We start from the raw sequence: 72,089 nt of genomic DNA, 5'->3' as shown, positions 1-72,089 counted from the left end.
TATTTATTTCTATGCACATCGATGTATATATGAATTCAGTAGAACTTTTTAAAAATTATCAGAACTGTTGCACTAAAGTTTGATAAGGGCTGTGAAATTTATAGAGGCATCCCCTTTCAAGGCCTGATGTGAGTTATGAAGTCTAATCTTGTTTTCATAGCTCTGTGATAAAATTTTATCAACATTATAAAAGGGGTCTTTACTAAGACTGACCGGAAATCTGAACTATCTGGCCAGGTAATAAAAACACATTCCTTCGCTGCAAAGTGTCAGACAAGCAAGGTTTAACTGAAATGGATCGATAAGTCTTCCTTTTACAGTTGAGTGCGTTCACTTTACCTCATAGGATAATAGTTTCTTTAATGGTTTTTCCATTAATATCAGACTTCAGTGTTAGGAAGGAAAAGGAAAGACATAAAAGGGAACGAGTCAAGCCATCAAGAACGGTGTGATGCTTAATGCTGGGCACTTGTGCCCCGAGTGCTTGTATGGGTCAGGTGTGAAACTTCTGTTACTGATGGTTAAAAGTGGACTTTTGTCCTCAAGTTCATGACTAAAGTCCTGATTCCCAACACTTCAGAATGTGATCTTCTAAGGTAGTAGGATCATTCTTAGATGTAGTTAGTTAAGAAGGGATCACAGTGGAGTAGGGTGAGCCCCTAACCTCATATAACTATATCCTGATAGAAATGGGCAGATCTGGACACTCAGGGATGCAAAATACAGATGAAGGCAGAAGTCAGGGTGATGCTTATACAATCAAAACAATGCCAAACACTGCTAGCTGCTTCAGTCTCTCACCTCACTATGAAAACTTACCTTAGACAGGGTGACTTAGAAATGGCAGATATATATTTCCCATGATTCTGGAGGCTGCAAGTTTCTGGTCAAGCTGCTGGCATGTTTGGTGTCTGGTGAGGGAAGACTGCTTCATGAGTATCTTATTCATGCTGTCCTCATGCAGTGGAAAGGAAAGGCCACTGTCCTACTGTCTCTTTCATAAGGTCATTATTCTTTCTAAGGTCGCCTCCCAACAACACTACCTCCCGCTCATATCACACCGGTGACCTGGTTTCAGCAGATGAATTGGGGGGCCAAGGGGAGAACAGAACCTTCAGACCCTGGTACCCACAAAGCACCAGAAGCCAAAGAGAGGCAGGGGACAGATTCTTCTCAGTGTCCTCAGCTGGAAGGAATCCTGCTGTCACTTGGCCTTTGGATTTCTAGCACCCAGAACCACGAGCTACTCCATTTCTGCTGTCCAGGTTGCGGTGTTGTATTAGGGTGTGAATGCATCCTCCAAAACTCAAGTGTTGGGGCCTTTCTTGGGATGGCGTCAGTCAGGAGATCTCTACTCTGAGAGGAAGTAGTGCTGCTATGCGAGGCACAGGGGTAGGGGCTCGCTTCCTCTTGCCCTTCTACCTCAGCCACATGAAGACACAATAGAGAAATCCTCCCAGTGTCTGGGCCTTGGCCTTGGATTTGGACTTCCCAGTCCCCAGAGTGGGAGGTAGTAGAGCGATTGTGCTAGAGGGATGTAAAGCAGACTGAGAAAGCGACCACGACAAACTAATAGGCAGACAGACACCATGCTGGAGGAAGGAGTGAGAGCACTGCTGCCGTCCTGACCAAGGGGTGAGGCTGGACATCAAGGAAGTTACCCCAGGAGGCAGCGTCAAAAGCATAAAGTGAGACCCGGAAGACGTAAACTTGCCTTTGGAAGGGTCAGGGATAACAGCTGCGAGCTCCACAGCATTGCAAACACACGAGGGGTGGCGGGGTGATGGAAAATAGGTTCGAGGTAGGCAGATCTGGGCCCAGACATCAGCGCTGCTGCTCAGCTGTGGATGTGGGAAAGATCTTTCACTCCTCGGAAGCCCAGCTTCTCCACTTGTAAACGGTAAAAGTATTAGGAAGGAATTGACTTCATAGAGTGGCTGCAAATGTTCAGTGAGATAGACAACAAAAATGCGGGGTTTCAGCACAGTGCTGCATACATAAGCACTCTAAATGTGGGCCCCCTTCTCTTCCATGCTGAGCATTTCGCCTGATTCTTATGCCAAGGCAGTGGCGCAAGCACCCAAGATGTGAGACTCAAGGGCAGCCTTTGACTCCGAGTCCACTGATCTTTCTCTTCGAGCAGCCACTTCTACCCCTTGGCTATCACCAAGCCATGTGATGATTTCCTTTTGTTGCTCTGTGGAAGTTCAGATTGGGCTTCTAGGGTAAAGATCCTGGTGAACAGCTGTAGAAAAGCCCTGCCAAGGAAGAGACGGATTTCAAGAACCAGCTGGAATTCTAGTTGTCCGACTCCTGCGGTCTTGGCAAATCTCACCACTGAATTCAACTCAGACTTTTGTAGCAGGGGTACCTACCTGGAAAGACTGCAAACCTCCCTTTCACATTTTCTGGAAGAGAAAGCCTCTGCGCAGAGAGCCCCGAGCTGGGTGGTTTCATGAGCCAGTTCAACATTCCTTCCGTTCCCTTGTCTCCCAGTAACCAGCTCAAGAAGGGATGAATCAAGAGAGACCCAAGGATTGTAAAATCTTCCCGGAATTAACCTTTGTGACTGAGAGATGTGGCTTTCGTAAAATCAAGATACTTCCTAGGTCCACGATTCTTAGAACAAGGCCAGGTGAAGATGGGCTTCAAAACGGTGCCGAGGCTGCCGTTAGCGACAGGGAGACTCGTCAGCACTCCTCAGCAGCTCCTCTTGGCTCCGGTGGCTGGCTCCTGGGGATGCTGCACCTAAGCTCCTGCAGGAGCTCTGGCAGCAGCAGAGCAGCCAGGGTGTGAGGAGCCCCACTGCCTGGAATGCTCCCGCCACCAGCCCCACTCTCTTGATATTTCGGGCAGCACCGAGCAGTCTGGGTCACTGAGCTGAATCTGAGTGAATGTGCAAAAATTATTACCAATTCAGACAAATGCCTGACTGTTCTGGATTTCCTATGCAAACAGGCCAAAGTTGCAGCAGTGGAACCTGGGAGTGAGTTTACTTCCCCGTGTGATTTACGGAATGAGAGTTCTGGCTGCTCTGTGGGACTAATTTAATAGGAAACACTCAGGTGTCTGTCTCCCGATGCTATTCATCTTCCCTTCACCGGCCTGCACAGGGGCATGAGGCTCAGAGCGCAGCCTCTCCCTGCCTGGCCACAAATCACCGCACTTGTGAGAGGTGGTGACACGGTTTCCCCCCAGCCAGGCTCCTGTGGCCCGCGGGCTGTCGGGGCTCTAAGGGGAGAGGAGCATTTCCACCCTCCCTGGCCTTTGGGGTGTTCTGAAAGTCACCGTTGGTGAGGAAGGGTTCCTAAGCAACATGGCTCTGGCTGGCCTTTCAGGAAATCGTCTACACCAAGATATTGAAAAGAGCAGACTTGTGTAATAGGACAAGTTTTGTGTAAACCTCTGTGGACAGATGTGACTTTGCACATGAGACAAGGAAACGGTATGAAGAGCTGAATTTTGATTCATTAAATCACCTTTAAAACAAACAGGTGCTTTCTCTGCACCTGCAAAACAAAACAAAAACGCTTTTAGTTTTAGTTACACTAAATCACCTTCACTCAACACGCGTGTGTGCATGCCTGCCCTGTAACAGGAATCTTCAGGCCAGGAGTCCGAGTCTGAACCACAGCATGGCCACTGTGGTAAGTGGTGCCACTGGGGCAGACAGGGGTCCAGGGGAAGTGGGGAAGAGCGCCCAGGAGGCGAGGATCATTAGATCGCAAAGCTGTCCCAGCAAAGGGCTGACACTGGACAGGGCAGAGTCAGGGGACATCATGCTCCAAAGGGCTTTGGGCACCATGGGGAGATGATTCCCCTCACTTAGTGACAGCAGGGGTCTCTGGTGGCCATTGCTTCTTCTCCGCCTATTTCTTATTAGCACAGGTTCCCAGCACAGAGCTGCACTCCTTACAGGGAGCTGGGCATCCACACCACACATGGAAGTGCTGATTTTCAACCTCCTTTCCTCTCCTCCCAGGCTTCCTGCATCTCTTAACCCCCTTCCCTGATGAGAAAGATCTATCCCCCTCCTTTTTATTACCTGTCTTCTATTTTCTTCTTTATTTATATTTTGGCCTTCTTGTATAAGAGAAATCATGTGGTATTTAAACTTACACATCTGATTTACTTCACTTGACATTATGGTCTAATGGTGCATTCACTTTCCTACAAATGACTCAACTATATCCTGCTTTATGGCAGAGTAATACTCTACTGAGTGTAAATGCCCTGTTCCATATCCCTCCATCTATCGATAGCATATACGCTGCTTTCAAGATTTGGGTAGTATGAATTGTGTTGCTATAAACACGGGTACCTGTAGGTCGCTCTAATAAGATGTCTTTAACATTTTTGGAGAAGTGGAGGGGAATAGCTGGGTCAAATGGAATTTTTAGCTTTAGCTTTTTTGTAAGAGTTCTGTAATGATTTCCACAGTGGTTGTACTAGTTTGCAATCAACAGTGGAGAAATGTTCAGCCTCACCAGCATTTGTTAATTTGCTTTCTTGAAGACAACCATTCTTTCTGGAGTAAGAAGGACTCTTAGTATGGCTTTAGTTTGGATTTTTTCTATTGGCCAAAGATGATGAACATTTTTTGCATGTATTAGTGGCTATTTGTACTTCTGAGAAGTGACTACTCATTAATTTGCTTGTTTTTGATTGGGTCTTTTGTTTTGGGAAGTTCTAATTTTCTTGCGTTCTTTGTATATTGCAGATATTAGTCCTCTGGGGAATAGTCAGCAGACTTTTGTGTCGTTCTGGATTATGTCTTCTCTCTGTTGCTTGTCTTTGCTCTTCAGGAGCATTTTATCTTGATATGATCCTATTTGTTGATTTTTGGTGTTATTTTTTAAGCAGTTAGGGATCTGTTTTTTAAAAAATCCTCGCCTACACCTATAACCTTAAGAATTTTTCTAATCCATTTCAATTCTAGTTTGGCACATGTGAGAGATGTGAGTGTAGATTTAGTCTTCTACGTGAGGCTGGCCAGTTCTCCCAACACCGTTTATTAGAGACCACCCTGTCTCCAGTGTATGTCTTTCACTCTTCTGTCCAAGGTCAGGCAGCCAAATATTTCTGCATCTTCTGTTTTGTCCCATCGATCCATTTGTCTGTGTTTTCCAGTACCACTCTGGTTTTTAATTCCTATAGCTTTGTAACCTAACTTCAGACCAGGGCTGTGGTGCTTCCCGCTTTGTTCTTGTAAGCCATAGTTACTTTGGCTTTCCTGGGTCTCCTCTGGTTCCATATGAATTTCAGGATTGTGTTCTCTAGCTCTCGGAGGAATGTCTTTGGTACAGTATTTTGATTGGAACTGTGTTAAATTTACATATAACCTCTGGCATCATGGACATTCTGACTGTATTGGTTCTGCCTTGTAAGAATAAATTTCTGATGCCTCTTCAATTTTATTTTTCAGAGTATAATTTAATTTTAGAGGTCTTTTACTTCCTTAACTATGTTAATTCATAAATATTTAATTTCTTAAATCTATTGAGGATGTGTTATTTTCTTAATTTCTTTCTTTGTGAGTTCATTATTTGGTTACAGGAAAAGCTCTTCTGGGTTTTCTGTATTGAATAAGCATCTTGATATGCTACTGGATTTGGTTATTATTTCTAGGAGTCTTTTAATGGAGTTCTCAGGTCTTTTATCTAGAGGATTTTTTCATCTGCATATAATGATACTTTGATTCCTTCTCTTCCTGTACGTATTCCTTTATTTCTTTCTTTTCCTTGATTATTCTTGCTAATGTTTCAAATACTATAGTGAACAGGACAGGCGATAGTGGACATCCTTGTCTTGTTCCTGACTTAAAAGAAGGCTTTCAGTTTTTCCCCACTTAATCTGATGTTGGCAGGAGGTTGCTCATAAATGGCTTTCACCAGATTGGGATAAGATCATCCTGTACCTATTTTCTTCAGAGTTTTTACCATGAATAGTTGTTAATTTTTTTCTAATTTTCACTTCTATTGAGATGATCATGTGATTTTTATCCTTCTGCTTATAAGCTGCATCACATTTATTAATCCATGTATGCTGAACGATCTTTGCATCTCTGGGATGAAGTCTACTCAGTCATCCTGTATCATCTTTTTGACAGTTTGCTGCATTCTGAATGTCACTATCTTGTTAAGACTTTTGTGTCTAAGTTCATTAATGAGATTGGCTTGGTTCTCTTTTTTGGTTGGCCCCTGGTCAGGTTTTGAGATCAAGATAACATTAGTTTCCAGAAATGACACTGGGAGTAAAGCATTTGAGTAGCATTGGCATTAGAACTTCCCTGAAGTTCTTGTAGAATTCAGCAGTTAATTCATCTGGACCTGGACTTTTCTTCGTAGTTATTTTATTATTACTTCAATTTCATTGCTTGTTATTGGATCAGTCAGTGGTTTTAAATCTTTTTGGTTCAGGTTTTGGTCATTTAAACATTTCTAGGAATGTATCCATGAAGACTGAACTCTGTCCTTTACTGGAGTACAATACAGTTGCTAATAATTTTCTGGATTTTGGTGATGTCTGTTGTGATTTCACCTTGTCTTTTCTAATTGCATCAATTTGAATCTTTTCATTCCTTATTTGTGGAGTGGGCTAGGTTTTGTTTATTCTTTCAAAGAACCAGTTATTTGACTCATGGATTCTTTTTATTATTCTATTACTCTCAATTTGATTGATTTCTGCTCTGATCTTTATGTTGTCTTTCCTTGTATTAGGGGTGGGTTTGGATTGTCCTTGTTTGGTTGGATCCTTCAGGTGTATCATTAGATTATTAATTAGGGTTTGCTCTGCTTTTCTGGTATGGATATTCACAGCTATCACTTTCTTCCTTAGAACTGCTTTCATTGTGTCCCATAAATTTAAAGCATTATAGTTTGATTCTAGGTAGTAGTTGCTTCCTGATTTCTTCTGTGCCTCATTGATTATTCAAGAGTGTCTAACTTAATTTCCATGCATTTGTGTAATTTGTGTGGCTTCTCTTGCCATTGATTTCTAGTTTCATTCTGCTATGATCTGATGGTACGCATAGGATAATTTTAATTCTTTTGTATTTGCTTAAGCATATTTAAGTGGCTAGTATTAGATCTGTTTTGGAGAAAGTTCCATGTGCTGCTGAGAAGGATGTGTATTCTGTTGTGGTTGGATGGAACATTCTGTAAATTTCTCTTTATTTGTTTAAAGGTTTTGTTTAACTCTGATATTTCTCTGTTGATTTTTTTAATCGGTACTGGGGATCAAACTCACAACTGTATGCTTGCAAGGCAGGCGCTTATGCCGCTGAGCTAAATCCCCAGCCCCTTCTTTGTTGATTTTTTGTGTAGTGACTTATCCATTTATGACACTGGGATATCAAGGTCTCCCACTTTAATTGTGTTTATGTTTATCTGATCTTTTATTTCCAGTAGTACTTATTTTATGAAGTTGGGTGTGCTGTTGTTTGGTGCATATATGCTAATAATTATTATTTCTTCCTGTGGAATTGTTCCCTCAACTAATATATAGTGACTTTCTTTGCCCCTTCTAGCCAGTTTTTGCTTGAAGTCAACTTGGTCTGAAAATAGAATAATTATTCCTGCTTGTCTTTAGATCCTATTGCGTGGACTATTGTCTTCCATCCTTTGTTTTTGTTTTTTTTTGTCTATTAATTTATTTTTGCATATAGTATATTGTTGAGTTTTGTCTCTTGATCCATTAAGCCAACCCATGCCATTTGATTGAGGAATTGAGGCTGTTCACACTTAGAGTTGTCACTGAAACACATGAACTTATTCCCGTCTTTACAGTATTTGCCTGTTGCTGGCTCCCTTTTTTTTTCTTTGACTGTGCTGTTTCCCAGCTAGTGCATTCATTCTGTCAAACATTTTGCCACTGTTACTTTTATAGGCTCATTCCAGGATATCCTTGAGAAATTTTTTAGAGTGCTAGTTTGGTGGCCATGAATTATTTTAGATGCTCATTATACTGTAAATGTTTTATTGCTCCATAAATTTTAAAAGATAGTTTTGCAGGTCTGGGTTGGAAGTTTTTTCTTCCAGAGCCCAAAATGCTTCATTCTTTACACTGCTACTCTCCAAGGTTGGGGGATTCTGCTGTAATTCTAATGAGGTTACCTTTATAAGTGATTCATTGCTTTCCTCTGACAACTTTTAACATTCCGTTCTTGTGGTGGACCTCAGGAATTTTGACTATGATGAAGCTCTCTTCTGATCAGTACTGTGTGGGATTTTATATGTTAGTTGTCTATATGTTAAAATTTCTCCCCCATATTTGGAGTGTTTTCTGCTATTATTTCAGGAGAGGCTATTAACACCATTTGTGCCATCTTCTGATTCTTCTACTAATCTCAGATTAGTCTTTGTTTGTCATCCAGCAGCTCATAGACCCATTTTCTATCTTGTTGTTTTTAAGGTGTCTCTTATTAATTGGTCGCTAACAGCAGTCCTGACTTCTAGCTCTGATATTCTTTCCTTACATCGGTCTCTTCTTCTGCTCCTACTTCTGCAAGAATGTTTGATCTCCTGACTTTCTGTTTGGTGCCTCTCTTTTTTAACTGTAATTCTCCTCGGTGCTGGCCATTCATGTTTTGGGTCACTGTGTGTAGCTCAGCTAGCTTTCTACCAATGCCTTCTCTAGACTTGCGAATTATTTTATTAGGCTGTCATCTGTTTAGTTGTATCTTTTTTGAGATTTCCAAGCACCTTATTGACCTGATTTGTTATTACCTCTTTATCCTTTCGACCAACTCAGTTATGCTACTTTGGATTTCCGTCACTTCAGCGCCACATGGGTCAACTTTGGAGAAGTCAGGAGTTTTTGGAGGCATCTTGCTCCTTTGTCCTCTCATGTTTTTATGATTTTTGTTGGTTTGCTTTTTGAACTGAGACCTGTGGTTTGATATAATGGGAAGATTTTTCACTAGTACGGAGACTTGTTTAATTAATATTTGCTTTTCAGTAGTGTTCTCAGGAAGTGCTTACTGGCATTTGCATGTGCCCCAGGGTCCAATCACTGGGTATTTAGGCCAGTACAGAGTTCTCCAGGAAAATGGCATATTGTTAATGCCATGAAGGGCCATATGAATATTGTTATCCAAAGAAAACCAATTATTAGCAACAATTATGTCACTTTGAGTATAATAATAAAATCAACAACGATAGCATCCAGGGAAAAATGGGTGCTGATGCACCCTAAGAATTAATGATGTGCCACCCTTAACCATAGAAAAGAGATCTATAATTATAGCATAAGCACGAAGACAAATATTGACCCACACTAAATATCTACTAAATGAAGTTGCTTTACTTCTGCTAACAATAGAAGGGAATACAACATTAATAACAGAGATTAACAACTATCTACACATTCATAAGGCTTAATGTTTATACTAGGAAAGTGCGAAGAAGTGGGGAACTAGAGAAAGAAAAAATTAAAATTTGAAAAATTTATCAATGGAAAATGATAAGCCAAAGAGATAAATGAGATTGGGGAATCCTATGGAGGAATAAAAGGAAATTAATAGTATCCCCAAGAAAAGCACACAGGAAAAAAAAAAAGGAAAGGATAAAAATGATACCAAAAAGGCAAAATACAGAAAATAGGTGCAAGATTACTAGGAAGAAAAATTAAAAGAAATGAAAAGAAAATAAAAGAATCCAAAGCAAAAAAGGAAGAAACATTTAGGAAAACACATGAAGAAATGGCATGAATAATTTTTTAAAACATTTTGTATGACTTGAGTCTTTAAAAAAATCCTGCTGTGGCTTTCAGTGCATGATTCTTCCCAGCACCTGCAGTCTTAGAATCTAGCAAGTCTTACCTACTTTTAAGGCCTACGCCATCCACCTGCCCCGGACTATGGACTCCCACACCCTGGCTCACGTTGGCAGATGAGAAGAGTAACCGACTCTCTGATCTCTGCTGGACCTAGGCTGTGGGACAGGGGTCAAGGTAAACCGTTAGCCTTGGTGATAACACTTGGTAGGCCTGGTTCTCACTGTGGAGGGCAGGGCCATACCTTTCCAGCCTGAGGTTCAACTTCCCTGGGACCTTTGTCTATCCAGCACCCTCTCTGCATCGCCCCCCTGTGGTTGTCTGTCACCCAGGAACTTTGTGGGTAACACTTGAGTCCCCGAAGCTGCTGCCCAGGTCTGTACTCTCTCCCTGGTCTTCTGGCCCTCTGGTCTTACTTCTTCTTTCTGGGCATTGTCCGTGACCTGAATCAGGTCAGTTGGTTGGTCATCACCTCTGCTGCCTCATGCCAAGTGTAAGCAAAGCACAGAGTCAGACTGGAGTTGGTGGGTGGTCATGGCCAGGCAGCCCCTTCCTCACAGAAGGCGCTGGATACGTCATGCTCTAACCATGTCATTATTCTCTAGTTCTGCTTGATTCCCATAAGGCTTTCCACAATTTCAGTTATTTTATGTGTTTGCTTGGCTCCTGAATTTCTCCCACAACCACACTTTATGAGTTACACAGGTACTAGGGTCACATGTGTTACATTCATCTCTGCATGCTCAGCATTCACTAGAAGGGTGAATGCCTGGATACACACAGATGCAGGAGTGGGTGCCTAAGCATGTCTTGCAATATACATGAATTAGGTCTTTGAAAACTTAATTTACTTCACATTTCCTGTCATGCAAGGAAAGTTCCTGTCTCAAGCTATACAGATTCCATTTATGGGATGAGGAACTGTCTTGAATATTAATTTTTTCTAAGATTACTTGTTATTGAGCTGAACTAATATCCTGTGGATTTTCACACTTTTAGCCCAGGAATGCAGATGGCTCCCATTTCCGCATGAATTAGGTGTAGGGCACACACAACAGAAAGCTTCGGCCTCTGCTAGCTGGGCAGCTCCTTCAGTGGAGGAAGGGCCACTTGGAAAGAAGGGGGATGGCTGTTATAGTTCCGCAGGGCTCCCTATTCGTGCATATAATAATACATAAGGAAACTCCAGGAGGGTCAGGGACATAGCACAGCTGCACAAGTGCTTGTCTGGCAAGCGCAAGGTCCTGAGTTCAATTCCCGGTACAGAGAAAGGAAAAGTCTACAAACTTGGTTATTTTCTCCACCCCCAAAATAACTCCATTTCTTGATATATGTACTGTAGTACTGACATTATTCCTGTGACCTTTAAAATAGCAAGACTGGCAGGGGTGCTTCCACACCTACAACTCACTGTTTACCGTCTAGCTTTGGGTCCTCCTCCAGGCTCAGGAGGAGTCCTGACTCAGGAGCAATGCCAGTGTTCTGAAGAACTTGGTGATTAGAGAACAAGAGCCCTCACACACAGAGGAAATGCCTCTTGGTCTCTTTATTGCCTGGAGCTGGCACTTCCCACATGGCCACAGCCCGAGAGAGTAAATCCGTTTTCCTTGAATGGCCCCAAACCCTTGGGGGAGTTTCTTCAACCTCTCTTTCCTGTGCCCTGGATAAAATGCCGGCTCCTGCCCCACCTCAATCGCACAGATTGTAACAGTCTCCAACACCAGGCCTGTGACAGGCCTGTCTCTGGTTACCCAGGTGCTTCTTGTATGCACCAAAGTTTAGAATCACATTAAGGAAGCACTCTCTGCCAGTGCATGAATTGTACCAGGAATGGTTTATTTTTTGTTTGTTTGTTTGTTTTTGTGCTCATGAAGATAAGATTAAAAAGTTCTTAGAGAAGTCCAAAAGTCAAGGAGGGAGGAAAAAAAGAAGAGACAGAGGAAAGAGTGACATAAGTGAAAGCAGAGCTTTGTAAAAGCCTTGCTCTCTAGAGAGCACTGACCTAGGCCTCCTGGGAGGTCAGCACCGCTCAGTCTCTCTAGCCCAGGTTGTGGTCTCTTTCAAGACAGTGGCAGCACCCAACTATTGCAGTGTGTTGCCATCGCTGAGCTCCTCATGTGGGCAGGAACAAATCACAGGTCTCAGGATGGCACTCTCTGAACAAGGACAGACGGACCATGACCCCAGGGGACCAGAAATTTGATAGAACCCTCCATCTCCCCTAAACTGGGGACATCCTTCTGAAGTCCTGCAGTTGGTGATATTTTGCAGATGACAAGTGACAGCCCACATAACACAGAATTGTCATTTTAACTGCCCTGTAGGTATGGTTCCCCTCCTTTCTTCCTCTCTCCTCCAAGCTACTGGTCCTGTGACAGGAGCACTTCTCTCTGCTCATGTTTCTGTTTGCATGCATGGTGCAGGGGCCAGAGCTGACTGTTAGTAGCAGCTTCTTGGTACAGACCTGCAGGATTAGAAAGCAGTGTATCTGCTGACAGTGTCCACCAGGCACCACGATTCCCTGTTACTGCCACCAGCTCTGGCCTGAGAGGTGTCTGGTGAACTTGGTTGTAGCTGCTTGTGATTGTGCAGCCCCAAAACACACCGTCTATGCAGACTCTGGTTTATCACGCCGAGGACAAAACTTCTGATCTTTTTTTTCAGTTCCTTAGCCTTAGAGCAGTGAGATGGGCTCAGAGCCAGGGTGAACTGAGCCATGAAATTAAGGAAAATGGAGTCACTGCTGGGTCCAAACTCCATTTAACTGAGAATATTGACATCTGACTCTGTGCCTGTAACCCAGACTCCAGTGTTTGGACCCCTCCCTTCCGAAAGATGTCCCCACCACTGCTTGGCAGGGAATCACAGATCTCTCAGCACCCACCTGGGCTGTGGCTGAAGGTGACCACACAAACACTGCTACAGGTACTGGCCAAAGTTTGAGGTGATTCTCTGGCAAAATAGAACAAATGTCCCTGGTGCTGTTGGATGGTTTTTCCCTTTGTCTTCTGATTCACCAAGAAATATTTCAGTTATGGGAACAACCAAGAAAACAACGGACATTCAGGGTTATGCACATAAAAACCCACATTTGCACTTTGAATCATCACTGTGTCTTGCTTTGTAAAGCTGACATACGTACTCAGAGAAAATGCTTGTTTATAAACACTGTCAGTCTCAAAGTATTTGTCAGACTTTCGGGCAGATTGCTGTTACATAACTTGATTAGAAACAGGCAACTTCACCTCCACACCTCATCAGGCCACGAAAGCTATTGGTGGGCAGAAAATGCCAGCTCTCCTGAGGACGTTTGCATGCCTGTGGCTGTGCTGATTAACATCTGGATCACCTTAGGGCTGTTTGCAGCCAGCAGGAAATAAATTTCTGGAGAAAGCTACAGACTTGAGGGTGGTTGCTTCAGTATTTAATAACGAATGGTTTTCAATTGATCAAAAAATATTGAAATCTGACTTCTACATGTGAGGCTGTTTCAAATTTGATAAACATGTCCCCAGAGGAACTCTGGGCTTATTAAAAGCCCAGGAGGGCTGCACAGCACTGCAATGGTCTTATCCTATAGTCCTAACTGCTCCCCGTTCTTCTTCCAGCCAACCAAGGAGGAAGGCCATGAGCCACCAAAGAGCAGGGCTTTGCTTAGTCTGTTACAAGTGACTGTGAACCGCCAAGCTGCCATAGGCAAGCTGTCATCTGCGAAGTGTCACTGGCTTGCTGGTAAAATGTGATGTGTTGATGACTGTTATATTATATCTAAAATCCCATTTACTAGTTCACTGAAGACTTTTGCCTTCTGTCTCCTGATGCTTGGTAGAGCACTCCGTGATATTACCAATTTACGCGTTAAGCCTATGCACATGCAACAAGGAAGGCTTTGCAAGAATTTGCACATTTGATGCAAACTGAAATTATGCCATTTTCATAGCAAATCAACCGATGTCTGGCAATGACATAATAGGTACTTTTGCACCTAGAGAAATGCCTTTGTTTTCAAAGAATCTTGAAAAGAAAGTTTTCTTTATGGGGATTGTGAGTGAGGCATTCTACGGAGAGGCCCAGCTGGGGAGAGTCTGTTGGCTCTCTCTCCCACTGAGAGCAAGTTCTTTTGCCCTTATTGTTTCCATTTGCTCACTACAAAAAAAAAGCAACCAGGAGAGACAGGCACTGACTTGCAATCTCTGTCTCCCTTGTGGCACGAACACTTTTCCATCTCTGATAGCACACTAGGAAATGTCCGCAAGCACCTCTATGTGCTTTGCACACCGGGAGTTTATTCATGCTCCTGCACTGATTTGCTGCCTAAGAATAGTGGGCCTTCTGCAGAGATTACCAGAGCCTTCTTCCCTAGAAATAACACATTGCCTTCCTGTGTCTCTAGAAAATGGGGACCTAGGAGCCAGCCCAGGTGAGCTGTCTGAACATCCCGGGCAGCAGTTTATATCCAAGAAGATCTGGGGCTCCGGAGGAAGAAAGGAAGAGCACTTCTTGGGGCTGATACTCACCAGGAATAGGGCCCAACTCGAATCTACCACTGCTATTTCTTAAAAATAGTTCACTCTTCTTCTCAGGAGGAAAGTTAATGGTAAATGCTTGCTTCATAGAAGTAGAAGTGATGCCTAGGACTGCTAAGGCTATATATGCGTGTATCTTTTCTTTCTTGAGGATCTCATCTATGAATTCTGGTTCCCAAATGTATTTCAGGAGTGATGCAGCTTGATTTCATGAATGACACCCACCTGTGCCCTGTAAAGGGGTGGACTGTGCTACTATAGACAAAACTAAAAATAAGTTAGAGGAGGAAAGACGGATTGTGCAGCTTTGGTAACCAATAACCATTTCAGTTTTATCTGGTAAATATAGGGCCTTTCATGGAGGTTTGGTAAACTGTGTGACCGAGACAGAAAATGTCCAATTTAGGATTCAGTGTTCAAAGAGTACTTTATTATCAAATATACTATGTGTAGATATATACATGTTAATAAGTACTCCACATATGAATGCATCTCAATAACAACTAACAGTTTCCATTTTCCCTCCTGGAAGAAAGGATATTAAGATAATTATTTTACTGGTAATATTTTGTCTGCTTTGAGTGCCTCTCCAAGAACAGATTTAAGGTGTCAATGCTACTTTATCTAAAACGTGAAAGGGAATAACTTTTAAATAATACCACGTGGAGTTACAAGGTATAAATAACCATCACATCATAACAAGCCTAGAAATATGTACACATAGCATCCTGCTCAGGCAAAGCCCACAGAATGATGGCGGGGTGTGTGTGTGTGTGTGTGTGTGTGTGTGTGTGTGTGTGTGTTGGGGCTGTTTTGTTTTGGTTTCTTAGACAAGTTCTCACTAGGTAGCCCAGGATCCCCTCAAATTTGTGGCAATCCTACTGCTTCAGCCTTCTGGGTGTTGGGATTATGGGCAGGTGCCACCATACCTAGCTATGATGGCTCTGAGAATTAATCCCATTAGGGTAGGTGTCCCAGAGAGAGCAGCTTCAAAGATGGTGACACTACAGAGTCTGTGGCTTCAGGGCCCTGCCACCTTGGGTCTCTGTCATAATTTGCTCTGATCTCTCTCCACTGCTTTAATTCTGTTTTTAAAAATTGAGAAAAATTTATTTGCAGAAAATAATTAAAATCCCAGGATGATGAAAACCTTGGGGGTCCCTGAGAAGCCCTGGGCTCCCACTGAGCCCTCTCCTCACATATTCAACCCTCTCATCCATCAGCCATGCACTAACAGCCCTTGGGTTTCCACAGGGTAGGTGCTGCTAGACCAGGCTTCTATCCACCTTTTTATCAAGACCAAATCAGAAAACACCCAGGAAGTGCTCTAAAAGTTAAAGCCACTGAAATGATAAAAAGCAGAGAGGTGAATACACTGTTCATTTTTTAATCTGAGAAAGGCCTGGGGCACAGAAAACTTACACAAGTAACAAAAAGAGGAGGAAAGTTTTCCTTCTAAATAAAGACCTATTTTTTTAAAGATCCTTTCAAAAAAAAAAAAAAAAAAAGATCCATTTTCTCAGATGAAAGATACCAGCCCAGGACAAGGCAGGGTTAGTGAGAAAGTTCCCTGACACTTGCAGAGGGGAACAGTACGGGTCTGGGGGGACATAGCTCAGTTCAGCTGTGTCCTCTGCCTCACTTGATACCGAAGAAAATGGAGCAGAATCCACCAAGCTCTTGGGGAGACTGAAATTCCACATCCACCCACGTCACCCAGTCATGACGCACAGCCGAAGAAACAGGCAGGTTTCTCCCGGGTAGAGAACCTCAAAAATGTGACATCCACACATATTTCAGATTAAAAAATGAACAAAATCCCTTCACTACTGGAAAGGTATTGAATTAAGAATTCAGACAACTAGAACATGACAAAAGTGCTACAAAAATAATCAGAAAATAAGTGAATAAAAATTTTACAATACGTCTTCATGGAGAAAAAATTAAATACACAAAACACTACTGACATGGGAGACAGCCTAGTACAAAACAGGGTTCGCTCCCACCACTCATGGGGGGATTCATTTTTCTTCGTTAAGGATATTGATCTTTATAATTATCACCTCTGAGATAAAACAGAAAAGCAGGCCAGAAGTATTTCTACAGTGATGGACAATCACTGTTCTATCAGTGGACTATGCTGTTCTTAGAAGACCCGGGCAAATCAAATGGGAAATTAGTAACAAACATAATCGCCCTTAATGAAGTGGCCAGACCCAAAAGCAGTTTCAAGGCATTACTATTTTTATTGTTCACCAAACATAAGCATTTAGAAAATGCAGGAGGAAAAACATTCGTCCTAAAAACTAAGCCAATCAGGAGTGATGTTTATTTTAAAATGTAAGAGCCTTCTATTTAAAACTATAGGGTTTTACCAAAGACCAAATACACAAAACAAAGCAAAACTAGAGGAAAAAAATCTCATGATTCTAAAGGAGGAGAATAGACCAGGGGGGGACGTGACGTGGGCACGGGGCACTGCCTACTCCCCCCCCAGGGGGGGGGAGCCGGGCGTCGCCAGCCCTCCCAGGTCACACGGCCGGGGCCTGGTTCTCTCCAGAGCCTTACCCGGTCGAGGCCGGAAACAGCTGGCCAGCAGCGTGGGGAGCTGAAGCATGTGCAAAACGCAACGCCCTTGTTTTTTATAGCTCCTCCCTCCGTTTGGTCCCCTTCTCCATCTCCTGACTTTCTGTTCTCTACCTTTTATTTTGCTCTTTATAATGTTTGCACTTTGAGTTTCTTGTGTCACAGGAATCGGAGAGACCACATGATGTGGCACTGATGAGTCTGATCTATGTCACTTTAACACAACGGTTTCCGGTGCATCCACTGCCTGCCCGTGACTCAGGCTTCTCCTTCTTGAAGGCAGAGTAGTACTCCATTACATGTGACCTTCGTGGCTTTTAAATCTGTCCATCTGTCGATGTGCACACGGGCTGTCTCCAAGATTGAACTGTTACGCGTTGCGCTGCTGTAAACACAGGCATGCGTGTGTCACTGCACTGTGAATTCCAGTTGCACCAGGTACTAGGTCCCCATGTTTATAACAAAGCAGCACGGCTAAATCTTGGAAGCAGCCTACATTCTATCGCCACATGAGTGAATAAAGAAAATGCTATTTGCATGCCATGGAGTACTACTCTGCCACGAAGAAGGATAGATCGAAGACATCTGTAGGAAAATGGATGCACCCTGAGACCATAATTTTCGACGAAATAAATCGGACACACCAGCCTCGATCCTGCGTAACTTTTATATTAGAAACTCACAGTATAAGTAAACTTTAAAATGAAGGCCGCGATAGGCAATGGGAAGGTAGATCCTTTGCAGAGGGAAAGGGATGCAGAGATGGAGGGGAATAAGACTGATGGGGTGAAGCTCCCTGCCTGCTCCCCGATGACTGTGCCTGCGACGTGCCTCTCAGACAGACGGACAAACCACAGCAACCGGACAGGACACTCCACCCTCGCTGGGGCTGGGGAGGAAGGAGCACAGGCATTTCCGGCTCCTGCGCAGCCCCGTCCTTTGGGGAGCTCGCTGCCCTGCCTGTGCCCCTGCTTCTACATCGCGGAGCAGTGCACCAGGGAGCACACCCAGGGCGCGTCCTTGCCCCTTCTCCTGCGCCCTACCTGCCCGCGGCCCCTTGACGTTCCCTGGCCAGAAGTCATGTTTGCACCACGGCCATTTCTTTCTGGGGTCACTTGGACTCCAGGACACAAGGGAGCTTTGCCATTGCACAAATTCGAGAAACTTCCTTAAGCGGGGGGGGGGGGGCACTGACCCCCTCTGCAGGCCCCACCCCCAGGGCCTCGCTGTTTGCGAGGTGAGTTCAGCACCCCACAGTGCCCCCCCCCCCCCGCAGTGCTCCGCAGCGCCCCTGCCCGCCCTGCCCGCTGGGCTCTAGGCTCCAGGTCCCCACACAAGCTGCAGCCTCCACCGGCCAGGACACGTCTCAGCCTGCGGATGCTGCGTGCCCATTTAGCGCCTGGCACGGGCGGATGTGGTCCTGAGGCCCGGGTGCGCGAATCCATCCTAGGGGCCTCCTAAAACCCAGCGCTGACCTTCACACACCCGTTCCCTAGGCAGAGGCTTTAAGGTCTGCAGTGATGGGGACAGGACGGTGCCCCTGTGTCCTCCAGAGTCCGATTGGTCCACGCTCCTTCGGCCCCTAGGGGCGGTGCAGGGATCCTGGAGAGGACCAGAGTGGCCAGGGACAGGCTGCCACTCACCGCCCGGGGGCCGGGGCCCTGGGGAAGCGCCTTGCTGATGACCGCTTTTCGGGTTTCAGACAGACTGGTCTGGCCTTCTGCGCACAAAGCATCCCGGTGTCCTGAGAGCAGAGGCCTGGGCCAGGGCCCAGCGCGCCTCTCACAGGAGCGGGGCACTTAGTGTCCAGCGCAGGCGGCAGTGGACCCAGCCCCGGGCCCAGGCCCTCCCCACAAATAAGACCTGTGACCTTCAGCTGTCCCCACCGGTCTGGAAGACTCGGTTTGCTCTCCTGACTGACCATGAACCTCTCCCCACACTTACTTTTGCAGCCCAGGGATTAAGTGCTTCTAAAATAATGTTAACCCAGGAGGCAGGGCCTTGGTTTTCTATGTGAGCAGCGGTTCACTCAGACACATCTGCAGAGAGGAAGCCAGGGGAGAGGAAATACTTACCGTAATACTGGGTGCTGAGGGATCAGAGGCATGATTTAGTTAATTAATAAGGGCTGGGATTCAAACACACGCATTCTTTCAACCAGATCCCTGGAAATCAGCATGAAAGAGGCTTAGGAAGCCACACTTAGGAAACTGTTCTCTTCTTCCTTTTGGAGATACGTGCAACACCGAATCTCCTGTAGATCCCAGCATTCTGAGGCCAAGGCAGGAGGATTAAAAGTTCAAGGCTGAGCAATTCAGAGTCTTAGCGAGACCCTTCAAAAAGAAAAAGAAAAGAAAAGAAAACTAAAGGGCTGAGCACGTGGCTCAGGGGTTCAATCCCAGTTCCAACAACAGCAGCAGCAAAAAGCAAGCCGTGGAAACTGCTGACTTTGAGGTGTCCGAGGAGTCTGCGCTGAGAAACAGCAGGCTTGCTAATAAGGCAAAGTTGAGCCTGGACTTCAATTTACTTGCCAAAGTACTCCAAAAGGGCCCGTGGCTTTCAGGCGATGGCGACAGACCACCGCCTCAGGAAATAATCTGGGGCTCCCAGAGGAGGAAGAGGCGCTGTTCCTGTGGCTCAGTCCATGGAAAGAGACCCTGCAGGAAAGCTGGGTGGTGCTGATGCTTCTGGGTGCCCTATGCGATTAACATCTGCAGAGGAAACGCAGGAGTCCTGGGTCAGCCCGGGGTGCCGTGCGGCTCCTGAGCGCTCATGAGCTTTAAAAAGACCTCGGCGCCTCCATAACAGGACTCACCCTGAACACTGCTTCCACTCACTGTTTCCCACGCAGCACTCGTCGGTGACAGGAACGTATGTATGGAGCAGACACCATCAGATAGTTTATTTATAAGGCATTTGGAACATTAAGATCCTGTTCAGCTAAAGAGGGGTCAGCAATAGCTTGTCATTTGCACAGCCAATTGCCAGAGATTGAATATAGAAAATTATGCGTGTTTAAAATTTTTATCAACTTGCCTCTAGTGGTCTTAAAAACACAGATGTATCCATCCTGTAAGTTTCCTAAAGATCTGAAATGTCATCACAATAGGTTTTAGTTGGGGGGAAGGTTCTCATGAGCAGCTCTGTGGATAGAACAGCTTAATCAAAGTCAGGCAGAAATGTGTTGAACACATTCTGTTTTAATTTTCTTACTGCATCTTTACCACATTCCCTATTCTATCATACATGAGATTGGGGGTCAGGAGTGATACTAGATAACCAGTAATGGGGTATGTCTCTCCTCTACTCTTTTTGTCATTGTCATTTTGAGACAGGGCTCCATATGCTTACTGATCAGCCTGGCATTGAACTCGTGGCCTGGAGTGATTTTCCTGCCTCAGCCTCCCAGGTGTGGGGACTACATGTGTCACTCTGGCTGGCTCTTTCTATCCTAAGGCTTCATTTCAAGTGAAGTGGACACAGCCCCACCCACATACACACACACACACACACACACACACACACACACACACACCAATAATGCAAATGGCTTCTCTGACTGGAAACTGGGAAATGTCACCTATGGACTTGGCCTTCTCTCTGAGGAGCTAGAGGACCTGGGTGCTGTTCTTTCATGCAGGGTCTTACTGGACAGTGTTACTGTCCCCTGGCTTGCCAGGAGGCCACTCCTGTTGGGACCACCTGGAAGGGGCAGTGCACCAGCGCAGTGCCTGAGCTCACAGATGGACCAACCATCCCAGCAGCTGACAGGCTCCTGCGCGGTCTTCTGTAGCCTCATCTGCATGCTGTTTACCTTCTTCAAGACCCCTTCAGGAGCCCTCACACCAGTACTCATGGAGCGTTCATTGCATTCTGACCAGGTGATAATTATTTGACCTTTGTGAATCATAAAAACAATCGAGAATCATTGTTATGTTGTCAGTAATAACAGCAATGATTAAGCTATCTCAACAGCTAGGGAATGGCCATCCTCTAAGCTTCCGGAAGGATGCAATGGATTTGTACTCAGTAACAGAAACCGCACCCGTCTACATTGACATCCACGAGAAACAGGTCAGCGATGGCTCAGCATGGAGGGCAGGTGACCGATCACAGCCAGCTTCCCGCAGCGGTGGTAGAGAGGTCCGAGGTTAGTTTCCATGCCTCCTAAAATCCAACTGCAAAAAGCTGCAAACACGGCATAAACTCAGAACTCAAGAAAAGCGAATTCAGTTCTGCGGGGAGTGATCTTTCAGTATGTTGCTGCCTCTGTGACCGAACTGAACATAAAGCTTAGAAAACTCCAGCGTTGAAATGTAAGCCTGTCATGGTGCAGCTACTCACCAGCAAGTCAGAAGTGCACAGAACCAGTGAGCCCATGGAAGGGAGGCAGTCAGGAGAACAGGAGGTGAGGCTGCATGTGAGACACCAGTCATCCAAGCCTGGGCTGCAGGATGAGGACCTGGGAAAAAGGAGGAGGGGAGCTAACCCTGCACTGCGTGGGACGCAGCCCCAGGGACAGGGGCAGCACACTCGGGGCAGAGGAGCCAAGTGGTGCCAACACTGGCTAGGAAACCTCGGACACACCGGGGACAGTCAGAGAAAGTCCAGAGGGACAGACTGGGGGACACGAGAGAGAGTCTTTGCAGGCAATGAGATGCGTGAAGAACTGCACCATCCCAAAGTCAGTAGGGAGAGGTGGGAGGACCAGGCTAGAGCCCAGCACCGTGCATTTCCCCGAGGTCGCGCGTGCTCCGGAACGCACTGTGGTCTTCACCCTGGAGTCCGCAGTCAGGGGCAGAAGCCAGGCTGAGTAGGCAAGTGTGCTGGTAATCCCAGACATCCGTGGTGTAAGCCAGGACTTGGAGGGTGGCAGTGGAGAACAAAGCAGGTAGAATTCATTTGAAACCAACACATTCCAAAGTAGTATTTGCTTGGGGAAGGTCAGAGACAGAGATGGCAAGAATGATGCTTGGGTTCCTGTGTCTGGACATCTTCCCTTAGAGCTAGACATCATGTCACAGTGATCATGCAGACCCACATGACAGCAGCTCAGCTCCCTGTAGCTAAATCCGGGAAGCAGCCTCTGTCCATCAGCAGACGAATGGGTAAAGGAAATGCGGTCTTCACACGGGATGGAGCGCTACTCTGCCATAAAGGGGAAACCAGACATTTGTGGGAAATGAATACACCTTGAGACCATAATGAGAAATGAAATAAATGAGACACAAAGCTGAAGTATTGAGAAACCCACAATATAAATAAGGAGCAAATAAAAGAAAGATAGGAAGTAGGGAGATAGACTTTTATGAATGGGCAGGGCAGGGCAGGGCAGGAGATCTCAAGAGAAAGATGTGTTAGGTATGTGTGCAAATCCCCCATGCTGGACGTAAGTGTCATCTACCACAAACACCTACAAATCCAAGTAAAAACAGAAAGAACACCTGGGAGGTTGGTGGTAGCATCATCCGGAGGAAACAAAGCAACAGTTTGAGCAGGAGGATAGGACAGCCTAGGTTAGGATGCGTCCTCGGAACCATCAGCAGGAGTGTGACAGGGGCAGGAGCAGAGGCAGCAGAAGGAAAGGACACTTTTCACGTCCATCCGGCTCACAGTCATTGGTGAGAAATGCATAACTCATTGCAAACCAGAATGCTGAGTCTACTGAGCCAGAATTCACATGGCTTTCACACCAGATGGGCACAGGTGCAGTCCTGCACTTACAAAGCTCAGAGCTCCTGCCTGGTGTGAAGCCATAGCGCACCGCTTCTCCCCAGAGACTCCCCTGTATGTCAAGAGCTCTCAGCTGGGGACACTCTCACCTGGGGGGCCACAGGCCCGATGTTTGTATAAAAACTAATTCCAAGAAGTGAGGGAAGGAGGAGGGGGAAAAAAGAAGGAAGATATATCATGTGCAGGAACCATTCCCTATGAGGAAGCTATCGTGTATATTTGAATGTACCAATAAAATTTTTAAAATGCAAAAACTACCAATTCCAAAGCCCATGAAATGTAAAATCAGGGATTATTCTAAAATAAGATGACTATCTAGTTAAGCACCCCATTTGTGTGTGTGTGAGAGAAAAATGTGTAGTTTTCTCTCCTCTCCATTGTCTCCGCTGTGTGTGTAGTTTAACACATAATGTGTAAGCATGAAATCAGTACCAAAAGATAGATTTTTAGGCTTTCGAGTTGGCTCAAGTGGCTATGTCATGCGGTATTTTTATTGGTTAAACACTAATTGTAGAAAATAACTCTCAGTAACTTGAAGTTACACTTACAACTAAACATGCTGGTGCCTGGCTTGCTGGACACTGTCTCCTTTTGTGTTTCACCGTATCGAGATCAGCCAAAATTCTGTCCTTTTTCCCCAGTTCTATTTCTCTATTTTTTCCACTTTCTGCAAAGTTAGACTGAAGTCATCCCATGTTGCAATGTTTCAACAGTAATTGATCACACACTAATAATTTATCAAAAAGTTCAGCTTCGAGAACTAGAAACAAGGAATTAAACGGGAAGGGGCAGTGGGAAAAAGGCCCCTTGGAAGAGGACAGGGCTGTGGCGTGTCCCCTTGGCATGGGTGGGGAGGAGAAGGCTGCTGCTCCTGGGCGTCCTGCGCCTTCTGTCTGCACACTGTTCTGGGTGAGGAGAGCCCGGCTCAGAACCAATGGCTTCTTGAACATCACCTACTGCTGAAAGGGTGCAATTCTTAACAGTGAAAATGTGCCGACAGGTCGTCCTCAGCATGAATTAAACTGATTTGTTCTTTTGTTGTATATACCATGACTCTCACTCCTACAGCCAAGGACCTCTTTATCAACTAAATTAGACATTTTCCCCATGCAGAATTCTCCATTTCGGTGAGGAAAAAGCAGGCAGTGGTGCAAACACGGGAGCAGAGCTGTCCTGTGCGTGTGTTAACTGAAGACCTCGCGTTCTTTGCCTGAGTGTGAAGCTGTTGTGTTGACAAGGCTCGCATTGGATTCGTTTTCTTCCAATGACATATGAGATATTTCTTCCTGCATTCAGTGAAAAGCAGCCAAAGCAAAGCCCTACAAGAATGGTTCTCCCAGACACTCGGCAAGAGATGAGTAATAAATACAAAAATAATTAAGATGATTAAGATGGACCACATACACGAACCAACCCCCACCATCAATATAATGATTATATAAAAAAGGTTTGCAAATAAAAATACATATGTTTTCCAAATTCGTTTATCCAAAATATTTCATTCTATATTGATGACTTTAGTTAAACACCAATGCCATAAAAAAGAGGTCAATACATAAATTTGATCAGAAACTGCATAGACAACCAAAGAATTCAAATTAATGTGGTTATAAACATGCACTTTGATTCTTTTCTTATGATTACCTGGTTCTAAAAGCAATTTGAAGTGGGGTACTCTGAAATGAGAATAATAAGAGTTTTTTAGGGCTATGGATTTAGCTTAGCAGCATAAGCACATGCTTGGCAAGCTCAGTCATAAATTCGATTCCCATACAAAAAAAAAGTTGTTTTTTTTTAAATAAAGGGGAAAATAAGTAGGGTAGACTAAAGCTAAGTCACCTTAGTTTATTCCTTTTATATGAATAATAACATTTATCTCATTCTAAGAAAAAGCTAGGAAAAATAATGTCTGGCCTATTTATTTTGGCAAGCATCCAATAAATGCTAGGGTATTATTTTTTTATTAAACAAATAAACACCACTCTTTTTTTAATTTATTGGAAATAAATGAAGTTTGGACTTTGAGCTTCTCAGTGGCCAAAGCAAAAAGCGAAACACAGTTTTCAAATTAATATGGCCTATGTAGAGAGGTGAATTCTCCAGAGATGCTTTTAGTCTGGTGCTGAAACCTGAGAGAAACCCCATCGAGGGTCTCCTCTAGAGGTGACTGGTGATACAACTAACAGTGGCCTGCAATCAGAGAACACGCATCACAAAGTCTCTGCGTGCTGGGCATTTTACTAAAACTCCTACAAGCACTACTTTATCTGAGACCAACACGCAGCAGGTGCTACTGCCATTCTTCCCTCATAAATAAGTGGGGTTTCCTGACCTAACTGGGCTGCAGCACTTCTGAATTAGAGCCCAAAAGTCTACCGGAAGTGGCTCCTCCTGACCACCTCCTGTCTAATGGGCACTGTGATTCTAGTCAACGCTGATCCTATGAGATTCCTTTCTTCGGGGCACAGCTGTGGCCCAACACCAGCCTTTGCCCTGTGCATTCCAAGGTACATAGGGACATGTGCAAGGGGTGACCTCCTCTGGCACAATTCAAGTGCCTCTCTACTTCCAGCCAGGCTGCAAAGATGAACTGGGGGGGGGGGGGGGGAGCGTCCAATCTGTGCCTCTTGCAGAGCCTGGCAGTTTTCCCTAGGACAAATAAAGGCAGGTTTACCTGTGTTAGAAATATTCATTAATAAATTTTAAACATTAGAAAATAAGAAATAGCCACATATAATAATAACCAATATTCATTGATTGCTAGTTAAAAGTCAACCAGGTAGGTTATTCTAAGTAATATACATGCATCGATATATAGACATAATCTTTTTTTTAAAGATAGTAAAATACAACAAAACAAGACAGAACAAAGCCAATCAAGACAATGCAGTGAAATTGGTACAGAATTTCAGAATAGCAGTATATCTTGTTATCATCACAATAGTTGTCCATTCAATCAGGTAGAGCAAAATCAAACCAAAAACAGAACACTATAAAATCAATCAAAGCAGAATATTGAATAGAGCAAAACAACCAGAGCAAAGCAAAAGAGCAAAAACAATATGGGCCTTCAAAGACAAGACAGAAGGAACTCCCCCATATTTGCTCTATTGCATACGGGAATCCTCCCAAGAGATGCTCAGACCTCTGCCCCAGGTCAGCATAATTGACAAATACAAGCATTTAGTTGCTTTATGTACTTTAGTTGCTATCAGCTCCTGCTGACCTCAGAACCATCCAGTTGCTAAGTGGGGTGGGAGAGACCGGATGTTTGATTCTCAGCCCGCGCTCTGGTAGGCTCACGGGAGACAGACATGTTCTCTCCCTGACGCCCGAGGCTCACTCCTGCTGCTTTCCAGGAAGGACGGCTCGTTGCCTTCCTGGTCGGTCTTCTAAGTTTCAACATGGCTGATTTTCAGGAGATGCTGACTTGTTCTCTCCCTGGTACGCTGTGGCTTGTTCTGCCTGTACACCACTTTTTTTATAGATGTATTCTTATAAATATATATATACATATATATATTCATATTATGAGGGCCAAATGAATACATGCATATAGGTATGAAGCAAATATGTGTGCATATATATAGTTCTAATGAATGTGTGCATACATATATTTCTAGTGAATGTGTGCGTATATATGTGTGTGAGTACACATTACGGTTTGACGGTCTCTCTCCAAATCCAGGTTTTGCAGCTTAAGATCCAGTGTGATGGTTTTCAAAAGTGGGACCTCTAAAGGAGATTAGTGCAAAGCACACCACCCAGGGCATGGGTCACCCACTGGTCTGCATGAAGCGCCACCCTGTGCTCAGCCATCCTGCCCGCCACCTCCCACCATGGGAGGACGCAGCCCACATCAGAAAAACCAACCCTGCTGGTGCCTGGGCCTTAGACCTCACAGCCTCTAGAACGGTGAGAAATCTGCTTCCATTCCCCCAAGCTGTGGAGTCTATAGCACTGCGGTTCAGCAGCACAAAGTGACTGAGACAGCACCCAAGTGCAAAAGTCATGGGTCGTGACTGCTCGGCTTGACAGCATCAGCACCGCTGACTCTGGGATATGCCTGTGGGCATATGCCTAGACCCAGCTCCTTCCTCTCGGGCAGTATTCTCCTGCTTCCCAGCCCCATTACTCTACCATCCCTTCCACCTTGACTTCCTGGCCTTGGAGTCAGCTGACCATGGACTGAGCCCCTGAAACTGTGAGCCGAGTTAAACTCAACCCAAGACCCACTTTATTAATCACAAAGCGCCAACACTGAAATTAACCCTGAATCCCTGAGGCTTTAGTTTAGGAAAAAACAATTCATACGTTCACATCTTTTTCTCAAAAGAAAACCAACACATATACTAGGGGTTCACCACTGTTGCTCTAAGCCATGCTTCTCAACGCAACAACAGAAAAATCTTAAACTAAGAAAACTCTGAATCACTACTGGCAAGATTTGTTTCCCTCTTGTGAAGGTCTCTGACCTCAGGTCTAATGGACACAAAAATGTGAACAGACGCGCGTAATCCCATGTGCTGAAGCTGCAGTAGAGGGCTGTGACCACAGCATGCAGGAGTTCAGGGCAGCAGGGAGACCAGCAGAGGCCAGGAGGAGGGGGAGCGGTGGGAGAGAGAAGAATCTCCTCTAAGAGGAGGAGATTTGCATTAACCTAGCAACACTTTCTTAAGAAGTCTCCATTTGGGTTTGGCTCTGAATTTGAGAACAAAAGATGTGTATCTTTCCTAAGTAGCTAACCTGTCAAATGTACATTTATTAATTCTATGCAATTTATTTACTGTTTCAATGCCAAGATCAAAATATACATTAATTTTTACCTTTCTTATTCTTCAAGGGTCCGAGATTTAGCTCAGCAGCATAAGCACCTGCCTGACAGGTGGCAGGTCATGAGTTCGATCCCCAGTACAAACAAAAACAAAAACAAAGAGTTCATCTGTAGCCCATGAAGCGTAAAGACCTGGGTTCCATCTCTGCAGTAAATCTTGGAAGGTGTCCTGCTAATGCAAGTTATCCTGCCCATCCCATGAGAAGCCAGATATCAGAGGCTGCAAAAAGTAACATGAAATAATAGCAGAAGTGAGAGTAAGAATGAAAAGCTTATATTCTTAGAAATCTGAGAAAATCCTTACATTTGAAAGAATCCAAGTCCGAGTTATCACTGACCTTGCTTTTTGACGAAAGACCACTTTTCTTATTAAATTGCCCCACCCGATCTCACAGCCCAATGCTGCTGTGAAAATTCTAACTCTGAAAATTCAGCACGGCAGCTGATGCATGTTAATACAGATAGTATCAGAGTGTTTTCCAAGAAATGTCCAACCTAGGCATCTACTTTCAATTTTATGTGGCTTTACAAGATATAAAACTGTTGAAATCTTCGTACTGGCGAAATGTCTTAAATAAATGAGTGATGAACTTTCAAAGCAAGAGCTGACATGAATCATTGCTACCTCATTGTCCAGATGGGAAAATAGGCTGAGAATGTAATGTTTTTGCCCAAGACTTAAAAACCAACCCTGGTTCCCCGCGTGAATCTTTGAATAGCCAGCTTAAGAGCTTGTTCAGTCCATTGAATGACAATACCAGACGAAAAATAAATTTATCTTCAACCACAAAGTGAGCGAGTGTGTGTGTGTGTACGTGTGTGTGCAAAGAAGTTACCAGCTTAGTATCACATTTACCCTGACTCATAAAGTAATGTCTGGAAAGACGGGACAGAACCAAGGCATGCTAGGTGCATGCACCTCACCACAGTGCAATCCTGAGGTCCTGCAAACGCGGAGCAAAAATTAAGAATTAAAAACACCACTACTCACTAATGGCACTGGTGTGGGTGTGTGGAGAAGGTAATTGCCACCCGGGGAGGACAGGGCAGGGCAGGTGCAGTGCCCTGGTGCCCTGCTGGCCTTCAGCGGCGGCACAAGGAGACGCGGGGTTCAACCCAGCTCCGGTGTGCCTTGCTCTTCATTTCCGTTCTGGAAGAGTACTACTCAGTCATGAAGAAGGACAAAGGTGGGTCGTTTGTTGGAAAGTGTGGAGACAACATTAAGTGAAATAATCAGACACACAAGCTGAGACACGGCATGGTTCTTCTTACGTGAGAAACCCAGAGTAAAAGTAGCAAAGTAAAAGACAGAGAAAGAAGTAGGGAGATGGGTCTTTTGTAGATACAAAGAAAACCTAGAGATGGAGGGAGGCCCAGGAAGGGATGGGTTAAGCACACGTACCAACTCAGTGCGATGCCTCTAAACATTATGTACTGGCAAGGCGTGGTGCCACGAGCCTGTAATCCCAGCACTCAGGGGCTGAGGCAGCAGGATGTCTGTGAGTCTGAGGCCAAGCTGGGCTACTTTTCCTTGGAGGAAGAGGCTGAGAACCCAGGACATGAGGGCAGCATTATCCCTCCCTCCCACACGACACTGGGACTCTAGAGTACTAGCTGCCACCGCTTGGAGCCAGAGGCCCTGAGCATTGAAGAGGGGGGTTCCTTTCCCTTCAGAATCACTTAGAGGATTTCCTGCCACCTGTACCTGCTTCCCACTGTGGTCAGGATTGAAGCGGGGGGTCAGGATGGGGCAGTGGAGCCTAAAGACCTACGGGGCTAGAAGGTTGCTCACAGAGACCAAACCATTCCTTTTTCATCAGTGCATAATTATCCTTGTTCTTTTTGCTCCTACACTTGAAGAGAAGCACTCCCTAAATGGTGCCACTTGAAATGAAGGCCACGGAATAGAGGCAGAGTTTTCTTTTCCCCTCTTCCTGTCCCAAGAGTTCTGGATAGCACTGGACACAGATGTGTGAACTCAGGCACCCAACCTGCACACTTATGGACAGCCACGTGTCAGCCCCCCGAAACATTCCATGCCCCTACACGGGACTCCACCCTGCGGATAGGGCCAAGGAGCTGCCCTCAAGTGAAGCCACATGGTTTTCTCCCCACCTGCGCTATTAGCGGTACAGACGCCGGCTTCAGGCTTTACACGTCAAGAGGCAAAGGGCCCGGCGCAGGCGGGAGGTGACAGTGCCAGAGGGAAGGAACACGGGAGGCGGGGAGACTAGCTCGGTGCACATGGCTAAGGGGCAGCCACGATGCACCGGCAGAGCTCAGCTCACTCCAAACCTCGGCCTCGAAGGATGCTCAGACTGGGCTCCTGGGCCTCGGAGCCCGCAGGGCAGAGAACTGGAGCCTTCTCTCCTCTCCCAACTCCACTGCAGGCTGGCAGGGCACCCTCCTCCCCTCACCAGTGAGGAAGAGCTGCGTCCCTAGAGCGAGGGAGGAAATGGCTTCTAGATGGTGTCACCAGATCAACAGAGCATTTCTCACTACGAAGTTGCAACACAAATGCACTGTTTTACTCCCTAGAATTTCAGGTTTAAAACTATTTCCAAACTCTACGATGCCAACTTAAACACTAGGAGCACATCCCGGGGCCAGGCCCTGGAGGGATGGCCGGTTGTGGATCTGTAGGACGAAGTATGTGCTATACGGAGGAGACGTCGCCTCTGCCCGCCCGGAAAGAGCGCAAGACGTTCTGGAGAGAGGAGACCGCACCAGAAAGGTCCAGGGGCCCTCTTGGCGGTGCCGTGACTGACTGAGGTCGGCCAGTTAGGGGACGGCAGGCAGCGTGTTCACCGATGCATTCTGAGTACACTTGCACATTAACAGCCGTGAGTTTGTAACAATGCCATCGCTGTGCGTGAAAGTAAACGGAATCTCAAACCCTAAACTCACCTTCTTCTAACTGAAAACTGACGAGCAGAAGGGGTGGCAGACTCCAAGGGGAGGCCACGAGGCTTCCACTGCCCTGTTCTTGCAGGCCCTTTGGAGGGGCGCCCTTGCAGCCCCCAAGGCATCGGAGTTCCTTTCTCCTGCCCTCCCTTCCCTGCAGGTGGGCTAGGCTGTGAGAGGCCTGGCGGAGCAGGCAAGAGCGCTGAACACCCAGGTGGTAAGAAGGGCTTGCCGTTGGAGCTGGATCTCTTCCGGCTACACTTGGAACTCTGAGACCACAGTGTGAGCAGATTAAGCCAGCCTCCTCCAGAACCCCAGAGGCTGGGAATCCAAGCCCCACTGAGGGCCAGCCGACCTCCAGCATCACCACCTCGTCCCCTTAGACCCGCCAGCCTGCTGAAGGGCCACAGGATGAGCCCATCTCAGTGACCCCAGAGAGTCCAGCAGAAGAGCCCCGAGCTCACCCCAAACTGCTGGTCCACAAAGCCAGAAAAGGTTGTTGGTTTACGCCATGAAGGTCTCCTCTGGTTTGTCAGCACTGCCACAAGAGAGGTTTCTAGGAGGGTTGGGAACTGATCCTACCTTTCCTCACAAACCATGGGTTGGGTATCACATACCCAGTTGGTGAGGTAATGCTCTTCCTTTTATTAAAAGTTCATTGATAAAGGTAAGGAAAGCATCACTATTAGACTCTTTTTAAACAAAATGGTGACATTGGGTGAAAAACCATTGGAGAAATTTTTAATACAGAGCCAGATCGGAATCACTTGGCCACTAAAATAATTATTAAATTTAAATAAAATTTTTAAAAATGGAAACCTGTGTTTTCCTGTCTAGTGCTGACCATGAGAAATGCGGAAAAACTTATGATGATTTTGCCCAGAAATTGTTGAACAAAAGCCTAATACCATTTCTAGCACTCTAATCTTTTTATAAGAATTATGGGGACAGAGAAACAAGCCACGGAGACAAACAACGGAAACCAAGTCTGGGACATTTTCAGTAACGGGCCGGATTTGCAAGCAAGAGTCACAGGAGGACCTTACCTGAATCTTGGCTCAAAGCAACAGCTATAAAAAGAATTCTTAGAACAACCTGCTGACTTTTGATTTGATAAAGAATAAGAGATAACAAGACTGGGTATTATTCTGTTAGTTGTGATGTAAGCTTGAAGGTACAGATGGGGAATGAGACAAAACTGGTAACGGCTGAGTTTACCTGATGAGCGAGGGGCAGTTCCTTGTACCGATCTCTATTCACAATGTGCAAGAAAATTTCTACAACAAAACTTTAGAGTACACTGTTGGTGGGAGTGTAGACTGGTGCAGCCACTATGGAAATCAGTATGGATAATTCTCATAAGACTAGGATTGAAAGTTCCATTTAATCCAGCTATTCCCCTCCTGGGTATTTTCCCAGAAAAACTGAAAAGATCATGTCACAGAGATATATGTGTGCCCATGTTCATAGAAGCACAATTTGTAATGGCTAAAGCTTGGAAACAACCAAGATGCCCATCAACCACAGAGTGGATGAAAAAGACATGGTATTTTTATGCAATGGAATATTACTCAGCTATAAAAAGGATGCTCTTGAGGCCTTCATAGGTAAATGGAGACAACTTGAGGCTGTCCTCATTAGTGAAATAAGTAAGAACCATATTTATAAATATCACATTGTGTCTCTAGTGTAAAAAGTAATAAGAAATGTAGGAGTAATAAAACCCAAAATGTGCAATTGCTACTGTAAAAAAGAGAGAAAAAGAAAGTGCTCTAAAGGATATAACTGCGTGTATGTTTAAATGTGATATGATATGATATTAGTAATATGATAACCATATTACTAAGCTTTTGTTGGATAGTTAACATAACTGTTTGCAGTCTCGCTGTTGGAATGTCCACTTTATATGTTTCACTTTTATAACTTGAACAACTATTTCTAAAAAGACAATATGTAATTATCAACTAGTGATTTCTTATTGTTTATTTTTTTGAAATTATGTATTATTTCTACCCTTTTTCTGTTTTGTTTTTTTTTTAAATAAAAAAAGAAAAAAAAACTTTAGAGTACTTAATTAGATAAGCTATCTAATTTATTTCACTATCAATAGTCAACTCCTGTGACTATAAGACTTTTTTGGAGAAAATCAAAGCTCTTTGCTTTCTTACAGTACTCTATTTTACCTGTCTCCCTTTCTCTTTCAGAAGAAGGAACTGCCCGTTGGTTGATCAGCATCTTCCTCTTCAATGCCACGTGCTGTACAAACACCATCAAAACTTGCTGAGGTGGTTTCCTGATCCAGGACAGTGCTATGAAAGGCTGTAACAGTTTTTCTCTTCTCCATTAATGCCATGGTGGGAAGTCTACCATTGTAAGGCTTGTTTCAGAAAAACACAAACAGAATATGGAGTTATATGAGATAATATAGTAGCCATTGTTCATTCTCTGCTATTTGGTTCTGAAAGCCCTGTAATGCTTTCATTCTCTTGAATAGTTTTATACTGTTATTTATATTGTTATGCTTGATACTATCGTATATGAAGCTATGCTCAACTATTTCAAAGAAAGAGACATTATAGAAGCTACTGTTAATTAAGGTTGTCTTGTGGTAAAATGCTATGTTACTTGCATTGTTCTGATCTGATCTGCTTTGTTATGCCCTCTTTTGTCTTAATCTCTTTAAAATAAAATAAAAAATAACAAAAATATGGAGTTATATGTACAGATGAATATATGAGATGCTTATAGAAGTCTTATTTTTCACTGCATCCAGAAAGAGCAACCAAAATTTTTCAAAGATGGGCCATGTCTCAGGCCATAAAGCATGCCCCACTGGAGATAGATGAATTGAAACAATCCCCTGCATACTGTCAACTCATTGCAGAATGATTAGATTACAAATCAACAGCAAAAGCAGCTCAGGAACCACACAACACAAAGAGATTGGGTGGTACGTTACTGAATAATCTGTGGGTCACAGGAGAAGTCAGGAAAGAAGCAAAAAGTTCCTAGAACCACATGACAATGGAAGCTCAGCATGCCAAAACTTATGGGCCACGACAGACGCGATCCCAACAGGAGAGTTTACAGCCACGAATGACCACGTGAGAAGAATCATGCGAGCCCCAAAAAATAACCTGACGCTGCATCCCAGGGTCCTAGGATGACAGGAGCAATCAGTGTCTGCACCACATACACGTCCCTGTACCAACCCCCCAAGATGAATGGATTTACTTTCTATTGCAAAAGTGTACTAATAAAAGGAGAAGGAAATAAAGTCCAGAAAGTGCAGATAGATAGTCACATCCCACTATGCATCTCATACTGATATGCTGGTGGTTATATATATAAAATCTTAAACACAGGCCATACGCATTCACTGATATACAAAACACAATTACAAACTATGTACAATTTGATAATTTCATTAATTTTTTAGTGTAACTATATTCCATAAAACTTTTTCAAACATTTTCGAAGAATATATTTACTCCAACATTGGTAAAATAGGTATATTTACCAAGTACACCATCTTAGGTATATTTACCATATTTCAGTAGATAAACATATGGGTTGTTTCTTAAAACTTCACTGTAAGAGCTAAAGCAGCACTAAACAGTAATATAAATAAATCTTTGTGTATATCCATGATGATTTCTTTAGGATAAATTTCTAGACGTAAAGCTGCTGATAAAATATGATCATTTTTAAAGATCATGATTAATTAATCTAAAACCTTTCTACCAACTGCAGACAAATCAGTCTTCTTTCCTCATGTTCTTGCCAAAAATGGACGATCTCTCCCTAAACATAGCTTAGTAAATGAAAAATAATACAACTTTGTTGACAATTTATGTTTCACTGATATTCAAGAAAGTTTTTTTTCTAAATATATTCAGTCAAATATGTAATGGAAACAAGATATTTATTCTAATCATAAAACTTGGCTCCAGGAATTGTTGAGAAAAAGTTTCAATTTAACAAATTAAAGCAGTAAATTGGTCCTAACTAAACACATCAAGACACATCAAGGAACTTTATAATTTATAACAGCTACTTTCTCAAGGGAAAGTAATTCTGGAGAAAAAAGTAAATTAGTCTCTGGGCCTGATTTAATGGGTCAGGCCCTAGAACCTCCGCAGAGGTCTGCAAAACCAAAGACAATATTTTCAAGGAACAAAAAACATCCTCTCCCATCGCCCTACCATGCCTCATTTTCATTATTTTTACATGAACTTTAATATTTTCTCACCCACAGATTGCTTCAATAAATAAAAATGAAACAGTGGCAAAGAAAAAGTCTTGAAAGGTAATTCAGATTGCCTTGGGATTTAAATTTATTTCTGAGAAAATGAGAGCCCAGGGGGAGGACATCCATCTCTACCCATCTGTGAAACCAGTTCCAGGGCCAAACTGACACGTGCATGAGGTTTGTGCTCACCACGCTGTGTGCAGAAGAGACGCCTGACAGAGAAGACCGCAGAGTGAGCTGGCCCGCGTCTCTTAGGATGCATTTCTAGTCTTTATTTACCAGGAGGACAGAAGATTTAATTAAGCTTTGGTATTGGCCCAGATTGCTACGTCCCACTTTTGCAAAACAAGTTTTTTCACTGCTATTCAAAAGACGGCAGGGGTAGGGGAGACAAACGCTATTTGGAGGCGCTCAGCTTTATGCAACAAAAAGATGGAAACTGCTGTGGCCTCCAGCAAGGGAATGCAGACCAGGAACAGCCCCGACTTCCTCTGCCCCTCCCGGGGAGAGTATGCCATGCACAGGTGGCTTGGGTTAGAATATCAGGCAAATGTGAAGAACAATTTCACGGGTCTTTTGTCTAAAACTCAAATGAAGCCAGACTTCTCCAGAGTCTCCAAAAACCAGCTGCTCCCAGAATTTACAAAACTGTTGTAAAAGTGAAGATATTCTCAGCAGAACTGAAGCATCCTCCCAGAGGTCCTGCCTGACCCAGTTCCCTCTGCCTGGTCCCCAGGTCAGGCAGCCTGCTGTGTCCCTGACGGTGGAATCGGGGTGCAAAGAACAGCCGGCCACTTGACCACATCCACTGTGAGACCATCCACGCCCTGCACTCTATGGAGCAAATCCTTCATGCTCTCTGCTCCATGGTGAGGAGGCTGGGGCTCCGTTTTCATTTGCTTGGGTGGGGCATGTGATGACTGGTTGCCATGTCTGACCCCGACAGCTGCGGGTTCCATGTCTATCCTTGATCATGGACACAGGCAGCACGAGGTCGAGGTCTGGGTTACTTGCTGGATGAAGGGTCCTGAGGATGATAGACTGAATTGCATCATGCATTAAGTGTCCACATTAGCTCTCCCCTGGGCCACTGGTCACTGAGGGACCCCCACTTCCCCAATGACAGAAGGGTGTCCTGTGGCTTAGGTCTTCTCAGGACCAAGTGCTGGCAAACATAGGGATGGAGGAGCCCTCGCCCGTTCCTTGGGGTCTGCAGATGGGGTGAAGGCAGCCAGGGAAATGCTGTGCCAGTCAGAGTCCTGGACAGAACACAGCCTGCAGCCTAGCTTGATGCTCCTTGCCGGTGTGGACCCCACAGGGGTCATTTGACAGAAAAGAATGGAATGCTTAAATAGGCGGGCTCTCCCATAAGTGATCTGACTTTGCATGCACTCTGAGGAAGGGTAATATTACCTGAGATACACTACTATGTGTTGTAACATGTCTTGTATATGACACAGAGAACACATGTGTTATATATACTCCAGCTTACTGCCTGGGTAAAGCCAGGCATGATGCCTCGTGCCTGAAATCCCAGCACTTGGAAGGCTGAGAGAGGAAGGTCATCCCAAGTTCAAGAGCCACCCTGAACTATACAGGAAGACCCTACCTCAAAAAAATCAAAACAAAACAAAAAAACCAAAATAAAGAGAGGTTAAACAGAGCATGCTTAATATAAGTGGAATTTCCTGCTCCTAGTAGCTCCACATTTCACCAGGTCTCCACAGCTCACCAGGACAAAGGGGTTTCAGTATCTAATACAGAAGCTCAGTCCTCTTGCAAATGAGAAAGGGACTGAGAAATGGAGGGGGGAGTAGGTGAGGAGGGGAAAAAAATGTAAAAGAATTAAGGTGTTCACCACCCCCCCCCCGAGCCCAGGGACTTTGGGATCCTCGCTCTGGCCCTGGCCAGGGAACTTTGTGACTCCCTGCTGCACTGGAGCAGCTCAGCGGGTCTTGAGTTTGCCTGCACCAACTGCCCCACTTCCTGCCATGCTTGGTGGACTCTGGGGTTTTGGGCCTGCCAGTACCCTAAATTCTGGAAATTGGGTGGCCTGAGGTGAGTGTCCCTGCACCATCCTGAACCAGGGAGTTTGGGATCATTGCTCCCACCAGCCAAGGAACCTCACAGCTTCCTACGACACTCAACCTGCACCATAGGGCTTGGGCCTGCCTGCACTATCCCCAGTGCCCCTCTCTTAATCTGAGGAACTGAGCAGCCAGAGTCCCAGGAGCTGAGGGTATATAAGAGGATTTCCAACAGGCCCTGGGGAAGCCTTGGAACAACACTTGAAACACGGAAATATAGGAAAATGAAAAAAACTAAAGACCAAATACAATTGCAAACCTCCAGCCCATCCCAAGAAACCTTAGGAGCTACGAACACAGAAGAAAATATATGCCATATACCTGAAATACCTGACACAATAGCAACTGAAATAAACAAGCAACTCAGGAAGATTTAAAGGAATTCAAACTAGAAACAATCTCCCAAGTAAAAGAAGAAATGATAAAAGAAGTGAAAGAGATGCTGAACATACCTAAAGAAGACGCAGTAAAAATTGGAGGAACTAAACAAAAAGGTAGAATCCCTGGATGAACAATATAAGAAACAAACAGAATACATAAAACAGATGCAGAGATATACAGGAAAGCAAAAATTCAATGGAAAGTTGTAAAAACCACCTCAATGAAAGTGAAGATAGAATTTCAAACCTCGAAGACAAGATTGCAGCTAATGAACAGGAAAGGCAAGATCTTTTAACAATAACAAGGAATCAGGAAATAAAAATTCACCAGCTGCAAGACGATGCAAAGAAAGACAACATATGATTAATAGGGATAAATGAAAAAGAAGAGGACAACATAAAGGATGTCAAAAGGATATTTAGAAAAGTAATAGCTGAAAATTTCCCAAACATGAGAATGGAAACTGACATCAGGATTAGTGAAGCATATATAACTCCAAATAGCCTGAACCAAAATAAAACTACACCCAGACATATAATAATCACTATCCCAGAAATTCAACATAGGTATAGAATATTAAAAGCTGTCAGAGAGAAAAGACACATCATCTATAAAAGAAAACCTATCAGAATCACAGCAGACTTAGCACAAACAATAAAGTCAAGAAGAGCATGGAGTAAAGTATTTCAGATCCCAAAGGAAAATGATTTCCAACCTAGACTGATGTACTCTGCAAAACTGTCCTTCAGACTTCCGGAAGAACAAAGCGGACAGATAGCACCAGCTACGGAGGCTCTCTGAAACACCCAGCTTAGAATTCAGGAATGGTGCTGAGTGAGGAATCATAAGCAAGAGGAGATATGCCACGGTGACCCAAGAATGAACTGGGCTGAGAGAAACCAACTGGGAATGCAATCCTGGTGCTATAACAGGAACAGATAAAGCCTCAGCGTAGAAGCTGGAGCCCGCGCCATTGGAAGCCACGATTTGGGTTTCCCGCTGCCGCCACTGCGTCTGCATCAGCTCGGCAGGGAGAGAGACACGTGGAAGCTCTGAGAACGGGAATCGGTGAACGGAGTTGAGAGCGGGATGGGCGGGGAGCCGTGCATCCACCTCCGGTGAGTGAGGGAAAACTGGGACTCTTCCACTGTCTAGGAGACTCCAACAGAGGACATTCTGGGACCGGGCAGACTTGCGGGAACAGGGCGCTGCAGTGACTTCAGTCACCAATCCCCCTCTCGAGCGGGATTGGTGAGCAGTGCCTAGCCTACCTGACGCTGCTGGCTGAGACCCAGTAGGCTAGCACAGCCCAGGTCCCAACTCCTGAAGGTAGATTGACCTGGAGGAGTGGGCCCGCATAGGCTGCCTGGTCTGCAACTTCCTGGTGCGCTGTGGTGGGTGGGAACACCTAGCCGGCTCAATTCAATGAGACTGTGGCTGACAGGGAAGGAAGCTGGGCCTCCTATATACGCTTGCATATATAAGGAACAAAGAATATGGGAAGAGACAGCAACAAGAAAGGGTCCTCGGCCCCTAATCCTGAGAAAGAGGCAACAGCAGACACAGCACCAATAGATATAAAGCGCTAACTTGAGAGCCTCATAGACAAGTTCAGGAATGAAGTTATTAATGACCTGAAGCTAGACATAAGCAGAATAGTTAGAGAAATGCTAAGCACCACCCAAGAAAAAACAGATAGTAGAATGGAAGAACAGAAAAAGAGGGGAGAATTGTTGGATGGAGAAGATAGAAAAAACATAGAATACATGAAACAGGTTCAAAGAGACTACCAGGAAACTAAAAAGTCTATCGAAAACTGGCATAACAGCTTGAAAGAAACTAAGGACAGATTATCTGAACTGGAGGGCAGATTTGTAATATGGGAGCATGAAATGAAAAACTTCTTAAAAATAACAAAGAAACAAACAGCAATAATACAAAGACTAGAAGATGATAAGAGGGTCTATAACTTAAGAATTAAGAACATAAAAGAAGAAGTAGGGACACAAACAAATGATCTACAAAAGCTACTCACAGAAATTAAGTTTCTACATTTCATAAGAAATCTCCATCATAATGAAAAGAAAACCCAAAAACTGGAAAAAAAATCTTAGTGAACTGTCCCTCAGACAAAGGATTTCTGTTTAAAATATATAAAGAATTTTTAAAAATCAGACCCCCAAAATTCAAAGATCCAATCCAAAATTGGGGATCTGAGATGAACACACAATTGTCAGATGAAGAAATACAAATGGAAAATACATGAAGAAATGTTCATCACCATTACTCACTAGAGAAATGCAAATTAAAACCACACTGAGATTCCATCTCACTCCTGAAAGAATGGCCAGGATCAAGAAAACTACCAACAACAAATGCTGGAGAGGCTGTGGGGAAAAACGAACTCTCCTGCACTGTTGGTGGGAGTGTAAACTGGTGCAGTCACTGTGGAGGTCAGTCTGCAGATTTCTCAAAGAGCTGGGATTGGAAGTCCCATTTGTTCCAGCTATTCCACTTCTAGGTATATTCCCAGAAGAACTGAAAGCATCATACCACAGTGATATATGTGCACCCATGTTTATAGAAGCACAATTTGTAATAGCCAGATCTTGGAAACAACCTAAGTGTCAATCAGCTGAGGAATGAATAAAAAAGTTGTTGTATTTTTATACAATAGAGTACTACTCAGCTATAAAGAAGCATCACATTGAGATATTTATAAATAAATGGGCGCAGCTTGAGACCATACTCATAAATGAAATAAATCAAACTCACATATATAAGTTCCAAATAGTTTCCCTAGTGTAAGAAGTGGTAAGAATACATAAAAGTATGTGTAATCATGATTCTCCATTATATTGTTTTGAAGCTTTATAATGTTTTCACTCATTAATTGGAATGGTTTTATTCTGGACTGTTTGATTTTATTGTCTGTGATGGTGAACAGTTATTTTGAAGAAAACAAGACAGTATAATGGCTAGTGCTGATTTAATATCAACTTGTTTTGAAGTCCCATCAAGCTTTTGTTCTTGTGTCTCCATCAGTTTTATCATGTTGTATCTTATTAGATTTTATTATATGTAATAGTATAAACGAAATTTTTATAGACAAGGAGACAATATAGAAACCATTGTTTGTTTTCTGTTAGTTGGTTCTAAATACCCTATAATACTTTCATTCTCTTGAATGGTTTTACACTGTCTTGTTATGTTTGATGCTATAGTATACGAAGTTATACTCAAATATTTCAAGGAAAGAGACACTATGGTAACTACTGCTATGTTGGGTTGTCTTGTGTTGAAACACTATGTTGCTTAAATAAAATAAAATAAATTAAGGGGTGTTATGTACATTGTTGTGGCTGTGTCTAGATGTCCCCCAAAGCCCCATGTGGCCATAGGTGGGGCTTTCAGGGGTGGCTGTGTCCTTGGTGTGTGACTCTGTCATGAAGTGGGGTGCAGGACACTCTATTACTAAACACGCCTACTGACTGCTGGGGCAGGGCTCCCTCCCTGGGTGTGAATGCTGCCCACCCTACGGGTAGCCTGGACAGGCTGTAAGGGACAAAGAGTGCCTACAGCCGAAACCTCTACAAACTGTGAGCTAAAGAAGCCTTTCCTCCTTTAACTTTGGCTGTCAGGCTGTCAGGTCTAGTAACGAGAAAAGTAACTAAGATGTGTATGTACCAACTCCCTGTGATAAATGTAATCATGATGTACAAAACATGGGATAATAAAAAACACCCAATACATGTAGTGCATGTAGTGTTACTGTTTACCATAGCTTCATAATTATGCCTGCTTTCCCTGTTTCAGTCACGACATGATTTCTGCTCCAGACATGTCTGAGCCAATATGCCCTCCTTGCCAACCCACTCTTACTGAGAAATAGCGTGAATGATTAGGCAGGTTCTCAACTCAGTGTCTCAGTTTGCTCACCTGTAAAATGAGAGAACAGTGCACATTCTGGAATGAAATCAGTTAATTTGTATAAGATGCACAGAATATCATAAGGTACAGAAGAAGTGATATTAGCTACTGTTGTTAGTGGTTGACACAATTTACATTTTTACTTTGCATTCTTGCTGTAAGAAAAGCCCAGGATGTGTTGGATATCTTATGGTGGCCTTCATTGGAGCTAACACAAATCCTTCTTCAAGTTATTTAGCTAAAATCTTTAAATTCTTTTTTCCTGCAGCCCTTAAAAGCAAAAATAAATGGAAACACGTAAGGGTTTTGTCTGCAGAGAAAAGTCAGCCTCTAGCTTCTTCATCGTGGTCAGGTCGGTAGCTGGGGGTGCCTCCCCGGCAGGCTCCTGACTTGTCCCGAATATAAAGTTTAACGGTCTGGGGAATGGGGGAAGGTCAAGAATGCGGGAAAGACCTATTACAAAAGTAACAACTTTCCTTTACAGAGTTAAAAATCCCAGACACTGATTCGCATCTCTGCTTGTGGTACAGAATTTCCGAAGCACTGGAAAGCATAGGAAACCCTGACTGAACTTCAGGCTCTCAATGCTCCGCAGCGTCACTGTGGTCTTCTTCACAGGTCACCCTCCCTGCTGCTACAGACCAGGCCTCCGCTCAGTTCCACGGGCACTGTGTTTGGTGCGATCCTTTTCAGCATCTACAGAGCTGCACAGCGAAGGGCTCGCCTTCCAGGGTGTGTGTCTCGGGCCCTCACAGGCTGCCTGCTGTGCAGCTGGCATTTCCCCACCCACTGCACGGGACACTTGAGTGAGTGTACAGGTGGGCGTGGTCCGCAGTGACCTCCCTGGGTGCGGAGAGCAGACACCTCGCAACCCATCGGGCTCTCCCTCCGCAGCAGAGGGAACAGCTTCGATGTTGTGCTCTGCTGTCATGATGCTGACCAACAGCACTGTGGACCGCCTGGCCCTGGCCCTCAGCAGAGAGGATGCCCACTGTGCATGGAGCCTGCACTCAGCACTGCACGCAGAGCCCTTGACACCCTGCAAAGAGCAGGGTGAAGCCGTGCTCTGCCCCAGGTCCCAGCCCGAACTGACACCTCTTTTGGCAACATGTGATGTGAGCACTTTCCGCTCACTTCATCTTTCTGAGCCTCAGTTTACCTTGCTTCATAATCCAGCAACTAAGACTCATCAGTCTTAAAGAGCTCTTTTAGCTCCAAATTCCATAGCACTCTTCTTCTGCAATTTTGGATCCTATTTTGGGGATGTTTATCCCCAAGGACTCTCACCTCAGTCCTGTCCGAGACCATAAGGTCATTGATGTTAGCCATTCGCCTGTGTGCCTGGAGGCCAGATGGGTGGTCCTCAGTTTCTCCTTCCACCCTCCAGAGTCCCCTCACTGCCCTCTGCCCCTGCCATCCACCCTAGGGAGACCCCATTGAGGCCTTGTTCTCATAGTCCTGATCTCACTTAGAAGGCTTTGCTGAGGGTTGTTTAAGAGAGCAGACTCCCTGCGTATTTTCTGGTGGGCATAGGAGGCCAACACTAAAAAGCAAGGCAAGATCCAAAGGACTGAATAGCAAGAGGAGTGGCAGAAAAGTCTGAGCCCAGCAACAACTTAGTACCTGTTGGGGTTTTACTTAGACAGCTCCCTAAAGCCTCAGGCAATCACAGTCGGGACCTTGGAGAGGCGACTGGATTGTAAGAGTTGACAGCTTACTTCCAGTTGCAAGAGGAGGCTGGGGCTGTGACCTGGCATGGCTCATGTCTTTCCATGCTCCTCCCGCAGTCTCAGCTTCCTGTCCACCATGCTCTGAGCAGCTCTCCTCCACCAGGCCTCTGTGCCCTGCCGGCCTGCCTTGGTGCTAGCAGATTACGGGCTCAAACGTGAGCTAAAAGTGACCACTCCTCACTTAAGTTGCAGACACAATGATGGATACTGCATCTCAGTGGCAAGGGAAATGACCAAGACCACCCTTCAGATTCCAGATGGGCAGTTTCTTCTCCTGAAGCTAACATAATGCTGGGGTGTTTTAGTTACTTTTTACTGGTCACTGAGACAAAATACCTGATGCCCAAAGTTGGAAAAGGAAAGGTTTATTTCTTACAGTTTTTGGAGGCTTCAGTCCATACTCAGTTGGCTCCAGGTCAGGGTGGCATGGTGGGGCCACAGTTCATGGCAGCCACAAACAGCAAGGCAGAAACCAGTACAAGAGTGAGACACACCTTCTTCCTGCCATTACACTGTATGCTGGCTCCACCCCTACGTGGGTGTAGCACTGACACCATCAATCCAAGCACTAGACAGTGAACCAATCACAAATGGCATAATGCAAAGGCATGAGGCTTGGGGGCCATTGACATAAACTATGACATCCTACCCCTGGCCCCCAGGACACATGCACATTGTTTATACAAAAGTCATCCATCTCCAAGTGTTGCCAAAGTCCTAACATTTTCAGTATTGCTGAAAAGTCCAAGTCCCAAGTCTCCTCCGATATCTATGGCAAACTTTTAACTGTAACCCCCTGTACAAATGAAACAAAGTTAAACATGTTTGAAATGCAAAGGCACAAGATAAACATTACCATTCCAAAAGTTACAAACAGGGGAATATGAAGCATTGGAAACAAAGCGAGTCCAACATCTAACAGGGCAAACATTAAGTTCTAGAGTTCCATGTTAAACATCTGAAGCAATCTGGTTGAAAGCTCCAAAAGGCTCAGGTGATTCCACCCCCAAGGTACTTCCAGGGATTTTAACTTCTTAGCTTCTCTTTTAAACCCTCTCTGCTCACTTTTTGCAGCTTTTCTTGGATAATCCACGTTCCTGGCTTTTCCAAACTTCTGGGGTCTCCACTGCCTTTGGCTTCACCTTTACATCTTTATAAATTGCCCTCTCAGGGGCACACTGCTTGGCCTCCCAGACCCTTTACAATCAAGGTGGAAGTCATCTTACCCTCAGAATTTGTGCATTTTTCTTGCACCTAAAATCAACACCATGAGGATGCTGCCAAGGTTTGCTGCCAGCTGGAGCAGTAGCCAGGCTTTTCTCTCTCTTGGCTGTAGGGGTCAATCGCTTGGATCACTGGGCTCTGTGAACCTGATTGTGAAGAAAAGCTTCTCTATGTCGCTGTCATTCTGGAACCTCGTGTGGCCTCCATCACCATTCTGGAGCATTGTGCTCTCAGCTTTCCCTTCTGAGCAAATTCTTTCACTTTTGTAGTTTTGAGGCTGCAAAGGGTGGAGACCCACTGCTTCCTGGGATGCCCCATAGCCTCTTTTTTATCTCTCTGCTTCTTCTCAGCAATCAAAGTCTCAATTCTATCTTTACTATCCACAGCTTTACTGGAGTTTTCCTTATGGCCAAACTCACAGCATTGTAAACTATCCGCTGGGCCTTTGCTCTTGATTTGCAACATAAAGCTGGCTAAAAGTTCCCAATAATAGCCATACCACAGCCTCAACATTTGACTGCCTTGAAATTTCCTTTGCCAGATTAATCAGTCCATTGTCTTTAGTCTCAGTCTCAGGCAAAGTCTCTGAGCATGAGCAAAATGCAGACAAAGCAGACAAAAATGCTTCGTTTCTGCCAAGCCATAACACACATCGTGGGGAGTCCAACAACCAATGCAGTTCTTCTTCCCAGCAGGAACATCCCAAGCCTGGTCTTTACCATCAGGCTTTCTACCAGCCCTCTGGTCTCCTGAGCTCTGACAAGAATCTCCTCTATAGAACAGCCTAAGCTGCTCCAGCTCTATGCATCCAGGCGACATGTCAGAACCTTTCCAAACTCTGCCCACAAGCCATTTCCAAAGCCTCTTAAAAAACATGGTCAGGTGTAATCACAGCAATGATCCCACTCTCAGTACCAAATTCTGTCTTAGTTACATTTTACTCGTTGCTGAGACAAAATACCTGATGCCCAAAGTTGGAAAAGGAAAGGTTTATTTCTTACAGTTTTTGGAGATATCAGTACATACTCAGTTGGCTCCAGGTCAGGGTGGCATGGTGGGGGCACAGTTCATGGCAGCCACAAACAGCAAGGCAGAAACCAGCACGAGAGTGAGACACACCTTCTTCCTGCCATTACATCATATGCTGGCTCCACCCCTACGTGGGTGTAGCACTGACACCATCAATCTAAGTGCAAGACAATGAGCCAATCACAAGTGCAAAGGCATGAGGCTTGGGGGCCACTGACATAAACCATGACACAGGGCAAACCACGAAGGATTAAAAAGACTGTCACTAACATGAGGGGAATTTTCCACATGTTTCTGCCACAGAGCATAACCAAAGTTCTCTAGGCCTTGCTAGCTTCTTAGAACAAGCAGGTTTCTATATGCAATTATCCAAGAGCAAAGTGGTTTAGGAGACAAGAGAACCCGCACTGTGGCAATGGAGGGGCTGTGCAGAAAGCCCCAGCTCTCCCACTGTGGACAGACTTCTGCTCAGATCCACACCCAGCCTCACCCTCAGGACTTCTGCAACTGCCACCCGCCCGAGTGTGCCTGGGGTCCACGAGGTGACTCATGCTCAGAAGCCGACCCTATCCCCTGCCCTCTGCAGCTCTGCCCCACCTCTTCCCTCTGGACTCAGAAATTTCCAGTGAGGGACCAATCAGCGCTCTTTTCTCCCTCCCGCCAGAGACCTCTGTTCTCCAGCATGCAGTGTGGAGCCCTCACGATGGCAAAACCATGAAGTCCTGGAAGTCAGAAGAGCTCAGGAGAGACTGGAGCGCCTGTGCATGGTTTCCCAAATGCACTGGCCCTGGCCTCATAGCACTGTGTCACAGATCAACTCATCTGGATTTTCTTAAATAGCTCACTGCACAGCCCTCAGAGGAATGAGAGACAGTCATGCTGGACACCAGGTAGGACTCAGAGGGGGAGTCCTCTCAGCATCCAAGTATGCCCACTCAGATTCACCACGCTGGACTTCCTCTGCCTTCTGGTCACATGGCCCACTCGCTGGAGTGTCCTCCGAGTCCAGCGGCCGTGCTAAGTTCCAGTGCCAGCTTGAGCGGGACAGTCCCCTGCTGGACTGCAGGAAGACACAACAGTAAAATGTGTCGCCAAACAAACCCCTCTGATGGGCAGCGCTGGGACATCAGCAGGCAAAGGAACAATGATTTTCCTGTTTGTTCCTGAAGCACTGCGCTCCGTAACCGATAGCCACCATGGACGGGGCAAAGGAAAGCACCACCAGCTCAGTATACACCGAGGACACACCAGTGGGCCCTCCTTGCTGGCAGCTCTGCTGCTCTCAGAAAGTGGGCAGGGGAAAGCCAGCTCTCCCCACCAGCCAGCACTCCTGCCTCCCTCTGGCCACAGCCTGGGATGCCGCAGGTACCTCTTCCTCTGCAGGTGCACACTTGGTATGGCACTCCCGGGACTTAAGAGCCCAGACCCCAGCGTGGAACCCTGATGGCAGCATTTGAAACAAAACCATCTAACAAACAAAGTTTCTTTCTTGTTAAAGAAAGCTCTGAACATACACTTAGAAAAAGACAAATGCGTGATCAATCACCATAGACATAGCAATCGCCAACATTCTACTGTTCTTATATTGTCTGGCCACCTCAACTTTTCACATTTTTATTTTTGCTACAGCAAAAATCTGATGAGATCTTGAGTTCAATTCCGGTAACAAACAAACAAAAAAGCATCTAAAGTCAATTTATGAGACCTTGCAATTTTATCTGAAAACACTTTCATGTGTTTCTGACTGACCAGGACTTTCTTCCTTTCTTTCCTTCCTTCCTTCCTTATTTTACATGACCATTAAAAATTATTACATTCAACAATAGTAACACTTTCTAAATACCAGATAACCAAACTTTTAGATTTCTAACTGCTGGCTGCAAGAGACCGGAAGATAAGATTCCAGCTGCCACCTTTTCTGTCTCCCCACCATGCACAGAAGGTCGCGATGGACCAGAAGGATACACTAAGCTAATTTAAAGGAATCTCTTATTGAAGGGTTTTAAAACACTAAGCAGACTTGTTAATCTGCTAAATATTACAATGGGTTGGAAAGTAACTTAATCTAAAGAAATCTATTGACTCCCTACTATGTTAACTGTTAAATGGTTGAAACCATTTAACTCACAGATTCTCATCATTGCTGTAATATTGAGTAGATGTGTAAAGCCTGTGAAATAATACACTGACCATTAAAAGATGAATTAGAAAGGAAGAACTGCTTGTGCATCTTGCCTTTTATTCCTAAATTTACCCACACATTCATTCAACAAACACATAGATAGCTTGCTAGGTTCTCGGGAGGCAGTGTAGGGTGAGATAATGGTGTTAGAAAGATGCACAGAGGGCTGAGAAATTTCTTTCCACTACAGCAAATGAACTAAAGGGGAAAGGACTTTCCCACAAATGCCTTAGTCAAAAACGCATGTGTTGGTGCAAACATCAGTGAAAGCTCTGCTTTGTACCCAAACGAGAAAACCAGAGACCAATGAGAAGCTCTCCGAGGAGTCCCTGGCCACTTTTTCCCTGTGTTTCTCTTGGGTCCGACTGCTTCCTCTGGAAAACTGTCATACCTGGGGAAGTCACAAGAGTTCCCTCACTTGAGGAGCTCCTGATGCATGTCCTTCCGGGGCCAGGCTCTTGGGCATCTCTGCCCAGAGCAGAGTCTAAGGATTCACATTTGTGCTCTTAGAATTCTTTCCAGGATGAATTTGGGCTGGGATCTTGGCGGATCTGCATAGAAACCATACTTCCACAAAGACACCAAACATGGGAAATCTACCTCTTACTAACACGTAATTTAGATCTTTTAATGTAAGGCAATAAATAAAATCCTCCTAGGATATAATGAACAGCATCTGTCTTTGTTAGGTTACACAGAACAATGGAGCCAAGTGCTACATTTCAAACAAGATGGAAATTGTGACCACTCAGTAGCGTGGAAATTTCATAACCAGCATGTTATGAAACTAGGCCTCCCCTGCAGAAGTGAGTCAGGGCACTGTTAGGAACATGCAGCATACACCACCCAGTCCCTTCAAGGTATGGTTGATACACTGTGTCAGCTAACTGGGAGACTCATCAGGGACCCAGGACCCTTGTTTTATGAACATCCTCATCCTGTGCAAGAAGAGGGCACAGTTGTGCACAACACAGGGGAGGAAAGAGGCTTGCTCTCCCCCTTTTTGCTCTTTCTGCTTTGGCTAGCTGCTGCCTGGAACTGTTCCCCTGTACTGGGCCACCCTGCCTTGGAGCCACTGACTATGGACTGAAACTTCCACAAACTGTGAGCTACATAAACCTTTCCTTCCTTCATTTTGGGGCATTGGGTATTTTGTCCCAGCAATGAGAGAAAAATAACCAAGATACTTCAAGAAGACAATGTTGAAAATCTTCATTCACTTCCCTTTTCTTCCAGGAACCATGGCAGGCACAAACCGCATGAGCATACACACTCCAGCTTTGAATAGAGAATCATACACTATGACGTCAGAGCAAATAGCCATGGTGCAAACAGCCACGCTGGCCTGGTGGTTTCTTAGGAAGACAGATCTATGACTGGCTGCAGTCACCAAGGCTCAGATCCTGCCTGTCACGATGCAGGCACCCTGAAGAGCCCTAACACCAAAACTGCCACCAACCCTCAGCCTAAGCACCCACATGCTCAGCCCCAAGCACAGCACGGACAAAAGAGGCTCTGGGGCACAGTGTCCCCAAGGCGCTAGTGAGAGACTGGCGTGATCGCAGTCATTAACAGAGGACTGACACCTTCAAGGACAGCTCCTGAGCTACAGGGCTGCCTGCACTTTGCAAACCCAACAGCCCATTTGGAGCCCCAGCTCCTGCAGCAGCGAAGACAGGATCACCCTGAGGGTTGAAAGGCAACAGCGCCATCTGGTGTTAGAAACGCCAACCTCGGCTTCTTTAAAGAGCAAAAAGAAAGAAAAGTGGAAAAAAACACACCCTGGGTTTTGACAAATTTAGCAAAGTATGGACCAGAATCTTTCCCTTACATCTAAGTGTTCAACTTCCTGCCAGGATTTTTATCTGTGAGCTCTCGCTCTTCTGGGCAGGGAAGGACAGTCCAGCCAATCTTAAATCATTTCCAAACCATCTTGTTTGATTAATCCGTCCGCCCATTCACTTATTCATAGGGTGAATCTCCCGTTAGTTACTCACCCCTTTACCCAGTATGTACTGCACATCTCACATCGTGATGAAAAGAACCCATAAGTTTTCGGGGTTCATAGTGCTTACATTCTGGTGGAAAGAGAGTAACAGACCCCCAAGTAAACAAACAGAGAAGCACAACAGATCTTTGCCACGGGAAGCCACTGCAGTGAGGGGACTATTTCAGCAGTGCAGTTGGCAAAGAGACTGAGAGTGGACCTTTGGTACTGGACCATGGGAGGCAGCCCGCTCTTGATGCTCCAGAGGGAGGGCACTCCAGGTGGAGAGAGGAGTGCGTGGGGAGGCACTGAGGTACAATGGCCCATTTGGGGAGTAGAAAGGCCCAGGTGTGCTGGGGAGCCGCGAGAGGGGGACAGGCAGGCCTAAAGGAGGCTCCCCAGGACTTGGTGAGGAGAGAGCACAGTGTCCCCGGCCTGGCCATCGAGGTGGTAGTGCAGGGACTGTGTCTGGTCCTTCCTGTTGTAAGGCGCAGGGTCCTCTCCAAAGGGAGCACAGGCGCCTGACCCGGCTCCACCCTGGGGAAGAGGTCACCACGCAGGGTCAGGTCCCAGCAGCTCACCAACTGGGAGCCCGTGGAACCTCTCCTCAGCTAGCCTGTGTCCTAGGGACAAGAAGGGAAGGAAGGCTGGCTCCTTCAGCCAGAGAGAGAAACCCAAACCGGATAGGAATGTGGCTTTCTCTAGCTTCTTCCTTCAGTTCCGCTCAAGCACCCGTGCCAGCAGGTCTCACAGAACACAGAGGGGTCAGGTCTCCCCCATCCCTGATGGTGGAAGGTCCCAGCGATGCTGGTTAGTATCGGTGTAACTTGCTTTGGCTGGCGGTTACAGTAATTCCCAGAAGGAAGAAAAGGAAAGCTGGGCGTCCCAGCTTGTGTGCGAGGGCGCTTCTCCTTACTAATGTTTCCAGTTTCAGATCCACTTGGTTACAGCCCGTCTCTTTTCGGGTCCTTTAGGGCAGAGATCTCCTTCCTCCCGAGAGCCATCTCCGGGCTGCAGGAGGGACCTTGAGTAACCCACTGCATGGCGTCAAGACAGCCCAACAGTGACCATCACCCGGAATTGCAGGGCGGCGAGGAGAGACGGAGGCCGGTGCTGGTGACAGCTGCCTCTGCCTCCAAGACTTCAGTCTCGTGCTGGGCCTGGCCAGAAAGGAGGAGGACACTGTCCCCTGACTCGTCCCTCCCCAGAGAGGCCCCAGCTGTCTACTGGGGTCTTGAGCCGAACTCCTGCTTCTCCCTAAGACAGCCCCTCTCCAGAGTCACCGGCGTCACACCCATGGTACACTGCTCCTCCTCCCCTCCACCAGACCTGGTCTTTATAAATCTCCCTTCAAATAGGAGCTCATAAAGGGATTAGGCTAGATCTGAGTATCTGGACAGGAGGAGGGACCGAATAAAGAGGGAAAAAGGACGGGAGCTAATTTTTTTATGGGGGGGGGAGTTAATTTGAAAGCAGCAGGATTCGAACTCTGGCCTGCTCCCAGCTCCTGAGCAACAGGAGGCCCCTGACAGTGCCACACAGGCGGGCGCCTGTGGCAGGGGGATCCACCTTTCAGAAACCTTGGTGTCACACCACGGGAGGGTGGGCTGGCAGCGGCAGGGCTATATTCCTGCAGCGGGATCAGGACCCAGGGGAAGGTACCTGATAAGGAAATCAGGTTTTGCAGTCCGGTGGGCTGGGTTCGAATCTCAGTCTTCGCTCACGGTCTCTGGCTGTGCAGCCTTGGGAGAGTCACTTGAACTTCTCAGGGCTTCGTGTGCCCCATAGGAATCTCGGTGTGTTATTACAAGAAAAAAATCAGTGACCAAACATGACATCCATTCATTTAGTAAGTGCAGATTAGGCCACCATCCACTTCAATCAGGAGGTGGACGTGACTCTGTCACTCCCACTCACTGGATTAACCAGGACTGGATTAACCAGTGTCCATGCTGCAGCACTCATTGGGTGCACAGGGTTCTCCCTCCTCCACCACAGGCACGGAGACATCAGCAGAGATGCAGGACCGATACGCCGTCGAGGGCAGCACTGGGGGACTTACAGGACAAGGGCAGCGCCCACTCAGCCCAGCGCCCTCTTCAGGGCCTCTCACCTACAGGATGGGCCGGCTGGGAAATGCAGGGCCCAGAGGCGGTGAGAAAGGGAGCGTGAGTAGGGGCTGTCAGTAAGAATTAGAGCCAGAGAAAAACAACAGAAATGGCCTGAATGAGCCATCTGGGACCACAGTTTGTTAGAATGAATCCATTTGTAGTAAAAGTTTCTAAAATAGCAAGTTTCCATTAGAGCCTTCTATCAGGCCTCTCTTCTTACAGTTCCTTAAAATATCACTCATAAAATTGTCTTTGATTTTTCAAAATCGTATTGGGTTATGTTACTTTCTGAAAGGTGAAATCTGCCCACAGCACATAGTTATGCTACAGCTTGTTTGGAACTGACAGCTGTTATAGAGCCTACTTGATGAGATCCGATCCCTTCCTAAGAGTCATAATCAGCTACGAAGCATGTCAGCAATGCTACTGGGTCTCCTGGCTTTGCGGCTGCAGAACCGCTCAGGACAACAAGCCAAACACCTTCTGAATGAGCTACCAAACAACCAGAGGGCAGCACATTCCCAGGTAGGATTTGGTTTGCCTAGCCTGCCTGTGCTTGTGAGGTCCCTGACCAGCCCAGCATGCTCAGGTTAACCCAAGGCACAGGTCCAAGATGGTGGCAGGACTTTTTTTCTGGAAGGTTGGTAGCTTGGATGGACTGAAGGTAGCAGACTTTGGCTTCTACCTTGGGAAGCAGCTCTGGGCAGCCGCTGGCACAGGGGACAGAGGAAGGGTGGGCGACACAACCACCCTGAGTGATGGCCAGGCACTTTCCATCCCATCCCTGTTGCCCGGGAGTCCCACGCAGCTGGGGCTGGGCTGGGCTGGGGTTGGGGATGCTCCTGCAGAACACAGCCCAAGTCAACAAAGAAGACCGAGCTACGTGCAGTGGAGTTCAGGTGTCAGGGTGTCCTGAGGGGCTTTCATTATCTGGGAACAATTAGCCCACATGGTGAAGCACAAGCTCTCCAGCACCTGAAGACTTTATGAGTGGGGACGCACTGCCCCATGAGTGTGTCGCAGAGGCAACGAAAAGCTGTCTGCAGACCGGGGCCCGGTGTTTGGACTCCACACGTGAACCGTGCACTGTAAAACCTGACTGGGGTGCGACGTTATCTGAATGTATCTCTGAGTCACAGTTAAAGATATAGGATAAGAAAATAAAATAAGCCTAGGAAGAGACTGGAATTCAGTGTCAGCTTTGGGTGTGCAGAGAAAACAGTCATACACTTCTTTAAGGGCAGCCTCATCAGGTGTTACATCTAGCAGAATGAGCTAATTATGAAATGTATGCGTCAAAGATTTCAATTTCAGGCTTGACTTTGCTCTGGAGATTAATTTTTTACTTTATCATCTCTGCAGGCAGTTCAGTGGACAGCCGATCTGAATGTTACTCATTGTTCAGCGATGTATGAAGTATATTTAATCAATGTGAATAAAGTAATATTAAACTATTATCAGGAGCCCCAAATATCCTACTCTCCTCCAAGAAAGGTCAAGAGGTAACATCACCGGTAATTATATGAGAAACAGTGTGTTTAACTCATTCCTTACATCACAGCTTCCATGATCTATGATGCCTTTACCATAAAATGTAGCAAAAATATAGCAAGCGAGCTTCCTCTAATATTAGAGCAATAGAGATGTGTGTGAGGATTTTGTTCCAAAATAAGGCAAATGTAAAGTGTATCTGTACTTTATTTTCTGTACTGTATTTTCCTAGGAAAGTCAGCTTATACCTCTATCTTTCAATGGGAAAAAAATGTATTAAGCAAGAATTACACACTGTGCCAAGTTAATATTTCTGTGTGGAGGCTGCTAGGAGGCAGACACCACGGGGAGAGAAAGCATCTGATCATGAGTAACGTCCAAAAGGCTTGCTGAATGATAACAGGGAAATTAAAAAGAGCAGTATGAAAACTAGGTGAGAAGTCTGAAGTCTTGTTACATATAGCATAATAAACCTCAAAGTAGATTTGTAAGTTAGATTGAAAACTTCAGTTTATATAGTTTTAAACTATTAGAGCACATGCTAAATATTCAGTGTATTGGCTAAGCAAATGTTTAATTTTTGCCATGTAATGTTATTGTTAAAGATGCACATTGTTAAGCCAAATGTATGTCAGGTAAAAGTGCTTTGTCAGGCAGGACAATCACAACACAGAGATTCTAAAGGCTCATTGGACAAAGTTGAAAAATGATACACTCCCTCCCTCCCCCAAAAGACTAGCAAGTCCACAGTGTCAACACTCACGATGTGAGGAAAAATTCCCAGAGCACTGCCTGGAGAGGGGCAGATGTGTTTGAAATACTGAGTGGGAAAACCAATAATTACTGCATCAGACAGGAGTTCTTACAAGTCAATTTGTCACTGGGTTGTGGGCAAAAATAGAATGCATATATTACAAATTTCTGAAAGTGAAAACAAGTGTAAAACTAAGAAAAAGTGGCAAAAGAAAAATGCAAAGGAAGTGTTAAAAATTAGCACAAAAGACAGCCAGGTGTGGTGGTGCACACCTGTAAACCCCGCACTTGGGAGGCTGAGGCAGGAGGATCTCAGTAAGTTTGAGACCAGCCTGGACTATATAGTGAGTTCAAGGTCAGCCTGAACTATATACATAGGTAGACATAGTATCAAAAACAACAACAACAACAACAAAAAACCACAAAAAATTAGCATAAAAGATATTGACAGGTAGAAGCAAGTTAATTCATTAACCAGTTAGGTTTGCAATTAATAAGATCCAAATTGAGTTTTTAAAAAAGTCAATCTCTGTAAAACAAACGAACAAATTTTTTTAAAAGGGCTGGATTTAGCTCAGTGGCATAAGCACCTACCTGGCAAGTGCAGATCAAAAAAAAATCAATCTCTGATCCAAGATACCCACGTTTGTACTAAGATTAAGAGGAGTTAAAAGTAACAGAAACTCTTTAGGCCATAGAAATGGAGAACAGCATTTCTATCAGGCAGAAATAAGGGCCTTACACAACACCGCACACCGAAGAGACTTTATGCCGCGTTCGTAGGCAAGATTTTGCTCAGCATCTTGACCTGGATTCTAGCTCTACTTACATAGATTGATATGGAAACACGTATCGATTAAAATTAGAGCATGTTGTGTACTTAAAATTCAATATAAAGAAGATGCATGTAGCAAAAAGAGAACAGAAGAGCAGGGGCTTCCACGTCCCCCGGGTGCTGCTCTGGCCGGTCGGCAGCCTTCCTGGTTGATGACATCATTCTCTGTGACTTCTTTTCCGCCTCCCAGGTTCACCGTGCACCCTTCGGGGTTCCCAGGCGGGCAGCTTCTCTGTAACTCCTCACTTCTAACTCACCTCCAGGAAAGCCTCTGCTCCTTCTCAGGGTGCCTCACCCACCTGCTTGGCCCCTTCCCCCGTGCCCTGGTGCACACCTGATTCCCAGCCCTGAGCCCCAGACCCTAGCCCGCTCCTCCTGAGCCCATGCCTCTCTGGGCTCCAGTGACCGCTCCTCAGCCCTGGCCCAGCCGGCTCACAGTGGCCAGAGCTCCATACATTCTCCAGCCCTGGCCCCGCTGCCCTGGCATCTGCACCCCTTGACTTCTCTTTCCCTGGACATCCAAGGACTTTACTCCAGTGCCCTACAGGGAAGCATTCCTCCTCCTGCCTTCTTCCCACCAAGGGCTTGTCTCTGCCTCAGTTTCCCTTTTTGCTTTCATCCTGCAGGATGGCTGGTGGGGCTCTGGAGCTAGGCTGCTTGAGTGCAGATCTCTGGCTTCCCACTGACCCAGGTAGGGTCACCTTGTACCAACCCACAGCCCAAGAGCTTCATCCGGCAGCCTCTGGGAGGGCAGCTGGGGCAGCGTCGCTGGGCTGGCCCTCTGTCCCTGCCTGTGCTGCCCCTGCCCCCGGATGGGGCACTGAAGCAGTCACAGAAACCACTGGGCTCGGGCTCTGATGCTTGCCCCACTGGGCTGACATCATAATCCACAGGACTGGGAGACGTGTCCCCAAGGGACATAGGTACCCATGCCTGAATATGGGAGAAGTTTGTGGGGCCAGAAACAGCTCTGAGTGGCCCTGAAGTCCCGGGGGAATGAAGCCCAAAGATGAAGACACCCATGGGTGGCCATGTGGCCACAGAGCAAGACACATAGGGCTTCAGTTTAGGAACAAGGAAAACAATTTTTTCAAAAGTAGCCTAACACAAGTAGGATTATGTTCACTTACATTTCCTAAACAGCCTTTAGGATCTTACAATTATGCAGAAAAAGAAGTGCTATAAATGAATTATAAACAGTCTATGAAGGTTATGAAGATTAAATAACACCTAATTATAAGATGCCAGCTTGTCGGGTGAGTGGATAAATAACAACCTGGTTTAATTGGAAGAAAAACCCTTAAGTAAATGTTTGAAACTCTGGGTAGAATGGTTTTCCTTACACTTTTTTTTCTAGCAAACATGTTAATACAGTGGCAAACAAGGTTAACCTCACACACTTCTAAATAAGCCAAATTTGAGTCAAAAAGTTTAATTTTATTTCTCACCTTCATTGAGAAGCTTTCATCTATGTGGAAATTAAACTACAAAGGATACTCTGTAAAATATTTATTTAAATAAATGTCTATGCTCTGTGAACAGAGCAGTGCAGGGTTGCTTTCCCTATAATGGTTGCTGAGGAAAACCACTACAGCTCATGCCAAACTCACTGTCTATTTCCATCTGAAACTATCTTGTTGTATAAAAGCCTTCCTTCCTGTGGGAGTGGGTGGAATAGAATTGTGTAACTGTCAAGAAATAAGTTCGGGTCAATCCGTAACAATTCTGCCACAAAGATGTTAATTGGTTCCAAACTAATCAATTTTTACAATACAGTTTCAATCATAAATGATCATGAAACAAAAGTTGGATAAGGAAGAAATGGAGGAGAAAGGCTGTTTAAAATTACTCTTGCATTGAAATCTTCGTGTCAGTAACTAACATTTTCCCTTTTCTTTAGAATGATGAGAGCAAACATCAAGAGAATCTTCTGGAATCTTCTGGAACATCTCTCCCATATGGCTTCCAATATGGCTCCTGTGAGTGGCAGCCACTGTGGACACTGACTTGAGCACCCCTTGGCCCTGTGTCCCCAGTGGCCTCCTGCACTCTCCACAGCCAAGAAGGACGCCCAGGAGTTGCATTTCTACACTTTTCAAATTTCCGAGCCACAAGTGCCCATTCTTCCCCTTCGGAGTTACCCCCCTTGCTTTACTTCCTGTCTTGAGGTCTGAGACACTGATTTTAGCCTTCACGGAGATAGAGAAGCAGAGTCAGGGTGATGGAGGCAGTGAAGCATGGGTAACCTAGCTGCCTGGCGGGCTGCATCCCTCCACCAGGATTCCTTCTCTCCCATTCGCTTCCTTCCTCAGGCAGGCCCTCCCCTGGCACAGCGGTGACCCCGAGGGAACCAAAGAGAAGAGGTTGCTGGACCCTGGCAGGAATGGGACACTGCAGGAACTCTCATTTCCCCACCACTGATGGGCGATGGATGGGGAAGGGCCCCCAGAAGGTGCTTCCTTGTGTGGTAAGAGGGAAAAGTGTTCTCATCACAGCTCTCACAGACAGCGTGCGTCTTTGCATGGCAGTGGATAAGGAAGAGTAACTCAGTGAGTGACCTACAGCCCTTCCATGAGGAACCTAAGTTAGCCAGATTCCTTTTCATAAGTACTAAAAAACCACTTTTATGCCTGGTTTGGGATTTCACACTGAATGACCTTAGAATTAACATGGAATATTTTTTTTTTGTCTTTTTCATTTTTATTGGTACCAGGGATCTAACTCACAACTGCCTGCTTGCAAGGCAGGCGCTTATGCCGCTGAGCTAAATCCCCAGTCCCAGCACATACCCGGCAAAGACTGGGTGTGAATTAAAACCTCCAATCGGATCATTTGCTGTTTACAAGAGTCGCAAATGGAGGTGATTTGAAAATCAAAGAATACATTTTAAAAATCAGGAAAGTGTGTGTAAAGTAACACAAAGTTAGCAGTGCTATAACAGAGAAACTAGGGTGAAAGACACAGCAGAGTAATTGTCATTTTAATTTAGCAATGATATACATGGCAATATTCAAGTAGAAAAAGTCAGGAAATTACTGTGGAGACGTTTTCACATAACCAATATGCAACTTTTGCAGGAATAAACAAGAACATAAAATATCTGACCACTCGGGCTGGGGTACAGCTCAGTGGCACAGCACCTGCCTGGCAAGCACAAGGGTGCTGAATTCAGTTCCCAGCACCAAAACAAAACCCACTGACCGCTATCACTGGTGTGCCTATGGCCATTTATTTATAGACACAGCAGCCTGCTACAGAGAACACACCTCTCTCAGACCTCCCTGCTGGACGCAGAGGCAGTGTCCGTCACGTGTGCACAATAAGCATCAGCACCACTTAAAGTCAAAATCCACGCGTGTGATGTAAGTTGTAAAATAATTTTAGATATAAATGAAAATGCATAATTTCAACCATAAGAAAATCTAAAAATCACACTTCTCACATCCAAAATACTGTTTTACTTGATAAGGGGGAAATAATAATGATATATAGCTAGTTAGTAAGCAAAATCAATAACCTATGTGAAAACTCACAAGATATATTAGAATTACATTCAAGAGAAGTTCATAAATATAAAGTGCTGACTTACAAAGAGCTACAGACTAACAAAGCATCCAATTAATAAATTATTTTAAAAATATATAAAATTGTCCCATGGAAAATGGGCAATGGGAAATAATAAAGATTCCAACAGAACTAAATAATATAGTTCTACTTTTTTTTTTTGGTATTGAGGATCGAACTCATGACCATGCGCTTGCCAGGCAGGTGCTTATGCTGGGGGTGGCGCACAGTATTCCACATGACCTTACTCAGGAAACAATGGCCAAGCCAGGCACACTGCCCAAGGCTCAGTGCTCCCTCTCCTGCCCCACTTTCAACTCCTTTCACTTTTGCTGACCAAGGGTTGCGCCTCTCAGTAAGACTTCAGCAGACAAACTCCCTCCACTTTTTGGCTGGGACTAGAATTAAAACACCCACAGACAGGGGCAGAGGCGACTGAAATCTCTAACTGACCACACTCTCGAAGAGGACGCATTGTCTTAAAGGGCCCAGGTCAGATGTCAGTGACCCCTTGATCACGTTGGGTTCTGAGAATAAGGTTTGATCTTCGTGTGTGAAAGCTACAGAACAGAGCTTGGAGTGTCCCTGCAGAATGCAGCTGTGACCACACAGGCACCCATGGACGCGTGTAAGCATCGGTCCTGAGTTTATTTCTGGAGTTTTCAAAGCCGGGAGAGAGAACTGTCCATCTGGGTACAGTGCTGTGCACCTCCGGCCTGTCAGGGTGTCTTTAAAATGAGCCGGTCAAGGTCAGCATCAACTGTTAATCACCGTTCATGCAGATCAAAGGCCACGGGCTGCCGCCTCCTGCACAGCGTGAGCTTTTATGGAAAAGCAGCAGTCCTCTTAACATTCTGCATTCTAAATGCAGAGCTGACAGACCCGCACTGTAATGGCACCTCCAGGCCCAGCCCACGACAGCATGTGAGCGTGACATAAATGAGGAGCCGCCTGCCCTCTTCCTGCAGCCAGCGCTAGGTGGAGACAGTGGTTCGTGCAAGGCTCCCTGACGCCTTCTTCCCGGCCCTGGAGAATTCCTGTGACCCCTCTCCCATTTTCCCTCAGTGTGAAGTTTGCAGTAGGCATATTATACGTACCCACACGCCTGCAGCTTGGGAAGGGCACACCACAGGCCGCCTCGCTGGCCACTCCACTTCAGACTATCTTAGGGGCCTTCCCATTAGAGGAAATCCGATTTCTGATCTGGTATAAAGATCTCCCCTGTAGACAGGAACATGATGGGAGGTACAGGACCCTGCTAGATTCAGCTGAACCCAGACCACAGATTAGTGTCACCCCTTAGCCTTTTCTTTGACAGCTATCTCATCTCCCAGAAACGAGGAGCAGAACTGATCACATTTATTTCAATCTGATTAACTTAAGCACGGCTTCACAGAACGGTCCACTCGATGAACCTTGGAAAGCAGTGGAAAACAGACCGTGTAGATGACACTGCGAAGCTCAGGGCTCATGTGAGCTCCAGGGACACAGCCAACAGGACGCTCGTCCACCCTGGGACACAAAGGTATTACTTAGCACTGGGAAATTGAGAGCAAAATAAAACAAAGCTAAATGTCCCCCAGTTGAAGGCAGACAGCCTTTCTTATATTCCATCAGAACACAATTTCACCAGTCCCCATAATGTAATGAACAAAGTAATAAAAAGATATGATCTGCAGTCTGGTTCTGATACCATAAATAATCAATATACAGGCAAATGCCAACCCAAATCAGTAGGGTCTGACCAACATGTGTGTGAGAATGATCAGATGCACACCTCAAAATGCCAGAGAAACGAACCTTTTGGATGAACATGGTTAAATTTTTAAGATTATCCAAACCATATGATGATTACACCTGAAATTCACCTATAATTAATTTAAAATGGAATGGTTCATTGGGACGAAGCACGTTACCCACACAGCACAGCAATACACCTTATTGCCGACTGTGATCCAGTCTATCTTAGAAAGACTAAGTACTTTATCTTCGAAAAAAGAAAAGAAATAGATTTTATAAAAATAGAAAACTACTTTGATGAGTTTGAGTACCAGCCCAACAAAATCTGTTGATTTGAATTGTTCTGAAGCTTTCCAAGGATCCAGTCCCTTTTCTGTGAAATAAATCATTCAGAATCAAAAACTACACATACAAGTTGATTAAAATCCCTGTTGAAAGGTTAAAATATCACACTCATAGCTAAAAATTTGGACCTATCAAATATTCTCAACTTTTACCAGTACCATTGTATGAATGATTTTAGATTATGTTTACTTTGCAATCTTCAGTGAATATTAAAAGCAATTTTGATACTTTACATAAATAATTATATTTAAGATTTGCACTTTAAAAAACTCTACCCCATAAAAACAAGGCCCTGAAGATGGGAACACTGTTAATCTGCAACTCCAAATTTACAAAGCTCAAGCAGCTTTTATCTATTAAACCCTATTCTAGCTTATCTGTAGAATAATTTATACAAATTACTAAATGCAGTTATTTGTCTATCTTATATATTCCCCTTTGCTCATCCCTTTATATTATTTTGATAACTTGCAAAATTACCTAAAACAGAGATCATATTTTAATGGCAGCTAAAGGCTAAAAAGGAGAAATTTATGATCACGATCCATCTTGCATAGCTGGGAATTTCTAAGAGTGAGAAATTATCTTAACAATTACACTGAAAAATAGTTATTTCATCATAATTTCTGTGATTTTAGTTTATACTCATTTCAATTAAAGCTCGCTAATTAAGCCTTTAACACAACCTAAAGTTATATTTTAAAAGATAAAGTTATATTTTAAAGTTATATGGGATAGAAATATATGCCTCACCAACAATAATTACCAGCAGGATATGTATTTTGAGTCTAGAAAAACACACCCTGAAAGACATAAAGCCAAATGTAACACCTCTTGGAAGTTTGCCGTCTAAAAATCAGCCTTTTACCTGCTCTGTTCTGTTTTGGTTTTCTAGTTGGTTGGGCTTCCTGGCTATTTAGATTCTGGATACATAGGAGTAATCTATATTCAGCACTAAAAACCTATCATTATCTCCCATGAGCAGAGAGCTTCGCTCTTGGTGTAAAAGCAAAGCTCTCTTTGTAACTCCAATAGAGTCTGCCAGGAATAAGTTTGGAAAAAAATATTTTTAATGTTTTAAACTCCTTGCTTTAACAGCACAACTTGTGACAGAAACCGCTGGACGCTCTGTGCTCTTGAATATTTAATTTTTCCCCTCTATGGGCCGGGCAGGGTAGCTTCAGGGTCTCAGGTCTTCGGGAAAGAGCCAGGCCCGTAATCCTAGCAATGCAATCCCAGCTAGGAGGATTGCAAGGCTGAGCTCAGCCTGGGCCACTCAGCAACACTGTCTCAAAATAAATATTTTAAAATTAAGAAGGATAGAGATGTAGCTCAGTGGTAGAGCACTTGCCTGACATGAGCAAGGCTCTGCGTTTGACCCCCAAACCACCCCTAACAGGGTAAAAATGGGTCTAGAGGCCAGAGGATAGCATTTTAGAACTACTGAGATCTAAGACAATGTTCGTTCATTTCTTTTAAAAGCGCATGTTTTTAAAGCTTTCAGACTACCCTTTGGGTGTGCACCCTCACAATGTGTGTGCATGTACGTGTACAGCATTTGTTTAGGTAAGCAATGTGATTTCAAAATACATACCAGAATATATGGGTCCTTCTGGGACACAATGACTTATTGAGAAAGATTTAGCAAATGGAGAGTGAAGAGCTCTCCATGCCTGGTCTCCATAGCATCTCATAGCAGGTCCCGTGCAATCCAGCACAAACAGCCCTGCTGTCAAGCCTCCCTCTGGACCCAGCCTGTCTCACAAGGGCAGAGGAATGGAGAAGGTGCTGCAGGATGGAGATCAGAAGAGGATCCACATGGTCCCTGTCTGGACTGGGGCATCCAACCACCAGAGGGGTCTTGGGAAAGCCTAAGACGAGCAAGTTAAGTGTGCGGCCCTCAGAGGTCGGGAGCTGAGGTAGGAGATGGCCCAGCTCACCCTAAGGTGGAGCTGTGTGTACCCCAGGAACTACTCAGGATGGGTCCGAAGGGAAGGGCAGTCACGGTGAAGTGAGCTTGGGCTTCTCAAAGGTGTCCCTGCTTCAGAAACACCCCGGCAGTTCTGAAGGCCTGAAGACCACCCCTGAGTCTCTGTTAGTGTCAGTCAACCTAAGATTCCTGGAGTAGATGAGAAAAAAGACAAACAAGCAACGAAGTAGAAAAGAACATGGCAGAGACTCCCCGTGAAAAGGGTGAGAGCAGTTGCAGGGAGGAAAAATGAGGGAGGAGGGCTCTGAGGTACCAAAGAAGGAAAAACACCAAGAATAACTGCCAAGGAAGCACCACCCCAGCCTGTGTCCCGGTGCTACGGGCCCAAGGCACCAAACTGGTGTCTGTCCTTGGGGAGTCCCCGCTTGGCAAGAGAGGTGGGTCCATCTACAGCTGCCAGTGACACAGATGAGCAGGGTGATTGCGGGGTGCATATGGGTGCTGTGGAGAACTGGCCAGGAGTCACTGATTCTTCCTGAGGCCTTGGAAGCCAACCAAGAAGAAGTAGGAAGCCAGATTCCCCCGACCAGCGTCAGAGCATGACGCTGTGCCGTTTCCCGGATACATCATCCTTCCAGACATCCCTGAGTCCCGCCCTTGGGATGCCCCCCACTACATGCTGAAAGACTGAAGCAACCAGGGGAGATGTAAAAGCCAGTTGGTGAATTCTGGGTTGTCAATTCCCCTTATACTGATACCCCCTGTTCTTGAATTCTATCTCAAAAGAGAATATAAATAAACTGCAAGATTTCCCTAACACTTCAACAAAATAAGATGTCTTGGGTGACAAGACAGACACGAAGAAAGTCCCACTAAGCAAAATCATGTATCAAAACTCAGTCCTAAAGCCTCCTTGGGAGCAACCAATTTCTTTACGCTCAAATGAAGGTTTATGTGGTGAAGATCCACTGCAAATCTTGCTAGTCAACACGCTGGCAAGTTACAATCTGTGACAGGCTAGGTAATGGGCTCCGAAAAGACACCCTCATTCCAAATGTCTGGACCCTGTGAATGTTACTTGAGAAACCAAAATCAAACCTGGCAAATATGGCTAAAGATTGTGAGATGTGAGACTATCTTGAATTAATTGGTGGGCCTTATATGTAATCCTGATAAGAGGGAAGAAGAGGGACATTTGGCATGAGAGGAGAGGAAAGGAGATGTGACGAGAGAAGCCAAGCATGGAGTCCCAGCACCTTCAACGCAGCAAGATGGCGGCCATGGAGCTAAGAACCATATGCTGACCCTGTGTGGCCCACCAGCACTTGGGGTCTACCCAGCAAGACTGATTTCAGGTTTCCGACATCCACAACTCTCAGAGTTGTGGATAAACCACCAAGTGTGAGGTAATGTGTTACCCAGCAGCTTCCGGAAACCAACAGATAATTTTCAAGATAAATTATAAAAATCCACAGTTACTGCTTTTCTACACTTTGGAGTAAGTTTATGAGTGTAAAATAGAAAACATTTTGTAACTCACATAACACTTGTATCCTTCAGGAAGGACTTTTACTATGGACTTTTGGAAGTGGTTTTCACTACCTTTTATTAAAGTTTATAAAATTGTGAACTAATGGCATTTGAATTTCTCTCCTGCTTCTCTTTTTCAAAAGTTTGTAATTTTTGCATTATCTTTTTGTAACATATTTTTTCTAATTTATTGTTCACAGTGACTACAAAAGTTCCTTTTAAAATAGACCATAGAGCCAGGCATGGTGGTACATGCCTGTGATCCCAGCACACAGGAGACTGAGGCAGGAAGAACAGAAATTTGAGCCCAGCCATGATAACTTAGTGATTTAAAGAGATCCCATCTCAAAAACAAAAGATATTAAAAATACATACATCATAAGTTATTTGCCTAAATATTATTAAATTTTTGGTTGCTTCTACTTTTTATAAACATTTTTATAAACGTATAAACATTTAAAACATTGAAACAAACATACAGTGTTTGTTCCTAAACCTTTTCTTTCTTTCTTTCTTTCTTTCTTTCTTTCTTTCTTTCTTTCTTTCTTTCTTTCTTTTTGTACTGGGGATCGAACTCATGACCTTATGCTTGCCAAGCAGGTACTTGTGCCACTAAGTTAAATTCCTGGCCCCCCTAAACCTGCCCTACCTCAATATTTTTCATCTCTTTCTTAGGCTAGACGTGTGGAAATGTAATAGCTAAAACAAATAATATTAACATTTAGAATTACCTGTGTGTGTTACCATCTTGTTAGCTAACGGGGCAGCAATAAATTAGAAATATTTTTATAGAAGACATTATTAATCCAATATCTATAGATTTTACTACACTGTTTAAAACCACCCAACTCTGATTTGAGAAGTGATGAAAATGAAAAGAAGTCCCCCAAAAGCCAGTAGCACCCAAGCTGTGGTAGGCTGTCTCCTTGCTGTGATGTGAACCTAGGACCTCAACCCGCCCATGTTCAGAGCTCCTGTTCTCCGGACCTTTTTAACTAGAACCATCTGAGACTTAACTAGTAGCCAGTTATATCCCACTCCCCTAACTAAACCTCAGGGTCTTTGAGGACAGAAATTCTGGCCACCTTGCACACGGCCACTGCCCTGGAGCCCAGCAGTATCTGCAACACGACAGACAGGGGATACCGAGTCCATGTCCTCCGAGGAGAGGGACAGTCAGTGGGGATGGTGATGACGCAGGTCAGGGCTCCAGGCTGTAACAGTAGGTCCACCCGAGTCCAGGCCATGGCCCATCCCTTGTCTCTTTACATGGACCCCTACAGACAGCATGTTCTGCATAAAACACTATTCTAAGCATTTCGGGAACCTAGAAAGAACTGTACTGACCAGAATTATAAGCCTAGTGGCAAAGAATTCAAAGAGCTATGAAAAGAATTATTACAATGTAGTACACAGGAATTGTAAAAATGTGCACCTCGGGTCCGAACCCCAGCCCCCGATCCACCCCAAAGGAAAACTGCATGTGTGCATGAGGTTCCTGCATGGAAGGGACCCCGACATCTGCATAGGGAACCACTCAGTGATGCGGCACAGCTGTGTCCAGTGAGGTGCTGGCCAGCCACATGTGGCTATTTCAATATGAATTCGAATGAGCTAAATTAAAGAAATATAAGTCATCCCCTGTGTCACAAGGAAGCAGTAAGAAAGACACCACAAGAAGAGGGGAGTGCGCCAAGGTCCACAGAGAGCATGAAAGAGTGGGCAGAGGCCAGGGCAGACCAGAACTGACACCACAGATGAAGAGCCCAAAACAAAGCAGCGGGACTGTAGTAGAAACTTAACAATTTAAATAGCAACTACATTAGGAACCCTCTACCATGCACTTGGCCCTACCACCTGCCAGAGGTCTCTATCTGGCTCCCAGGTGACCACATGTTGAGTGCGAGCCCATGAGGCACCTGTCCTCAGGACCTGGTTTCCCATGACTCACTGTGGCTCCTCCGTGGCAAAGGTCAAACAACCATGCAGAAAGGTCCCAATGGGCCTACTCTATGGGTGAGTTCAGCTGAGCCCTGCTCCCTGCCCCATCTAGTTATTCCCCTCCCCACCTGCATTGAGATTGGCACGAGTCTGTGCCTCGGCCCAGACTGGTAGCACCTAGTGCCTCCCTTGGCAAAGCACAGGTCTCTCTAAGGCCCCTGTGTCTAACTCTTTTCCAAATCACAGAAGTCTCACAATCACGCAGAACTGATCAATCTGGTCATCCAGGCCACCCACATGCCCTTAAGTCACCCAGGAGAGGGCCTGATGTGTGGCTCTGGAGCATCCTTGATGTGTGGGAGAGCCTGGGCCCACCTCCGTGGAGGAAAAGCCCAGTGTTCCCACTCTCCTCCCCAGTGCTGTTCCCAAAGGCAGCGGGACCCCCCTGCTGACCCAGCTCAGGCCCCAACTCTGGCATGGGTGCTGCAGGGAGCTGACTGGCTAATTTATACCCCACTCACTACCCAGTGGGGAGGAATGAGTTCTGCAGCCCAGGAAGAACTTCTGCAGCCCAGAAAGCTACATAACCCTCCTGGAGAGGACCCTGGATTTGGACACAAAGAGCCCTGGTCCCTGCAAAGTAGCCCAGTCGTGCGGGATTTCAGCAGCTCAGCTCTATGGGGCTCAGAGAGAAGGCACCAATAAACAACTGCTGAGTAAACTTGAAATCAGGATATGAGGGGACCCCTCTGTGCTTTCACAGCAAAACTGAGATTTTCTGAGCTACAAGAAGCTGTAATGATTTTCCACATAGTCTCTGATTCTCTCCAAAGGATTCTTTGGGTTTTGTCGAATGCAGTGCTTTCGGTGAAGGAAACTTGTAATGAACACACATGCGAACAAGTCTGCCTTTACCACAGTAGCATCATAATTTTGGGTGCAGAAGAAACGGTGTCTACTTGGCCTGTCTATGAGCTCATCTTTGCCCTTAGTGCACCCCTGTGCCCAGCACAGCATCTGGCGCAGGGCCTGTGCTGAGTGAGTACCTGTGAGAGGCTCGTAACACCAAGCCCAGCCCCCAGCAGCCCGGGAGCCTGCCCTGTGCCTCTGCTTCTCTCAGTGGACAAGAGCAAAAGGGGTGTCCACCTGGAGTCCGCGTTCCTCCTTCCCACTCCCAGGCCATTCTCAAACCTGCAGGTTGTCTGAACAAACAGCCCCCACCACACACACCGGGATCTGCCCTGAGAGCAGCTTGTGTGCTGGCGAGCAGCCCACAGAATGAAAGCCTGGTCAGGCGTGGACACGGTGCTGGCATGGCGACCTGTGGGTGTGCTGCTGGGTAAAGCTGGGGGTATGAAGGGAAGAGAGTTGTCCATGAGCTAGGAGCCCCTATTTGTGATTTTATCTCAACCCTGCAAATTTTAAGAGTTTTGACTAAATGGATGGAAGGATGAATGGAAGGAAGGAAGGAAGGAAGGAAGGGAGGAAGGAAGGAAGGAAGGGTGGGTGGGTGGGCGGCTGGCTGGCTGGATGGGTTGGTGGGTGGATGGATGGATGGATGGATGAAAGAATGGATGGATGGATGGATGGATGGATGGATGGATGAAAGAATGGATGGGTGGATGGATGGATGGATGGATGGATGAATAAATGAATGGAAACAATTCCCGTATGTGAACCAATAAAGTATACCAGGGAAACCTTGTTTTAACCTTGTCTTTCCTGGCTAGTAAGGGCATACTCAATGCTTCAACCGCTTCAGATCTCTGCTGAATTCATAGAATGGTCTGGATCAGGAGTCCACTAAGGAGAGCTCCCTGCGAACAGAGAGAGCTGCTTGTGGGATGATGACAAGAATAGCAACAATGGTGACGGTGATGATGATGGTGTCAGTGATGGTGGTGGTGATGATGATGGTGATGGTGATGGTGGTGGTGATAATGGTGGTGATGGTGGTGATGGTTGTGATGCTATGCCTTCTACCCATATTTTAGGGTGTCTTATTCCTATCCTTATATAACCATTTAAGGATTTTTCTTACTTTCCTAAGATGGCTAACCCTAAATTATTAATTTCAAGCAGATACTAAATACATGTTTAAAAACTCATGAATGGTAATGTTGTATGGACAGTGGTCCTGAGAATTTCTCTGGGTCAGGTCTTCTAGTTTCTATTTTAACCAGTGCTGGTACAACAGTTGCTTTTCTTAAAGCATCTCTGCAGAGAAGACACCCTCCCACAGCTTCCTCAAGGTGAGTTAAGCTGAGCAGACCTCCCAACCGGACTTTCACAGCCTGAGTGGGGTCTGCGAGTGGACGGTCACAGCCTCATCCTTGGTCAGTGCACAGAGCCACGGCCTCCCGTAACACCGCCTCCAGCTTCACTGAGTCAGAGGGGTCTGAGTGGTAAGCATTTGTCTGGAAATTAATAGCAACATTCTTTTGTTTCATATTATACAGTTTTAAAGACCCAAAGAGCCTTAGGAATTAATTGCAGGCTTCTAATAAACACAATGATGTAATGACGTATTTAACAGTACTGTTTTTGGTTTGATTCCAAATAAATTGCAGATTTTTTTCTGGTGTGATACTAAAACAATTACCATTTTGCAAAAAGGATAATTAATCTGCAATTTTTTCACATTAGATCATAGATCTCTAAAGAGGGCCCATGGGTTTGATAGCGCTCAGCTGCTGTGTATTTATTTTTCATTTTTTCCACCGATGCGCCGCCCCGTCAGGGCTGACATTTAAATGAGTGAGTATTCAACACAAATGTGATCATTTGTACCGCATCCAACGCGGCCCCATGCTGAGATGATTGCTTCTGGGAGCCGTCCGCAGGCTCTCAAATAGGGGGGAAAAGCCAGGCAAAATTTTATCAATTTACATTTTTCTGTGATTAATTTTTATGCAAATCAGGGCCTCACTGTGCTCCCATCTCACCTGAATCATCCGGATCATCAAAGACAAATTGAGCATCACTTATTTAAAAAATAGGCTTTGAGCTACTCTACAGCTGTGTGGAAAATGCTGGGAGAGGGGCATGAACTTCTCTAATAGAATGGGAAGAGCTAAGAAAATGCTTTTTATGTACACAATGCCATAGGCATGCCGCTTAACCAAATCCTTTAAAACATGGTCTTTGCTCCACTCTTCTCTGGTTGCTGGTAAATAGTCAATAATGGGATAGCAGTGCACACAGAAACTTCCCCCCAACTCCCATCACCAGAGGGGTTTTCTGTGAGGCAAAGGCCCTGGCCAGCGCACATTCCTGCCAACTTCATATCGCTGCAAGGCAAGACTATCTAAGGGACAGAAAAATACAGAGGAGGCAAACTGTTGAGGATTAAGTGAGGAGTCCGCACGGTCGGGGCTGTTGTGGGCAGCGTGACCCTCACAAAGCGCTCCTAAATCCATCCCACATGTTTAAAATTCATATCACTTCCACCCAAACAGCAGAATGGCTTGGTTCACATTTGGCATTCACAAAAATTCTAAAAATCACACCAGAAGTTTTCGAGTAACTCTCCCCTCTGTATTTTAGAAGCAGAAATAAAATGTTTTCATGTTATCCAGAACGGACTGACGGGGCCAGTTAAGGAACTGGCACAGCTTATGCTGGGCTCCCCAGCAGCCAGTGAGCCCAACTTGCCATCCTTCAGAGAAAGCTGTCTTTTCCCCGCCTTGTAGCCCCAAGTTTTGTACACATGACTCAGTTATCGAAACTTCTCCAGATGCCTGTCTTCTCGCACTCATGAAAATAATCACCAGAGCAGAAATAAATTGTTGACAATTCCCCGAGAATGGAACCGGACCCCAGGGGGTGGAAATCTGGTTATCTGAATGGGCGACATAATCGAAGGTTCAGCCCGGCGAAGGGAAGCGCCACATAAACAATGCCCTGATTGCCAGCAGCGGCACTCGCGCTGCACAATAGTGGGGAGGCCGGGCTGTCCGCACCGCTGAGAGCACCGCGCTGGACGCGAACAAGATTAGAATCTTAAAAGCTGCCCTGCGGAGCCAAATTACCGTGCAGGGTCCAGGTGAGGAGGAAAAGCGCAAAAATAAATGGCGTTCATTCCGTGGCTTTTAGGGTTTATGTCGCAAAGGCAGAAATAAAGACATCTAAATCCGTGGTTAGGGTCGCTGTGTGTGAGACGGCTATATGTGTGTGCGTGTGCATGGCTGTGTGCAAGTGTGCATGGGTGTGTGCAGAAACACATTGTGGCCTCTTCCTCCCCAACCATGGGCCCACTCAACGCACCTTCTGCTAAAACAGAACCACATCTTTTCTGGGTCCTCTCTGCCTGGCTGCAAAAATAATCTGGGGAAGACTGGTTTTGCTCTCACTGAAATTCACTCATTTCAGCCAGAGAGGCACTGGGGAGAAACAGGAGAGCCAACTTGAAGGGATGACTTACTGAGCACGTCCTGTGGGACTCAGTTTACCCCAGTGAGCACCCAATAGCTCAGGCTGTGCTTCCTCTAAGGGGGAGTGACTCACAGGGCCCCCCAGACAGCACAGGTGGAGGGAACCACCCAGCCTGGTGACCTGTCTCCGCCACTATCTCACTGAGCTGGCCCCCAAGCATGCAGGACAGGCAGAGGGAAGTGGCGGCCTGTCGGTCACTCCAGTGGGACCAGCACCTCCCGGCGACAGGGCAGCCCCAGGACAGCGGGGACAGGGCAGCAGCGTCCAGGAAGGAGAAGCCTAGCACTGGCCCACAAGGGGTCCCAGCCTTGGCCACTGACAGAGCCCCTCTCCCGGTGTCTCCCTACCCGCTCCCTGGGGGCCTTGGCTCTCCAAGCTCAGGCAAAGCACAAGCACACCTTCTGCACCCACACAGCCTCCACAGCGGGTACAGTCACGGCTCTGTGGGTCACACACAGGACCAGGTCACAGCCCTGCTGGGTCACACAAGAGGAGGCCATAGCCTTGCACGGTCACATGAAGGACACGGTCACGGCCCTGATCCTCATTATCCACAATCAATACGTGTCACAATACAAAAAGCCTACAGTGAGAAAATCTGTCCCATGTACATTTTAAGAAAACATCAAACTGACTTTGCCCCAATATAACACACAGCTCACAGCAAACTCATCCAGTCTTATATTAGGTAACAGAGTCTGTCTGGATCAGCCAGATTGATTTTGAATATTGTCAAAATAATATTCTAAACACTATTCTTTATATAATAAAAAAAATAAGATAGCATGCCATGTAAAGAAACTACATAAAATTAAATTTCCAAAATACATCAAAAGTTAAAATTCTGTATTAAATCCTATATCTTTAAAAACATAGCATGAAATTCACTTCAAATAGCCCAGAAATCAAAGAGGAAGTGCAAAAAGAATTAAAAATAATCTAAAGTAAAATCCATTTAACTAAGGTAAGGAAGTGCTTCTAAGTAATTAAATAGGAATGAAAATGCATCAAATTTGGTGAGCTAGATGGTAAAACAGTCCTTAGAAGGACATTAACAGCACTAAATATACTAGGAAAGGAGAAAGATTCAAAAGAATAGCTTAGCCTTTCACATTAAGATACTAGAGAAACAAGAACAAATGAAACAACAGAAAGGAGGAAACAATAAAGAAATACAACACAAATCAGTGAAATAATAACCAAGTAATAGAGAAAAATCAGTGAAAGAAATTGGCTTTAAAATTGGTATCTAGCAGGTTGACAAAGAAGACTCAAATAACATAAAAAATGAATCCTACAGTGAAAGTCTGGGAATAAATAACCCCAAAGCCTTGCACCATAAACTTGATAGCATGGATCACACAAACACATTACTGAAAAATACAAACTACAACTCATCCAGGAAGGACCATGTGGTTTTAATACATCTATGTGCGATGTTAAATTGTAATCAAAACTCTCCAAAAAGACAGGTTCAGGCTCAAATGATTTCACTGTCAAACACTATCAAAAAATTAAGAATAATAATACTGCTACTCTTTTCCCAGAAAACAGATGAAATCAATCTTGCCCATTAACTTATGAGGCCAGCATTATCCTGATAATACCAAGCATAAAGAAATTACAAACTAGAGAGACAGACCACAATTTCCCATGAACATGGATGCAAAATTTCTCAGCAAATAGTCCCAGATCAGACTTATCCAGCAATATAAAAAGGGGTGAAATATCACATAACCAAGTGTGATGCGACACAAGGAATCAAAATTTGTTCTAGAGTTGAAAATTAGTGTAATTTAACACATTAATAGATTAAATGGGAAAAAACATGCAGAAATCTCAATAGGTACAGAAAAATCATTTGAATTTTTATTAAGAAAGCATTTAGAATGATTATCAAAAAATGGAAATCAGAAGAAACATCATTGCTGTAATAAAAGACATCCATCTAAAACAGCCTACAGCAAACTCAGGATCGATCGTGAGACACTGAATTATTTCATACTAAAAGCAATAAAACAAAGTCATCATCTCTTACTATTCCTACTCCTACATAGTCCTGGAATACTTAACCAACGTCCTAGGGGAAGGCAAAAAGAAATATAAACAGTATGTACATGGGAAGTAAATAAACTTTCCCGACTCAGACCACAGGAATGTCTATTTTAAAATCCTTTTAAAAATATTACAACAAAGCACCTAGAACCAGTCAGACAGTTTAATGAAGTTATAGGCTACAAAATCAATGAAGAAAAA

This window comes from Cavia porcellus, unplaced genomic scaffold, assembly GCF_034190915.1.
Source record: "Cavia porcellus strain 051 isolate PalLab524CR breed Dunkin Hartley unplaced genomic scaffold, mCavPor4.1 scaffold_9, whole genome shotgun sequence".
Taxonomy (NCBI): Eukaryota; Metazoa; Chordata; class Mammalia; order Rodentia; family Caviidae; genus Cavia; species Cavia porcellus.
Note: the sequence above shows the minus strand (reverse complement) of the source record.